The 72,089-nt window shown below is 37.8% G+C and overlaps 2 protein-coding genes and 1 long non-coding RNA gene across 3 annotated transcripts; 2 read left to right on the top strand and 1 right to left on the bottom strand.

The window, feature by feature from the left end:
- Positions 1-31,152: 31,152 nt before the first annotated feature.
- LOC113303583 (homeobox protein knotted-1-like LET6) lies at positions 31,153-34,585 on the top strand. Its single transcript, XM_026552632.1, has 4 exons — positions 31,153-32,069; positions 32,239-32,506; positions 33,814-34,043; positions 34,211-34,585. The coding sequence occupies exons 1-4, from the start codon at positions 31,608-31,610 to the stop codon at positions 34,436-34,438; spliced, it is 1,188 nt and encodes a 395-aa protein (XP_026408417.1). The 5' UTR covers positions 31,153-31,607; the 3' UTR covers positions 34,439-34,585.
- A 1,041-nt stretch (positions 34,586-35,626) lies between these two features.
- On the top strand, positions 35,627-38,811 carry LOC113303578 (adenylyltransferase and sulfurtransferase MOCS3-like). The gene is made up of 11 exons (XM_026552623.1): positions 35,627-35,970; positions 36,078-36,170; positions 36,320-36,375; positions 36,608-36,672; positions 36,785-36,859; positions 36,996-37,074; positions 37,241-37,279; positions 37,369-37,477; positions 37,687-37,805; positions 37,908-38,024; positions 38,197-38,811. The coding sequence occupies exons 1-11, from the start codon at positions 35,709-35,711 to the stop codon at positions 38,587-38,589; spliced, it is 1,407 nt and encodes a 468-aa protein (XP_026408408.1). The 5' UTR covers positions 35,627-35,708; the 3' UTR covers positions 38,590-38,811.
- A 9,368-nt stretch (positions 38,812-48,179) lies between these two features.
- LOC113333279 lies at positions 48,180-49,206 on the bottom strand. Its single transcript, XR_003351876.1, has 3 exons — positions 49,129-49,206; positions 48,831-48,953; positions 48,180-48,374 (listed from the first exon to the last, which is right to left on the bottom strand). It is a non-coding gene; the product is annotated as an uncharacterized LOC113333279 (long non-coding RNA).
- Between the last annotated feature and the right edge of the window lie 22,883 nt (positions 49,207-72,089).

The following is a 72,089-nucleotide window of genomic DNA, read 5'->3' as shown; positions in this document are numbered from 1 at the left end:
TCTAGACTTACTCAGTTTTCTGGGTCTTCTGATGAAAAAGGGATCCTCCGTGTGTAAGATCGAGTTTTGTGGGGAAGCACCATGGCGGTTGTGGAAAGTCCCCTGTCGTTTTGAGTCACTTGATGACTGGATCGTTTGTTTTCGGTTTCTGTGAAGTCCCCAGCCGTCTCTTGCGGTTTGCGACTGGTAACCAGATTGTCTGGTAGTTGAATTGTGGATCCCTGAACAGATCGCTTGCTTCTGCCATCCTGATGCCTGGATCGAAGTATGAGATCGAGGATTGAAAACTAACATTGTAACCGAAAGATCAATCTCCCACTGTGGTCGCCAATTGTTTATGGGTGAAAATCGTTTCTGCCGATCTTGGTAATTTCGGTAGGTGAATGAGAAACAAATCTAAACCCTAAACAAATGTACTGCATGGGAGTACTTTAGATTCGAGAAATCAATCTGTACAACTCCAGCCTAAACCAAGAAATGGTCGTTCCGGATTTGCTTCGGTCACAAATAGGATGAGAAGGCTGGTTTGGGGAGGGAAGCGAAGAGAGTATTGAGACCAGAACAGTTCTGGAAGAGTAGTACTTGACTTGTATCAGAAGGTGAAAGCTTTGGGGAAAGCTAGCAAAGTTGCCTTTCTGAGTATTGTATTTCTCCTGACCAAAAACTTGTTGTCTTGGTGGAAATAGGTAAGACCTATTTATACAAGTCTAAGTGAAACATACTCTGGCCTCGTAAGAAAAAGAAACGGATGAGTTAAATGGGAAGAGGTGGTAACGCCTGGTATTGATCGAATTTGATGGAATTGATGTTCCATAATGAAAGATCGTTTCACCATTACATCCTGCATTTACTAACCGTTTTATTCTTAATACACTATCTTGAAACGGGCATTTGTGTATGCCGCACGCTGTAAACCGCCAAACCAAAACCCTAAAGAGCATCCCCCAGTTTGTGACATGTATTGATGTCTCGAGTGTTTTGGTGGAAAACGTGTAGCATGTCGCTGGTGTTTGATAAGTTGAGCTTGAGAGATGTTCCGGCTCAATGGCGACCTTCGACGGTCGAGATATTGCATCTTAAGAGAAATCGTGGCCTTTGATGTAGGCACGGCATGCCAAAGTGCAAGGGTTGCACGGCATGTGCCAATGGATTGTGCGGAATGCCTTGGCTGTACGTTGCACATCGGGTGCAAGTGGTAATGCCAAAATGCAAGTGTTGCATGGCATGTGCCACTGGAGCGCGTAGCGGCTTTGGCCCTAGGTTTGCACGGCTAGGCATGCTAGGTCGCAAGCGTCTCTTGGCATGTGCCAATGGCGCGTGTGGCGGCTTGGCCCTAGGTTTGCACGGCTTGGCATGCTAGGTCGCAAGCGTCGCTTGGCATGTGCCAATGGCGCGTGTGGCGCCTTGGCCCTAGGTTTCCACGGCTTGGCATGCTAGGTCGCAAGCGTCGCTTGGCATGTGCCAATGGCGCGTGTGGCAGCTTGGACCTAGGTTTGCACAGCTTGGCATGCTAGGTCGCCAACATCGCTTGGCATGTGCCAATGGCGCGTGTGGCGGCTTGGCCCTAGGTTTGCACGGCTTGGCATGCTAGGTCGCAAGCGTCGGTTGGCATGTGTCAATGGCGCGTGTGGCAGCTTGGCCCTAGGTTTGCACGGCTTGTCATGCTAGGTCGCAAACGTCGCTTGGCATGTGCCAATGGCGCGTGTGGCGGCTTGGCCCTAGGTTTCCACGGCTAGGCATGCTAGGTCGTAAGCGTCGCTTGGCATGTGCCAATGACGCGTGTGGCGGCTTGGCCCTAGGTTTCACGGCTAGGCATGCTAGGCCGCAAGCATCGCTTGGCATGTGCCAATGACGCATGTGGAGGCTTGGACCTAGGTTTGCACGGCTTGGCATGCTAGGTCGCAAGCGTCTCTTGGCATGTGCCAATGGTGCGTGTAGCGGCTTGGCCCTAGGTTTGCACGGCTAGGAACGCTAGGTCGCAAGCGTCGCTTGGCATGTGCCAATGGCGCGTGTGGCGGCTTGGCCCTAGGTTTGCACGTCTAGGCACGCTAGGTCGCAAGCGTCGCCTGACATGTGCCAATGGCGCGTGTGGAGGCTTGGCCCTAGGTTTGCACGGCTTGGCATGCTAGGACGCAAGCGTCGCTTGGCATGTGCCAATGGCGCGTGTGGTGTCTTTTCCCTAGGTTTGCACGGCTTGGCATGCTAGGTCGCAAGCGTCGCTTGGCATGTGCCAATGGCGCGTGTGGCGGCTTGGCTCTAGGTTTGCACGGCTTGACATGTTAGGTTGCAAGGGTCCCTTGGCATGTGCCAATGGCGCGTGTGGCGGCTTGGCACTATATTTGCACGGCTTGGCATGCTAGGTTGCAAGCTTCGCTTGGCATGTGCCAATGGCGCGTGCGGCCGCTTGGCCCTAGGTTTGCACGGCTAGGCATGCTAGGTCGCAAGCGTCGCTTGGAATGTGCCAATGGCGCGTGTGGCAGCTTCGCCCTAGGTTTGCACGACTTGGAATGCTAGGTTCCAAGCGCCTCTTGGCATGTGCCATTGGCGCTTGTGGCGGCTTGGCCCTAGGTTTGCACGGCTAGGCATGCGAGGTCGCAAGCGTCGCTTGGCATGCGCCAATGGCGCATGTGGCGGCTTTTCCCTAGGTTTGCACGGCTTGGCATGCTAGGTCGCAAGCGTCGCTTGGCATGTGCCAATGGCGCCTGTGGTGTCTTGGCCTTAGGTTTGCATGGATTGGCATGATAGGTCGCAAGCGTCGCTTGGCATGTGCCAATGACGCTTGTGGCGGCTTGGCACTAGGTTTGCACGGCTTGGCATGCCAGGTTGCAAGCGTCGCTTGGCATGTGCCAATAGCGCGTGTGGCGGCTTGGCCCTAGATTTGCACGGCTAGGCATGCTAGGTCGCAAGCGTCGCTTGGCATGTGTCAATGGCGCGTGTGGCGGCTTGGCCCTAGGTTTGCACGGCTTGGCATGCTAGGTCGGAAGCGTCGCTTGGCATGTGCCAATGGCGCGTGTTGCGGCTTGGCCCTATGTTTGCACGGCTTGGCATGCTAGGTCGGAAGCGTCGCTTGGCATGTGCCAATGGCGCGTGTTGCGGCTTGGCCCTAAGTTTGCACGGCTTGGCATGCTAGGTTTCAAGTGTCACTTGGTATGTGCCAATGGCGCGTGTGGCGGCTTGGCCCTAGGTTTTCACGGCTAGGCATGCTAGGACGCAAGCGTCACTTGGCATGTGCCAATGGCGCGTGTGGCGTCTTGGCCCTAGGTTTGCACGGCTTGGCATGCTAGGTCGCAAGCGTCGCTCGGCATGTGCTAATGGCGCGTGTGGTGGCTTGGCCCTAGGTTTCAATGGCTTGGCATGCTAGGTCGCAAGCGTCGCTTGGCATGTGCCAATATCGCGTGTGGCGGCTTGGCCCTAGGTTTGCACGGCTTGGCATGTTAGGTCGCAAGCATCGCTTGGCATGTGCCAATGGCGCGTGTGGCGCAATGATTGTGTAGCTCGAATTTGGCACGGTTTCCGTGAATCTCAATGATTGTGTGGCTTGGTTTTGGCATGGTTGCCATGATGCGCAGCGATTGTGCGGCTTTGATTTTGGCATAGTTGCCATGATGCGCAGCGATTGTGCGAATTTGGTTTTGGCATAGTTGCCATGATGCACAGCGATTGTGCGGCTTTGGTTTTTGCATAGTCGCCATGATGAGCAGCGATTGTGCGGCTTTGGTTTTGGCATAGTTGCCATGATGCACAGTGATTGTGCGACTTTGGTTTTGGCATAGTCGCCATGATGCGCAGCGATTGTGCAGCTTAGGGTTTTGTGTGTCGTAACCCTAGTTTAGCATTTGAAAAAAGATACCCTGGTAATTTTTTACATAAGTGCATTAAATGTTCTAATAAATGTTTTTAGTGTCACCGGTGATGTCATGCTATGCGTAAGGTTTTACGATTTTACCCCTTGTCTAAAAACCACCATCAACAATAGCATACGACTTTTGTCTCATAAGAAGTAGGAGAAGAATATATAGACTTTCGAGTGATAGATAAGTTCAAGTCTTCACATACCTTTTTGTTGATGAAGTTCCACGGTTCCTTGGTGTAGATCTTCGTCGTTGTCGCTGAATCACCATGAAGTCCTTGAGCTCAACTACACTTTTCCTATCCTAGTCCGAGACTTAGATAATAGGCTAGAAATCAAGACTTTATAGTTTTGATCACTAACATTGACAAACATGCTTGATATAGCAACGCATGCGAGGTTGACCGATCTATGCTCTAACAATCTCCCCCTTTGTCAATTTTAGTGACAAAACTATTAATACATATGGAATACAAAAAAGATAAATTTTAGTGGCTCCTATTCCATAGTCCAGTATTCAACATTCCTTGAAATCTTCGTCCTTCCAAGTACTCCAATGATCCCAAAGGTTGTCAGTTTAGTATCACCGTTGTTGAAGATCCGTAGCTGTAACAATGAGAGAGATCGTGATTCTCGATCATTATTATACAGTGTCATAGTATTATTATGAACATCAAAGTCCAATTGCATCACGACTTTAACAATAATACTATGGTGATATGTATCACTCCCCCTTAGTCAATACTCCATCTCAATCATGGAAACCACTCTCCCTTACACAATGATCCGAAAACCATATGTATTTGTAGTGTGACCTACAATATTTCTCCTCCTTTTTTTCAAAAAAATTGGCAAAGGTACAAGAATGGGTTCATAATGAAATTTCCACAAGAGACATTTCATGACCAAAAGAAAGACAACATATCATCTTAATTTAGATGCAATCTTATAGCCGAAGCTAACAACATTCATCAAGGAGTTTTAAGACGCAAGATAACCCCTAAAAAATTCCACAGCCGCACTTCCCGTAAGATATTACCATTAAGTACAAGTTCAAAAGAACTCTCCCCCATTTTATGTCATTCCCAAAGGAACAACAAGAGCGACCTTAATTTCGAAAGAAAAGAAGGATTTTTATTTGGACACCAAAAACCATGAGAATGATTTTTCATATCCAAAACTCAACCAAAATACTCACAAGTAAACCCATGAATATTCTAATTGGAATACGCAATTAAATCAAAACCACAAAAGTGATCAATTTAATTGAAAGTGCTCAACATAAGTAAACTCACGGAGCAACAAGCTACGACTAAGTTAATCATATGGAGGTGACTAACTTAACCGTTCAAGTACTCAACATAAGGAAAACCTTACGGAATACGTGACTACATTAACCAATAAAACATGATAGTGTAGCCGTTCATATACTCAACACAAGAGCTTGTGTAATATATGAAAACTCAAATAGATTAATTACAAGAGAGCCTATAATTAATCTAATCGAAAAGAAAACAACCAAACTAATTACCGAAGTAATCAATTTAATTATTTTGGGCTCAACATAAGAGATTATGGAACCCCGACTAAGATTATCATGGAACATGACCATCTTAACCGCACATGTACTCAACATAAGAAGGAAAACTTATGGAGTACAAACTAAATAACCAAGGATGATTAATTTAGTTCATAATGCTCAACATATAGCATCTTACGGAACAACCAACAAAGCCAAGGTTAATCGACTTAGTTGTAAGGTGCTCAACATAAGACATACAATGGAGCCTTCACGGTAAGACATGAAAATGGATCAATGAAGATCAATACCGTGGTTAACATACAAGGATCTATTCTATTTTTGCATCATTATATGCATAACAACATAATAGACTTTATCCTTGTCACACAAAAGATTTAATCTTATTTTCCATCAAATTCATGATTGCATAGGCATAACTTTTGTAATTGTCAAAAGTCCATCGTCCTTTCATCAATACGAATACTAATTCATGAACGACTTTACTTTTGACCGCAATATGGGACCTTCAAGTTCACGGACGCAAACAATACATATCCCATAAAAATATTGCAATATATCAAACCATTAAAATACTGCAATAACATCATCCTCCAAATATTTTCAGAACTTAATACCAATAAACCTAAAAAATAACATAAGAAGATGAAAGAAAATAGCTATGTGTAGTCACAATCTTCGCTATTCAAAACTCTAGTAATCCTTCTCAAAAACAAGAATAAATTCCCATAAGAAGTTTCCTAGGCATCAATACAAACTCGTAATGCACATATAAGATGATTTGTCCTTAGATGGCAGAATCAATCTTTTTCGCCCGGATTTATACCAATAATAGATACCAAAGGTGTATAAAAAGATTTTATTAACAAAGAAGATCATACAAAGTCACTAACGACCATGCACCATAGTTCACATAAAATGATTGTGAACATTCAAGGATTCCATAGTAATACGTACTACTGCCCATTCTTGAAATCCCTTCTTTGTGATTCACCAACAACATTCTTGTAAAAGCTATAAAATTAGCTTAGAAGAGTAGTACTCCAAGAATCCAGGTGCCCAATTCCAAGAGAAGTGGAACAAGTGACGAAATGGAGCCAAAACACTCAAAAACAAGAGTCAGGACAAATACCAATCTTAACTCATCCAAATTCAAGATTTCTCATCTCAATTTTTAATATAATTCAAAAAGAAGGAGAATGCAAAAACAATGAGGTCATTCCGAGTTCGGACGAAGAAAATACGGCCAAAACAAGTTTACCGAATATCGACGTCTACATGCAAGTATGAATACGGGTTCACAAACGAATTTTCATGACTTTGAGCAGTTTGCAAACTGGGTTTGCGGACTTAAACCCCTGGATTTTGATTTTTAAAGATGTTATGCATACTTGATATGTCTGCCATGAAGTCCAAACATCTCGAACTATTATTTTCAAACCTGCACATATAAGAACCTTAAACACAGATCAAGTTAGGTAAAAATGAACGATAATCAAGGTACATGGATCATTATAAGTACTCAAACAAGTAATGAAAACATAAAACTTGCTCAAGTTTATAGGCATACCTTTTTAGAAACGTCCAATAGGATTCTACAGCCTTATCGAATATAATATGTGCGCCCCAGTTGTTGTGCTTCCCTCACCGTATATATAGCAGGGCATTTCTTGGTGATGATGCACTTTCAACACAAACAAGTTATGTTGAGGTGAACAATGTCTTGCTCACCATGGCACCAAGAAAGAGTTTCTTTCCAACAACTCTTAAATCTTGTAGTGTTGAGAAACACCCAAGGAACTGTTTTTATAAGTCTATCAAAGAACTTCAAGAGAACCCAAAAAGATTTGTGTTTCTGATTTCTTGTTTTCCAACTTATAAAAAACAGTTACTGCAGATAGTTTTTAGTACTGCGAAGGGAAACTCTTTTGATGAAAAGAGACGTCCTAGATTCTTCATAAAAGAAGACAATACTACTATCTTGATAGTAAGTATCAGGAATTGAGCAACGAATCAATTCATGCTTTGAGGTGATACACTCAGATGACTGAGATTCAAACTCCTCTTGTAATTCGTTTAGTTTATCACAACTAATTGGATTACGCAGAGGAGGAGCATTGCTCTCACTGATTAGTAAATCAATATCAACCTCAACATGAATATTATTCATCATAACTTGATTTAGCCTGTCAAAAGATTCTTGCTCTTTCTGGAGGTATAACTCAACATCAAGAGATAAGCTCTCAAGCTTCTTTTCAAGTCTTGAAAACACTTCAAAGTATTTTAAACCTGGTGGAGGTTTAGATAGAATTTCTTCTACAGATTTTATCAAATCAGTCATGGAAGAGAATTCTGAAATCCCTGGATCTGGTGGTGCATTAATTGAGATAGCACTACTGTCCATATAGTCAGATCGCTACAAACGCAGACTTGTTAGGTCTTAAACGTGTTTGCCTGCTCGGATATCAATTGAAAAAGCGGGGGTCTAACAACACCACCCAATATTTCACCTAGCAATCGGTATGGACTAACTCCGAAATACTTTGCTAGAGAATCAACTAGACAGTCAGACTCAATCTAGATAAAAGTATCTCAAGGAGTTAATATCTCTCTCTTCATTTGATTTCTACTCAAGCTAAAATCAATAGCGAGTCTTTATCAAATACAAGGAATAACTTGGACGGTACCAAAGACCAATGTCCAAGAATCAATCAATATCAATCAACAACCAAAGGTTGGATTTCCAATTGATGATCACGAATGCACAACCTGTATTATTTCTATTATATAAAATATAATGCGGAAAAGAAATAACACAGACACCAGAAGTTTTGTTAACGAGGAAACCGCAAATGCAGAAAAACCCCAGGACTTATTCCAGATTGAATACACATTGTATTAAGCCGCTACAGACACTAGCCTACTCCAAACTAACTTCGGACTGATCTATAGTTGAACCCCTACCAATCTCCCACTGATACAAGGTACAGTTGTACTCTTACGCCTCTGATCCCAGAAGGACACTGCGTACTTGATTCCCTTAGCTGATCTCACCCACAACTAAGAGTTGTTGCAACCCAAAATCACAGACTTGATAATAAACGAATCTGTTCTATCGAAAGGATAAATCTGTCTCCCACAGATAAACCCTAGGTTTTGTTTCGTCTTTAGATATAAAATCAAGGTAACAGGAACCAATTGATAATCCGGACTTATATTCCCGAACAACAGCCTAGATTAATCAATCACCTCTCTACAATCCTTCTTGACTACACAAGTGGATTGTCGAGGAATTACAAACAGTGAGACGAAGATGTTTGTGACTTCTTTATCTTTCCTATCGGAGAACTCTCACGATATCAAGTCAATCAATCGATTGTACTCGTACGATAGAAGATGCAAGATCAGATCACACAACTACGATAAAAGTAGTATCGGTCTGGCTTCACAATCCCAATGAAGTCTTTAAGTCGTTAACTCGAGTTTAGAGAAGAAACTCCAGAGTTAATGGAGATCGACTCTAGCGAGAGCACTAGTAGCACACAAACGTGTGGGGATTAGGTTTGCTCGATGCTAGATGTCTCCTTTATATAGCCTTCAAATCAGGGTTTTTCCTTAGGTACAAAGCCAACTCTATCCACCGCTAGATGAAAACCTGATTTAGATTCAAGCCAATATCTCTCAACCGTTAGATCGAAAGACATAGCTTTTCACACACACTTGGGTACACGTTTACTGGGTTTGAGAAAACCATTCCCAAACGAGTACACGTATGTTGGTTCAACATGATAACCTAAAAGGTCAACCATATGAGCATGTCATATTAATCATGTTCTTCTTCACCATAACTAGTTCAATTGACTCAAATGAACTAGTTAAGAGTTGTTCAATTGCTATGAGATCTTATGTAACTACACAAGACACAATTGAAACAAAGATGATTCTATTCGATTAGAATCGACTCATGAACATTATAGACACGGTTTGCATAAATCATTCCTTAATAATTAATGTTTCATGTTCAGAGCACATCTTTAGATCATAACCTCTTAAGTTCACAAACAAGTTCGCGTACTTAAGTTAATCGGTTGAGTTTTCCAAACTCAGCAGAAATTCTCGGGTCGAGAACTTCCGCCAGTTCGCGGACTTAGCACACAAACGAGTTTTGGAAATCCCGGCAGAAATTCTCGGTCGAGAACTTCCCTCAGTTCGCGGACTGAGTCGGCGGACTGGGTTCGCGGACTTAGCAAGCCAATTCCACAATCCTACCGATTTTTCTTGATCAACGGAGTTCGAAAACTTCGGTTGGTTCAAGGAATACATGGATATATAATCTAAACTCTCATTTCAATCATTGAAACATTCTCAGAGGGCGATATTCAGTCGTGAAGAACAACATACCTTTCTCGTCAGAGCAATTTCCAAAGTGATTGAAACTTTCATGACTTTCGTCACTAGGTGAAGATAAACCTGATCAAATCGAAACGCTTTACCAACACATGATTTCGAGTAAAAGATAAGCAATGAATACTCAGCTCGAAATATCAAGTGTATATGATCTAATCTATATAGCATACGACTTTTGTCTCATAAGAAGTAGGAGAAGAATAGATAGACTTTCGAGTGATAGATAAGTTCAAGTCTTCACATACCTTTTTGTTGATGAAGTTCCATGGTTCCTTGGTGTAGATCTTCGTCGTTGTCGTTGAATCACCATGAATTCCTTGAGCTCAACTACACTTTTCCTATCCTAGTCCGAGACTTAGCTAATAGGATAGAAATCAAGACTTTATAGTTTTGATCACTAACATTGACAAATATGTTTGATATAGCAACGCATGCGAGGTTGACCGAGCTATGCTCTAACAATTTCAATTATATAACAAAATATAATGCGGAATAGAAATAGCACAGACACCAGAATTTTGTTAATGAGGAAACCGCAAATGTAGAAAAACCCGGGGACCTAGTCCAAATTGAACACCACATTGTATTAAGCCGCTACAGACACTAGCGTACTACAAACTAACTTCGGTCTGGACTGTAGTTGAACCCCAATCAATCTCATACTGATTTAAGGTACAATTGCGCTCCTTACGTCTCTGATCCCAGTAGGATACTACGCACTTGATTCCCTTAGCTGATCTCACCCACAACTAAGAGTTGCTACGACCCAAAGTCGGAGAATTTAATAAACAAATTTGTATCACACAGAAAAGTCTACAGAATAGATAAATCTGTCTCCCACAGATAAACCTACAAGTTTTGTTCCGTATTTTGATAAATCAAGGTGAACATGAACCAATTGATAACCCTAACTTATATTCCCGAAGAAAATCCTAGTATTATCAATCACCTCACAATAATCTTAATCGACGTGGAGAAAAAAGATATTGTGGAATCACAAATGATGAGACGAAAATGTTTGTGACTACTTTTCTATCTTGCCTATCGGAGATAAAGATCCCAAGCCAATCGTTACGATTGTACTCAAAATGATAGAATCAGCAAGATCAGATCACACAACTACGAGAAAGTAGTATCTGTCTGGCTTCACAATCCCAATGAAGTCTTTAAGTCGTTAACCTGGTTTTTAAGAAGAAACCAAAGGTTAAAGGAGAATTGACTCTAGCTAATACAACTAGTATCACACATGAGGTGTGGGGATTAGGTTTCCCAGTTGCTAGAGTTCTCCCTTATATAGTCTTTCAAATCAAGGTTTGCAATCAATGTTAGCTTGGTAACAAAGCATTCAATATTCACCGTTAGATGAAAACCTGATTAGATTCAAGCTAATATCTTTCAACCGTCGGATCAAAAACTTAGCTTGTTACACACAAATGAAATGTACTATTTTGGGTTTATGTAACCGTACCCAAACATGAACATTTGTTGGTTTAACAATAGTTAACCAAATGGTCAACCATATGAGCACTTTCATATCAACCATGTTCTTCTTCACCATAACTAGTTCAAATGACTCAAATGAACTAGTTAGAGAGTTGTTCAATTGCAAGGAAATCTTATGTAACTACACAAGATACAATCAAAGAAAAAACGACTTGATTCACTCGAATCGGTTCATGAACTATATAGCCACGATTTACATTTAGCATTCCTTAGTTAATATAAATGAGTTCACAAACAATCGTCTTTAGATATAACCAACTTAAGTTCGCAGACTTAGTTCACGGACTTAAGTTCCCGGAAGGAGTTCTCAAACTCCAGCAGATTTTCTCGGGTCGAGAACTTCCGCCAGCGGACTGGGTCCGCGGACTGAGTTCACGGCTCTTGTTCTGGTTCTCTTGATCAACAAAGTTTGCAAACTTCGGTTCAAGGAAAAAGGACTTATACATATATGTGTTGCCACACAATGCTTATATTCATCATTGGTTATTTAATATAAAGATTCTAAACTCTCATTTCAACCATTGAAACATTCTTAGAGGATATTTCGTCAAAATAAGCAATTTTCAAGGTGATTGAAACGTGTCATGACTTTCGTCACTAGGTAAAGATGAACTTGGCCAAAGCAAAATCTTACCAACACATATTTCGAGAAATAGATAGGCGAGATAAACTCGGCTCGAAATAGCAAATGCGTATAATCAAAGTTTATATAGCAAAACGACTTTTGTCTCAAAATAGGAGATAGAGTAGATAGACTTTTAAAGTTCAAGTCTCCACATACCTTTTAGTCGATGAAGATCTACCAGTTCCTTGAGTAGTCCTTCGTCTTGTATGATGATTTCCATGGAGTTCTTGATCTCAACTACACTTTCTATTTTAGTCTAAGACTTAGCTATAGTAGACTAGAAATCAAGACTTATAGTTTTGATCACTAACATTGAAAAACATGCTTGAGATAGAAACGCATGCGAGTTCGACCGAGAAATGCTTTAATAATGGAGGTCGTGTTGTTATGACACGGGTCAAGTTCTAGTAAAAGTACATAAGACAAATGAATTAGTTACATACAAACTCATTCTATAGAAACTATATTAAATGGTAATAGGCTGGAAACGTTTATTGTTGTAATAAAATTTCAGTGACCTCATAATAAAGAATGTGATATATTTTGAGTTTCAATCCTGGGTTTCCTTCCACAAGAAAATTTTTGGTGTTATTTGTAAACCGTCATAGTTACATAAGTTACTTCTAATCTATTGTAAGCTCGAGGTATTTAAATACTACAAGCATAGAATTGCGTCAACTCAACCAAGCGTAAGGAGTTTTACCATTTTCAAATAGTCAACCTTTACGACCGCATTCAAATCTTTCACCTCCAGACATGTTTTTTCAAGAAACTACGTTAATGTGGTGATAAATGAATAAAATGAAAGTTATGGCATAAATCAACCAGTTGGTTACCGTTAGCCAATTTATCCAATTTTATTAGATCAATAATATAAATTTCAACTTGTGCGTCAGTTTACCTTCACGTATAAGCCACACCAATAAAAATTTATGTAATCAAATCATGACATACATGAAATTTTTACCGTGCTTATAGAGCTAATACCATAGCTCAAAAATCACAACTAACAGTTTATGTTATCTCATGCACTATTATCCTAGTGTAATATTTGGCATCCTGTCAAATAAGGAAAGAAAAAATAAAATATAATCAAAGCTTAAAAATAAGTCATAATTTATAAGGATACGAAGATATCTAAAATTAAATTTATTTTGATCAGTTTTATAAAACTGTATTAGCGAACACATTTTCACCACCACCATATAAATTCTAATTTCTGTGAATATTATTGATCCATAAAAAAATGTACATATCACGAGTTTTGATTATTTAAAAAAATATTTATTAATCAAAATTATGTTTAGAAAATAAATAAATTTTGAATTTATGTGATTGCTATTGATCCATAGTATAAATGAAAAGGAAAGGTAACTTAGTACACTGCCAACTTTTTTGTTCGTGAACTTGTACAGACAATCCTTATAAAATAAGTATGTTTAATCTTTAACAAACAAGATCCTTATTTATGATTGCATTAACGAGGTCAACCCAGTGTATACTTGAACCTTTAATATCCGAATTCCATCAAGAAAAAGTCTTGTATGACCTATATTTCAAGATTCGAAGTCAATAAGAACAAGTCTTGCAAGACCTTTACTATCAAGCTAAAAAACTACCTGGGTTAATTAAAATACTGGTGATATTTGAATTACAAAAATAAACAGTTTAATATGGAAGATAAATAACACAAGATACCAGAATTTCGTTAACGGGGAAACATGCAATGTAGCAGTAAAACACCCAGACCTCGTCTAGTTTGATCGCCATACTGTATTAAACGAACTAGAAGACAATAGCCTGCTATCAGACTTCGAACTGGAATGTAGTTGAGACGGAATATACCCTCCAAGCTATTCAACTGAAATTTTATTCTTTACTTTTGTTGTACCTCGCAAGACTCTACACATTTGATTCCCATAGATTACTCCATTTACAGGCCAAAGAGTTTCTCCATAATCCTTCATGTAAGAGCACTGCTCGGTCGAACTCGCAAGCGTTTTTATCTCAATCTTGTTTGTCAAGTTTAGGTGATCAAAGCTATAAGTCTTGATTTTCTAGTCTACTTATAGCTATGTCTCGGACTAGGATAGAATGTGTAGTTGAGTTTTAGACTTCGCGGCGCTCATCGATTGAAGACGAAGATCTACCGAGGAGATCTTGGAGGAACTTCATCAACAAAAGGTATGTGGAGACTAAAACTTATCTATCACTCAAAAGTCTATTATATTTTATCTTTATTTGAGACTAAGTCGTATAGCTATATAAACTTTAACATTATACACATTTGATATTTCGAGCTGAGTTTTACTCTTTTATATCTTTCTCGAAATATGTGTTGGTAGCTTTTTGTTTTATCTACATTCATCATTATTCTTGACGAGTTTAGCTGGAAACAATTTAGTTGTTGGATACTAAATAATGAGTCAAAAGATGATCATGTGAAAATTTCCTTGAAACATCATACATGACTTGTGTGAGATAGTCATTTGATGTAGACTCGGAATGTTTCGTATTGGTCATTCGATCACTGGAAAATTACTTATAAGCTAATAGTTTGTGTGAGAAAACTATTGTCGTCTTCTAATGATGTTTCAATGATTGAAATGAGAGTCTCGAACAATTAACCATTGTCTGGATATAGCACAGTACGCATACAAGTATGCAAACTATTGTGGTATGATTCAGGTCCGAAAACCAAGTTTTCATACCAGTATGCGAACAGTTCTACCTGAGTTAGGTCCGGGACGACGGTATGCATACCGGTTTGCGAACTATCGGACAAGACCAAAGTCTGAAACTTAAGTTTGCGTACTCGTTTGCAAACTAAGTTGGTTTAAGTTCTAAAATCGGTTAAATATGGTTTCATACTCATGATCAAATACATATATAAATTAAGGAATGCAATCTTTGCAAACCGTGGCTTAATGTTCATGAATTGATTCTCTTGAATCAATCTGATTTTGTTTCAATTGTGTCTTGTATACTTCTATGAGAATATAAACAATTGAACAACTCTATGAGTAACAGCATTAGATTCATTTGATCTAGAAGTGTTGGATGAATGTGGTTAGTACAAAAGTGTCCATATGGCTAACTTCGGTTAACTATTGTTGATCCAACTCAATATACACGTTTAAGTACGATTACCCATATCTAAATGAAGATGTATTTCATTTGTGTGTAACAAGCTAAGACCATCTAACGATGTAGAGTTATTGCTTTGGTTTTAAGTAAACTTAGCTTGAATCTTAAATCAAGATTTCATCTTCCGGTGAATATTGATTGCTTTGTTTCAAAGCTATCAAACCCTGATTTCAAGACTATATAAGGGAGAACTCTAGCAACTGGGAAACCTAATCCCAATACCCCCTGTGTGATACTAGGTGCGACTAGAGTTGATTCTCCTTTAACCTAGGTTTTTACTAAAACCATTATAGGTTAACGACTTAAAAACTTCATTGGGGTTCTGAAGCCAGACCCAACTATTTTCTCTGTAGTTGCGTGTTCTGATCTTACTTTGTTCTATCGTATTGAGTACTATCTTCTCTAAGACTTTCTCGAGATTTAATCTACGATAGGTAAGATAAAAACTAGTCACAAACATCTTCGTCTCATCGTTTGTGATTCCACAATATATTGTTTCGCTACCATACGATTAAGATTATTGTGAGGTGATTCATATTACTAGGTTGTTCTTCGGGAATATAAGTCTGGCGTATCAATTGGTTTCTGTTCACCTTGATTTATCAAAAGACGGAACAAATACTCGTAGGTATTTCTGTGGGAGAAAAATTTATCTATTCAATAGACTTTTCTGTGTGAGACAGATTTGTTTATCAAGTCTCCGACTTTGGGTCGTAGCAACTCTTAGTTGTGGGTGAGATCAGCTAAGGGAATCTAGTGCGCAGAATCCGGCATGGTTCAAGAGGCGTAAGGAACGCGACTGTACCTTAATCAATGTTAGATTGGTTAGGGCTCAACTAAACTCCAGTCCGAAGTTAACTTGTAGTAGGCTAGAGTCTGTAGCGGCTTAATACAGTGTGGTGTTCAAATCTGCACTAGGTCCCAGGATTTTTTTGCATTTGCGGTTTCCTCGTTAACAAAATTTCTGGTGTTTGTGTTATTTCTTTTCCGCATTATAATATAATTGAAATATCACAGGTTTTGCGTAGTTCAATCAATTGGTGAATCCGACCTTTGGTTGTTGATTGAAATTTATTGACGCTTGGATATTGGTCTTTGTTACCATCCAAGTTATTTCTCATATTAATCCGGCTCACAGATTTCTATCTGTTCGATTGCAGATTGAATTGAAAAATTGAGATATAACTCTTGGATATATTTTCCTTAATTGAGTCTGACTGTCAAGTTGATTCTCTTGGAAATATATTGGAGTTAGTCCATACAGATTGCCTAAACGAAATATTGGGTGTAGTTGTTAGACCCCCGCTTTTTCAGCAACTCTTAGTTATGGGTGAGATCAGCTAAGGGAATCAAGTGCGTAGAGTCCTGCTGGGATTCATTGGCATAAGGAACACAATTGTACCTTAATACGGTGTGATACTTGGTTAGCGCTCAACTACATTTCAGTTCGAAGTTAACTTGTAGTAGGCTAGTGTCTGTCGCAGCTTAATACAGTGTGGTGTTCAAATCTGTACTAGGTCCCGGGGTTTTTCTATTTGCGGTTTCCTCGTTAAGAAAACTTCTGGTGTCTGTGTTATTTCTTTTCCATATTATATTCGTTTATATACTTGAAATATCACAGGTTGTGCGTAGTTCAATCAATTGGTGAATACAACCTTTGGTTGTTGATTGAAATTGATTGACACTTGAACATTGTTTTTTTGATACCTTTTTCAAGTTATTTCTCATGTCAATCGGGCTCAAAGATTTCTATCTGTTCGATTGCAGATTGTATTGAGAAATAGAAATACATCTGTTGGATATATTTACTTGATTGAATATGACTGTCTAGTTGATTCTCACGGAATTATATTAGAGTTAGTCCATACAGATTGCCGGACGAAATAGTGGGTGTGATTGTTAAACCCCCGCTTTTTCACTTCCTCAAAACTAGTGCTACCCTGTCTCTAACACGACACTTATTTGATTTCTTTTAGATATTTTATTTTCTTATATACGGGTAGAAAACATAGCAAGCAAACCTCAAACAATTAGGGATTAATCTATTCAAAAGTCTATAAAGATTTAATTGATTCTAGCTCAAAATATCTATCTATATCAAGTTAAGATCTTAATTTTATGAAACTAATAAGGCCAGAGACGTAGAACTACTTGTAGTCTTTATCAATCTTATTCCTCAGTTTATAGTTCTTGATTGACCGTACAACAGAAGACACGGACCATTAGAATTACATGATCAAGATAAGATTCTGGATAACAAAGATCTATCACGTAAAAGATAGGCTAACCGGGCTTAATGAATCCAAGTGAAGTCTTCAAAAGTCGCAACCGAATTATGTTTCTCGAGGAAACTTAGGACTATGAAGGAAGACTCTTGCACCAAAAAGATGCACAACGTGCAAAGATTAATAATCTTAGTTGCAGAGAATCCTCTATTTATAATTAGAAATAAGGCTTGTATTTTTAAAGTTCAACCAACTATTATCTACACTAAACGAAAGTTCCTGAACTAGTTTTTCGTGTTGACGAATTACTTTGATCCCAAGTATCTCTTACCGCTCAGATAATTTTTTTACTTTGGTTCCAAGTAAGACTTATTTTCTTAGTTAGAATATTCTAGAAATAAAGTTTGTTTCCTTAATAAAAGACGTAAGTGTACTTCTAAAGTTCAATTTATACTAAATAGAAAAAGAATTAGCTTACTCACAATAACATGGTACAAGAAAGGAAAAACCATTATCAAAAAGATTGCCTTGTAATACAAAGAAGAATGCACAAACATGAATTTGTCAATTAGGGACCGTGCACATTATGGATCACAAGTTTAACTAATATAGTCCACGAACCATAAAACAAATTGTAGTTCAGTAGTTACTGAATTCCTCATAGTTCGCGAAGTGTAAAACAATGTCTGGGAACTCCAGTACATCTGGAGTCGACAAAACTTGATATCCAATTAAGTAGCAAAATTAGATATCAACATAAAAACTTCCCAAATTGCATAGTCTGCGAACTCCAAAAGTTAGTTCGTGGATTTTAGGCGATTTAGATGTCAACAAAAAATTCTTCAAATTGCATAGTTCGCGAACTAGAAAAGATGGTTGACGAACTCAAAAGAAATCTGGAGATCTTAAGGAACTTCTTGCGCAAACATAATTTATTGAACAAACGAGTTATTTTCAACTGTAAATGCGGTAAGTCCTTGGACATCCATTGCTTGAGTTTGAGTTTAGATATCAGTCAAGTACAAGCTTGAACTCGAAACTTTTTTTGTGTATCTCATTACATACTAAAGCGATACGACATTGTCTGAGAAGATATAACAATGGAAACAATAAGTAAATATGATATAACCGAGTAATGTTATAACAATTATTATACCATGATAAAATAGCATAATGATAAAGTTATTGGGTGATAGTACTAGCGACCTAAGTTGGAAACTCGTCAGCATCCAGGTGTTTAGAGTTTTCTCTTCTTTCTTTTCTAACTACTTGGGCTTGTTAGTAGCATGCTTTTCGTTTAAAAGAAATCTTTTGAAGAAGAAAAAAAATAGCATAATTATATGGATATTTAACTCAATTTAAGAACTACTCTCTTAATAATTTTGAAGACTTTTATGATGATCAAAATTATGCCAATCTACAAAACACATAAACTCGAATTTAGGTGACCATTATCTCATTGGCAACCATATACATATATATATATATATATATATATATATATATCTTCCTTTATTTGGTTGTGGTTGGAGAAATGGAATGTAAGGAATAATATACCCTGAACAAACATCGAAGATTTCTCAGTACAAATGATTGCAGAACTGTCCAAAATCTTCATAGTTAAGCGTACTCGGACGACTAGGAATCAGTGACCTCCTGGGAATCTGCTTATGATTCATGGATGGGTGATCTTCGAATCAGCAATGGCAGTTGGAAACCCCACACTAACGGATAACCATGGTGGATAAGTTTGGATAATATAGACGAGGGTTAGGTCATCACAAATGGTATCAGAGCCGACGACGGGTTACTTGTCGATGATGAGAAAGTACGATGGACAGGTTGGGTCAGGTATTGGTCTCATGATTAGTGGGGATCGTCAAAAATACGGGCTTATATATTCCGAAACCCTTACTGCTCCAATCTAAGGGGATGAGATTGTAACACCCAATATTCAGTATTTTTTGGCCAAATGGAATACAGGGAATGACATACCCTAAAAAAATACCGAGGCCTTTTCCGCACAATTAGTTTTAGAGTTGGAAAAAAGCTCCGCAGTTAAGTGCTCTCGAACGGGAATAATCTAGGAATGAAAACACCTCCTGGAAACCTGTCGCCGGATGATCGTACCAATGCCCGTTGAAATCTTACTCTGACGGATAACTGTAATGGATAAGTGGGCCATTATCGCTGGAAGGACGGGCCATAAACCGGGACAATATTAGTGGAAAATTGAGTCATTACATATTTACAAGACGAGTAACATAAATACTGATTTATTCATACAGACTCGCAATGAAAATGATATAAACTCCATAAGTAATGATGAAAATCCAATAAGATGACATGTAATAATTATTAAAATTGATCGTAATCTTTAAACATTTTAGATCAATAAATAAATAAATAAGGATATGATCAAGGTAATGTCAAGTCCCAGAAGTACTCAAATTCTAGTTTATGTGAGTATTATTTATTCATACTATAAATTATTAATCATTATCAATTTTCCGGAAAAATTATATCAGACAAGGCGAAATGGTAAAGATTCAAAAATTAACAAATATATACATATGCAAATATATGCCATACCATTAAATGATTTAATTTGACAAGATAACATTTGAAACATCAATCCTCAATTGCATACGCTCAATTAATTTTTTAATCCTCAATTGTATTCATTTCCGGATCCCACAAAATAAATGGACGATTCACGACTATACATTAGCTTCGTAGAGATAGTAAATGTAGATTTTTGAAAAATTTACCAATCATATTATATTCTTAGTTATTCAATAAATTATAAATAACCGATTGATTTAAGAAAGGATATCGATCGGTTCCGGAAACAGAAGAATTTGTTGCCCATTTTCATAAAATTGATTTTCTATCGAGCGATTTATGATCACTAGAAAAACAATATGATCATAGTTGACATCAATAATATACATAAATCTCATTACCAAATAGTCAATATTTTTGTTCTTAGTAAATAAATAAATATTGATCGATCGATAACTAAATTAAAATATAATACCCTTGCTCAATAACAATATTAAACAAATAGAATTACTTACCGGATTGATTTTCATAAAAAAATAAAATTATGATTAAAAAATCAACTAACTTGATAAAAATTAGGTAATAATAATGAATACTTATTAGAAAAATTGATCATTATAGATGAGAGTCATGAAAATTCAAAATCAAAAACCAAATCTAATATATAATTTTCATGGCTCATTGTAGTAGACTAGAGTCTAGGTTGTCGGTAATGACAAGGCATTACTGACGGGCATGAATATCCCTATAAGTAGTGAAGGCATTCTCCCATTCTTATCAATCAATTCAACTTGTTTTCTCTCTTTCAAAAGCATCATCAGAAACTTTCTCGTGTGTTCTTGATTGGGTCAAGGGGTACAAACATTGAATCCAATTTCTTTGTTGTAGGGTTTTCATTGTATCCTAAAGGAATTATTTTACATACCTGTTGTAATCTCCAATTGATATTAGGAGGGTATAAATAATTGTCTAAAAGAAATCTATTCGATCCTTGAAAGTCAAGAGTACAACAATTTCTTTCTGTTTAACTCATCCTCTATTTGAATCCATTTTCCAACATAGGTATTGTAAACTAAATAATTAAGTTGAACATAAACAAAGATGTGCTCAAAAGAGAAAAGAACCAAGCATAAAAGCACCAACATTGATTAAGCAAGTTGTTAAACACGATCTATAATAGGCTAGTTAATTAAATTTCTAATTTCCGGTGGATAGATCATAGATGAATAAAAACTAATCATCCCCGAACAATTTTTTTTTTTTGTAAGATTGAGTTGGTTAGAAGTTTTTTTTTTTTTATAGAAAAAGTTAGGCAAGCCTAACAAACAGACATAGATGTTGTAGTACCATTGCCCAATCTGATGGCAGTGTTACTTTCGTAGTTCTTACAAGCAATAACAGTGTTTATACATTGCAAATTTTGTAGTCTATGAATGAGGCTAAGACTAGTTAAAACAAAAGTTACAGGACTAATTTTTAAAGAAGTGTCTCCACTGGAACTTTGCCTTGCTGCGTGGTAAGTGTGAGAGAATCTTCCCTTGATAGCTTGATAATAGAGAGCTTGGAATCTTAGCAGGATTTCATTGGATTCAGCTTGTATTGCAATATTTGTGTGTTGTTGTTTCTGTGCCCAGTCGTAAGCTAGTTCTGCTCCTCCTGTGGCTTCTCTTTCTCCCAACTGGCCTGAGTATCCTCTGCTATCAATATAGTTTCCTGCAAAATCCAAGATTGTTACTGCAGATTTTTTTTTAAGACTAACAGGATTCTGTATGGTACATATTCTGATTATGAAACCATAGTCTCGTGGGTTTTGAAGATTAATGTTATTAGAAACTGTTCTATCAACTTGATTTGGTTCATCATCATTAAAGTATAGATTGTTGAGAGCATGAGTAGGTAATCTGTGGACTCTGTTAAAGTCACATAGGTGTTGTTTAATGCTAATCGCAGTTTTCTTTACATGATGCTTTATGTTTTGGGAAACTAGATCACATCTAGCCTTCCAGATGTACCAACAGATGGTAACATATGTAGCATGTCTTCCAGATTATTTGTAGATATGAACCAGGAATTGAACCAGTCCATGAAGTTTGTTGTATGATCAAACTCTCCATGTGATTCTCCAAGAACTTCATGCCAGACTGCAGTAGCAGCTGGACAGTTAAGGAACATGTGTGTCGCATTTTCCTCCCCACTTTTGAAAATTTGGCATATAAGATCAATATAGTATAGAATACTTGCTATCTTTGCGTTTGTAGGGAGAATTTCATGTGCACATTTCCAGATAAAGATTTTTATCCCAGGAGCCACATTCATTCTTCAGATGGCTTCCAGTTTCTTGTTGTGGGATCATTTTTGTATAAATTGTCTATCTTTGCCTTGTACATGGCTTTCACAGAGAATTTGTCAGTATCATTTAAGTTCCAGTGCATGCTGTCTTCTTCCCCTGGATAAGTATCCAAAGAACAGATTAATATTTCAGTATTGGCACTGAAAATCTGGTGGACTAGCTGAGTATTCCAGTGTTCTTGTGGTGTCATGAGCTGAGAGAGCAACTCAAGATGCTGAGGACAATGTGTTGGTTTTACCAGCTTGTCAGTTGTGTTAGGAATCCATAAATCCTCCCAAACTCTTATTCTGTTCCCTTTGCCTATTTTCCAGGAGCAGATTGTTGTATATTTTGAATTACTTCAAGGACCCCTTTCCAGATCCAAGAATCTCCATCTTTGGCTTTTGTATCCATGTTTAAAACATTTCTTCCTAGTATGTATTTAGCATCCATTAGTTGATACCAAAGAGAATCCTTGTCTTGTTCCAGTCTCCATCCTATTTTCGTAATCATGGAACTGTTGAAGAGTCCCATGTTCATGAAGCCTAACCCCCCAAGATCCTTTGGTTTGAAAATTGTTGTCCATGCTTTAGGATAGTAACCAGAGGGGTTTTCCAGATTTTTGCCCCAAGAGAAATCCCTTTGTAGCTTGTTTAGATCTTGACAAGTTTGTTTAGGGATTCTGAAGCAATTCATTTGGTATATACTGGCTGTTGATGTGACAGTTTTGATAAGAATCTCCCTATCATCTGGGTTTAGAGGAGTATTTTTCCAACTTGAGAGTCTCAGTTTCATCTTGTCAACTCCAAGTCTGAAAGACTTTATCTTGCTTCTATGAGTAAACAAAGGAGATCCTAAGTACTTATCATCCAGTTGAAAATTTTGAACTCCCATTATGTTGCTGATTATTGGAATAAGAGATGTATCAGTGTTTTTGCTGAAAAAAACACCAGATTTGCTGAAATTGATTAGTTGGCCAGAAGTATCTCCAAACAGATTGAGAATATCCTTTATATTTTGTGCTTCATTTTTGTTAGCTTTTCAAAAAACCATGCAATCATTAACAAACAAGAGATGATTGATAGAGGGTGCACCCTTGCATATCTTGATACCATTGATTATACCAATATCTTCAGCATGAGTAAGAATTCTTGAAAGAGCTTCCATGCAGAACAGGAACAAGTAAGGGGACATAGGGTCTCCTTTTCTAAGGCCTCTAGAAGGAGAGAAAAAAGAATTAGGTGAACCATTAATCAGAACAGAAGAAGTTGTTATAGAAATACATTGCATTATTTTTTGGCACCAAGAAGTGTTGAAACCCATCTTAGTCATAATTGAATTGAGGAAATTCCAGTCTACTCTGTCAAAAGCTTTGGCCATGTCAATTTTTATTCCCATGTTTCCTTTTTCACCTTTGACTCTTTTTGATCTCATTGAGTGGATTAGCTCATGAGCTATAACAATGTTATCAGAAATTTGTCTTCCAGGAATGAATGCAGATTGGTATGGGAAATGATTTTATTTAGGAAAGGCTTCATTCTTTGAGCTAAAAACTTGGATATGATTTTCTAGGTAGTGTTGCAAAGACCTATGGGTCTGAAGTGGATTGGGGAGGTTAGGTTATCAATCTTGGGGATTAAGGTAATGAAGGTAGAGTTTATCTCTTTTAGAAGGTGACCAGAAATGAAGAAATGTTGCACCATCTTTACTATATCATCTCCAACAATATTCCAATTGGCTTGGAAGAAGTTTGGTGGAAAGCCATCTGGTCCTGGAGATTTGTCTATTTCCATACTAAAGAGGATAGCTTTAATTTCATTGCAATCAGATGGTCTATTTAAATTGGTATTATCAGTGTTAGTGATGGTAGTGGGTATAAGGTTTATTATTTCATGGTTTATAGAAGGTGTTTCTGTTGTTGACATCTGAGTGAAGCGTTTAGTAAAACATGTCTTCAATTCTTCGTAGTCAGAAATCCAGTTGCCATCACTGTCTTGAATTATGTCTATCTTGTTTCTCCTTGTTCTACATTTTGTTGTTCTATGGAAGTAATAGGTATTTTTGTCTTCTAACTTGATAAACTGATCCCTGCTTTTAATTTTCCAGAATTTTTTCTCAATATCCTGCCACTCACTTAGTTTTTTCCTGGCTGAGTTGACCACAACACTTCTATCAACTCTGAAGTAATTTTCATGCAACCAAGAGAGGTATTGTTTACAATCTTCTATGTTAGTTTTGATATTTCCATAAATCTCTTTATTCCAAATCCTGAGTTTCAACTTGATATCCTTGAGTTTCCTGGCTATAAGATAAGCACTTGATCCAGAGAGATTCCTCTTCCAACACTCAGCAATTATTTCCTTGCAATCCTTATGGTCCAGCCAAGGACCAAAGAATTTGAAAGGAATTTTACCATTTTTCCAATTGGGATTGGAGTTGAGGAAGATATGATGATGGTCAGACCCAATGGATAGCATATTAGATATAATAGTGTTTGGATATAGGAGCAGCCAGCTTTCAGTTGCTAATCCTCTATCCAATCTTTGTTCAGTGAGAGCAGGACCACTTCTTTTGTTAGACCAAGTGAATGGGCAGCCCACATTTCCCAGATCAATTAAGTCTAACTCAGAAATTTTGGTGTTGAAAATGTTTGCCTCATTGATGTCTAATGGTTGAGTACTGTACTTCTCAGTATCATGCAATATCATATTAAGATCTCCAATAATCATCCAAGGTATAGAGTGACTGAGAGCAGTTTGTTCTAGAACTTTCCAGGACTCAATCTTGCTCTTAGTATCATAAGGGCTACCATAGTATCCAGTAAAGAGCCACGGAGTACCATTGGTGGGCTTGATTATAGCATTGATATGATTTTGGGAGCAATCTAGAATCTCAACATCAAGATTGCTTTTCCATATCAAAGCTAGTCCTCCAGCTGTACCACTGGTTCCTCCAGGATTAACAAACCAGTAATTCTGGACATTAATATCTTGCATAGTTTTTCTAAGCTTTTCTTGTTTCTGTTTTGTTTCAGATATGAAACAGATACCAAAACCCAGTTTATTTAGCATATCATTGAGGTATTTTTTAGCTTTCTTTTTGCCCAAACCTTGAAAATTCCATTCCATAGAGGTAAAGAATTGCCAAAAATAAGAAACATGAGGGTATTTTGATGTGGGTCTTCTAGCAATGGGGTCACAGTAAGGCATATGGCTAGTGTGATAGTTAAAATGAATCAGGATAGCAGAGATAATTATATAGTGTGATAAATAAGTTACCTCAGAATCACTGGGGATGTTGCCAGAAGCACCATTTCCATAATCACCATTAACCAATAGGGGGATGCTGGAGTCCAGAGGTTCTGCAGGTAAGTCTTCATGATCCTTGAATCTTTTGAGGCATTCAGAAGCACTTGAGGAGATGTCCATGGGATCTTCATCAGGAACAGGTTTCTTTCGCTTTGGTTCTGATTTATTAGCCACAAGAGATGGAGGGATGTAATCCTCAAAAATATGATTCTTCTTCTTGGCTTGCCAAGTTTCCTTATTTTTCTTAGCTATTTCAGCTTCCATCCTTTCCTTAATTTGACTAAGGGTTGGTAGGGTATTGAAGAGGGATATTTGGGAAAATGCCAGTAGGATCAACAACTTGAGTCTTGTTATTGTTAGAAGAGCTAGTATGTTTGGCTATTGAAGCAACTTTCATTTTTGGCAATTTTTTCTTGTAATTATTGGCATTTTTTTGGATAGTTCCAATTTTCTGTTTCTTACTTGACATGTTATCACATCAGGGTGTGGAGTGTCAGCTTCTACAGTAGAAGAAGCACCAAAAGTTATATGATCACTTGAGGTGGAAGCAATGTTAGCTATTGCTTTTTCTAGTTCCAGTTTCTTTGCATTCTTCATTTTGATTTCAAATTCACCTGCAGTATCAACATTTAAGATCTGTGGATTACCTTCCTTCCATCTTGCACAACTTTTTGTTGAGGGGTTTGTGGTGGGGGAATTGGTTGAGGGGTGGGCAACTGATTGTAATTGGATTGAGATGGGGTTGGAGGTATGGGACATGGGGGGCTTGGATGATCCAACACTCTACAAACTTTACATAAATTTATTCCATTTAGAGCATATGAAAATTCTAGCCAGTGAGAAGTTGTTGGGGTTTCATAAGCTTTTATCCCAAACTTGATAGGTCTGGTAACATCAATTGTGAGTTTTACCTCCAAGTTCTTTCCATATCTATCTCTTCCATACGTTTTTTTTTGCATTTTGGTAGACTCCAACTGGTCTGAGGATGTTTTGAATATCATGGATAATGTGGGTTGGGATTCTTTTGATGAGGAGCCATATCATCACCTTTGAGAACTGTTCTTCATGGATTAAGTCTGGTCCTCCTGTAGGAACTCCAACCAACACCATTAGCTTGTCAAAAACTCCTCTTGTTCCTCCATTTCTTAAAGTAGTGTAATCTTACTCATGGGTTAGCCTGAGAATATAGTAGTTTCTCCTTCTATTCGGTATTTCCATTTCAACTCTGTTTTGTAGTTCCCAATTGTTGCTGATGAAGATACTGACTCTTGAGGTTTGAAAACATATGTTACTACAAAGTTTACCAATGAAACACCATTTCCAGTCAAGGGGTTGTTTGGTTCTGACATTCTCAGGGTTAATAAAGACTTTAGGAAAAAGATCCTCAGGGATAGTAAGAGCTTTATTCATCTGTGAAACAAGATTTTCAATGAAGGGAGTGGAGGTTGAATTTGAGGAGGAATCCATAATGAGGAGAAATCTGTTTTTGGATGAAAGAAGGATGAATATTGGGTGTTGGTTACTGGTTGTAATGAGGTGAGTATTCCAACCAGAGTGATGTAGCGAGAAAGTGCAGGCTTTAATTTGAAATTGTGTCACGGGTGGATTTTGCAGTTTGTTGTTGCTATCCATTCTCTGATGCCATCCAATGCTTTTGTTGTTTTGCAAGATGTTAAATAATATTATATAATTTGTGTACGGGAACTGAGTTGAAAGTACTATGTTTTCCAGGTGGCTAGCAATGAAGCTTGTTGGACTTTGTTGAGCTTTCGCTTTCTCTTGTAGAAGGGATTTTAAAATCTGAGAGCTGAGCTTGATGGCTAATGGGATTTGGATGGTTTCCCTGTAAAGAGAAGAAAAAATATAGCTAGAAAGAAGTTGAAAAGTTTACCTTGACGCAGATGCAGAGGTTTTGGAAGATAGAATAAGCAATTGATGACCAAGCTTTTTTTGCAAATGCAAGTTTGATAATGACCAAAGCCCAAGTCGGGGTCCATTCCAAAGACAAATAAGAGATCATGTAATCTGGTAATTATACCAAATGATCCGTGGGTAGGACCCGATTCCGACTTTGAACCCGAAAGAATAAATAACTTGGGATTGCCAAATGGATCAATCTCTTTCGCAAGAGTCAAGGAAATTAGAGTAGGTATATAGTGCCTAATCAAGTGGTCAATAGACTTGACAAGGCATAATTGCGTCTGACCATGATGTTTAGAGTTTCTTCCCAATTTGGTTAAGAGATAATCATGAGAGATCAACGGTTGAGATGAAGAGGCATTTGCTCTTCCCAACCAAATTTTAAAAAGAAAAAAACTCTTCAGTTTCTCAAGTAGTTTCTTTTCCTTAGAAACACAAAGAAAATCTTTTATTTTCTCAAGCAGTTTCTTTCTCTCAAAGTCACTGAGAAAACCAGTTCCCATAACCTTAGCAAAAATTGATCCATGCCGCGTGTTTTGTATTGTGAAGGAGATATAGTAGAGGAAACACCAGAGATATTGATGGAACATACATTGGATTGGTACGATCTTCGTATTCTATTGTCGATTTTTCCATATGGGATTGCTTTTCCAAATGGCAGAGAAGCCGCCAATTATACCCGGAATTTCAATTGGCATTGGGCTAATTTGCGCCATAATAGAAGAGTCAAGATAGAGCAGGGATATGATCAAGTCCCTCCTGGTCTTGGTCAAATTGTGAAAAGACCCCGGTTCAATTACCCTTTGTCTGATCAGGTAATAAAATTTGACATGCAGGTATTGAGATAGTTGTTTGAGGTGTCAAAATTACCTGTTTGATTTTGCATGTCATTTAATTGATTTCTTGGTTTGTTGGTGGAATCAATTCTCTATCCAAATTGCAGGGTAATTCTGGGAGTGATATCGGTGGTGCTTCTAGTGGGCATGTATTTCAAAATAGTGTGAATGAGATTGGGAGTGGCAGTGGGGGTGCAGGAAGTAGTGGAGAAGGAATTGGTGGGAATGGAGGGGCTAATAGTGGTAATGGCGGACAGGCTGCACCTCCACCTCACCCACTCGGGGATAGGGTGTGGGGGGTTAGAGATGGTTGGGTGGTGTTTGCTACTCATCCTCGTCATGGCCGTTTTGTAATCAATGAAGGAGTGGTTTTTTTCGCTAATCGATTCGTTGTTTGTGGTGGAGTTCGTCAGGGATTTTACGATATTACCATGCCAACACCAGTTAGAGCCTATGCCACCTCATTCTGTATATTTCCCCAGTTGGAGATGTTGACACCTGTGGTTGCAAGGATTGCGGCAGATGTGGCGGCAATAACAAATGCAGGTTACGGAGATGTTAATGCAGTGCTTTTCGAGGACGATCTCCCATAAGATGTGCCCAATACCGTTCCTGAGCCAGAGCCTGTCGATCCCAATCAATGAGTGGAGCAAGTAGGTGGAGCTGCCCAGCCAACTGATAGTACTGCAAAGCAAGCTGGTGATATTGCACCTCCATCTCCATATGGAGATGCAGGAGAAAACTGAAATGTCAAGCAGATTTAATCTAATCCAAGAGAGGTGAGGGTTAGTCCATAAACAAAGATAGCAAATACTTTTGAATTTTTTTTGGAAAACATACTATTTTGGTTTTTTTCAAACAAATTGAAAACTTGATGATGCTTTTGATGGATATTTTCTCTTAAGGTGAAGTCTGTTATGATGAACTTTAAGTGCCTAATATGAATTTTGTTCTTGTTATAGTTATGCGTCTTGCTGCCATTAGAGGATTTAGCTTTAATCTTGTGACTAGTACTATTGCCAGAGAAAAAGTACTTAGAATTTCTCACATATAAACTTATCAGAGTAGATTGTGAAATCGAAACTAATTTGAATATGTGGAAAATTAGATTAGTAGTACTTACCTGGGGCAGTCTTTGATTTAGACTCCAATCGCAGGAGAAGAAGTATAAGAAGTAAAGGCTTGTACAAGGATTATAGCTTAAAGCAGAGTGAAATTGCTTGATTAGAAAATTAGAATACTCCCGATTCAGTGCACTTCTTAGGTTCTTCTGAGACAAATATAAGATAATGCTTTTGAGTTCTTCAAACAAAGATTGTTCAGGTGTTAAAGAATCCCTGTCAGTAGTAGTAGAGCTGCAAAAGGAGAGCTTGCTCTGAAATCTTAGAAGTAGATTAGATTTTTGATAGGACTTCATGGAAGGGGAGTTACCAGCTTCCAGCTCTGTGAATGTAGTGATTTGTATCTGTATCGTGAGATTTGTAGAGATTGTGATCTTGGTGATTTGGGTAATGTATGTGATTGATGTAATTTGTGTGATTGTTGTTTCAATATCATATCTCAATGTGATTTTGTTGTTGTAGTGATTATAGTGATTGTAGAAACAGTTACAGGAACATGGTTTGTAGTGATTTGTGACCTCTTAGAAATCAACAGATAGAATAGATGCTTATATAACTCTTCCGATGAAATTATCCGACGTTGTCCGGCATAATCCGAACGTTGGGAGAGACGTTAGAGGATGACGACAATTTAAACGGTTAATTTTGAACCGAAATGGGGAAGTTCAGATGGGCATAAGAGAGAGGAGAGAGGGGAGAACTAAAATTCTGCTCGGGTAATTGGATGTCTTGGATGTCTTAGAGCTAGCACTATGGAGAGGAATATTCCTTCCCTATCCCTCTCAATCCCTCAAAACACCAAAAACCCAAGTACTATGGTCTCCCATTTTCATTATAGGGAAGGGATATGGAGGGTTTTCTTACAAGGCTGATCAGATCTGATCACCCTTGTAGGGAAGGGAAATCGTACGCGTACTGAGTACCCGTTTGCTTTTTCACTTTACGAGTACTCAGTACTCGTATTTTTTTCTCTGGTTTTTAAACTTTTACCTTAAAACTTCCCTTTTTCACTATTTTTTTTTATTAAAACTCGTTTTTTTTACCTATTTGATATATATATTTTTTACTCTAAAATATTTTTTGATCTAGATAAATATTTTTTCATGAAAAAAAAACGAAAAAGAAAATTACGCGTACTGTATACCCGTTTGACACTATTCATACGGGTACTGAGTACGCGTCTAGTGTAGGGAAGGGATGAAGGGGCATCATAACAAGATTGTCTTTCAAATGCCATCTCTTCCCTACATTTGAGGACAGGGAAGGGATGTGGCCAATCATAGTGCTAGCTCTTAGTTGGTTAGAAGTTAGAACAATGGAGTTGGGACATGTACAAGACTCCGTATAAAACCTAAGCTCCTAGATTTAAAGTATACTATACAGATCTCATCAATTATTATAATCTAGTATAGAGTGTAGCTTAGAGTAAAGACTAGAGAGAGAGAAACACAAGACCCAACAAGGAGAAAATGATGAATGAATGAGACTGATGGCTATCAAAACCCCTGTCAGATGATACCTTCTCAGTTGCTGTGCTATTATGCCATTTTGTACCACTACTCTCTAGTCTCTACTAGTGTCTAGTCTACCACCAAATTTGTATCAAATAATCCGCCAGTTTTTATAAAGAGAACTAGTTTTACAAGAAATGAATTAAGCGTATACTGTAGGTAGAGCTAGGGTTTGGTTTATTGGGAAGGAAAACTTTTTACTTGAGCTACCTTAGGATATATAGGCCTGCATTTATATCCTGGTTTTAGTTCCTGCACACAGTGCTTACTTGCACCCTTTGCGAGACACTGCGTGCACTATTGACTATACTCTCTCTCTCTCTCTAAATCTATCTACAATCTTTATCATTCACTGATCATCCCTCTTTCAGACAAGCACAATTCAACAGTGAATTAAAGGGTTTCTTTTTACTTAAAGCCTTGTGGAGGGTGTGTATTTGAGAGGGAGAGCCCGGAGAGAGAAAGGGAAATACCCCCATCTCTAATGGAAGTTTAATTGATGAATCTTGTCTTTAGAGAGACGAGCCAATCAGAAGAAACAACAAGTACTACAAGTTCTTCTCTAGGATTTTGATGTAAACAAACAAAACAAAAAATAATTCTGATAAAGTTCTTGGCGCAAAATCCGGGAGACCCTATTTTTCACACCAAGAAAAGAAGAGAGAGAAACGAGACCATATTTTCATAGAGATAGTTTGAGAGAGAAGAGAGATATATAAAATGGAGGGAAGTGGTGGAGGAAATAGCAGTGATCATCATGGTGCAACAGCTGCCAGTTTAATGAGTTTTAGAGGAAATAACGTGAGTACTGGTGGTGGTGGTGGTGGTGGTGGTGGTAGTAGTAATGGTCTTTCATCTATGTTGATGGTGATGGCTCCTCCACCTCATCACCATCCTCAACCTAATTCTTCAGAAATGGTTAACAACCTCAACACTCTGTTTCTTCCTCTCTCTTCAAATAACAACAACCAAAACTTAGGATCTTCTTATCATCATCATCTTCAGATGTATGGTGATCATGACAATGACAAACACGCAGCAGCTGGCTATTACTTCATGATGAAGCACAACAATATTGATAAGCAGCATGACAACACCAGTAGTAGTTCTTTCAAAAGAGCTAAGATCATGGCTCATCCTCACTACCTTCGTCTCTTAACTGCCTACATCAACTGTCAGAAGGTATTCCACACAATTTGTAAACCTTAACTTAGATTGATTATTACCTTTCCAACAACCCCAGATGACCATTCCTCTCTCTGGCCTCCTTTTAACCTAAATTTTCATGTCACTCTTTATGGATGGATCTTTGATCTGACGATAGTGAAATGACTTCTACGTACTATTGCAGATTGGAGCACCAGCTGAAGTGGTCAAAAAGTTAGAGGAAATATTTGCATCAGAGGAGAGCAGGATGAGTAGTAGTAGTAGCCGTGGTGGTCTTGGATCCTTAGGAGAAGATCCAGGTCTTGATCAGTTCATGGAAGCTTACTGTGAGATGCTTTCAAAATATGAACAAGAACTTACCAAACCTTTCAAAGAAGCCATGATTTTCATCTCTAATATTGAAGCTCAGTTGAAAAACCTTACCATTTCTACTTCTTCGGATCATCATTCTGGTGAAAAATCATCTTAAACTGATTATTAGCTTGTGTTAATTTATGTAGAGTTTAAGTTACTCCTAGTTCTAACCAATATGTTGATCTACCTGGATTCATGCTTGTTTTCTTGTTTTCATATTCAAGACATTGTAGTCATACATCACAGCTTGGTTAGTACATTTGTTCCTTGTTTTTATTGTGAGAGTGATTGAAAGAGAGGGGAGAGAGAAGTCAGGAGAATCTCATTTCATCTTTCTAGAACCAAAAGGATTTTTCTCTTGCTTTTTATAACATCTTCAGATCTGGTTCAGTTAAACCTAGCAGACAGTTTTAGTTCACAGGAATGGAAATATATATAGTATGTAAATCAAAACTGTAAAGGCTATCTAGGGTTTGGTTATTTTAAAGAGATATTGAATGAAGTGTAGTTCTTGTACTCATTCATAGTAAATTTATCCAGTACTCTGACTTTAGTAACTCCATTTATCACGATAGGGTTAGAACCTAGTCGATCAAATCTGGTGGTCACTTAGCATATCTCATGACTAAATAAATTTGCTTAAGTTCTCTGATGAAATTGCAGGGAGCGTTTATGATATTTGGTTTATCTTGAGAATGAATTTTTTTGAAGTAATTTGATGTTATCACTCATCTTGTTGTTTTTAAATACTGAAATAGAATGCCAGTCTGCGCAGGAGTCGTAATGCTAGCGAAGGATTTGCAGCTAACATCTTATGACTTTTGAAGTGGATTCAGGAAATTATAACAATGAGATGCGATAAAAATTCCTTATCTTTGCATGTGGTGCGACTCAATTATTAAATTACAATCAACAAAGATAACAACTATCTGATTGATTAAAGAATTAGTTGTCGGGTCTAACTGGAGCTGAGGCTCTAGAACATAACTTTATAACAAGTCAAGTACTATGAATAATTTACTCACATGAGATTTATTGGGAATGAGTCTATCAATATAATGATCATTTCTTCGTCTTTGTACTGATTCAGTTTCAAGGGGCTTCTGTATGGGCACCTAATCACGAATTTGGTGAAAGAGATTATCTTAGTGCATGCTTAATTTATTTTTTGCTGGAGAGAGAACTGCTTCTTTTCACTATGGGTCTAGCCCTGAAATAATGACTTGGTGATGCACATTATATGTTAGTATCTAGTTTTCTAGCCAGCTGGTTATATATTGGTTATTAGTTCGTGTACGTATTTGATTAGCATACAAATAGTTTTGTGCTTTGGACAGATAGTTCATTATCAGCTTGTTTACCTGTTTGATTAGCATACAATTGTTAAAATGATGAACAAATGCAGGTCGAAATAACGAATCATCCGAGGAAGATTTTGATGCTAGTGAGAACTTCATAGATCCTCAAGCAGATGATAAAGAATTGAAAATTCAGCTTTTGCGCAAGTATAGCGGATACCTCGGCAGTCTAAAGCAGGAGTTTTTGAAGAAGAGAAAGAAAGGGAAACTACCTAAGGACGCAAGGCAACAGTTAATGGATTGGTGGACTAGATATTATAAGTGGCCCTACCCATCAGTATGTTTCTTTGTCCATTCCTTGACAACTTGAGAAACTCCTTATATTTACCACAACATTAGCGAGAACCAAATTCCACATATATTAGTCCAATATTATGTGTTTCTCCATCATTTACATTGTGCTAATATAATGTGTGCAAACTGCAAACCCATGATGGTTTTCAGGAGATGCAGAAATTAGCGCTGGCAGAGTCGACAGGGCTTGATCAAAAGCAGATAAACAACTGGTTCATAAATCAAAGGAAGCGGCACTGGAAACCGTCAGAGGACATGCAGTTTGTTGTGATGGATGCAGCTCATATGCACCCTAGTCATCAATACTACATTGATAACCTCCTGACCCCCAATCCTTTCTCAATCGACTACTCATGTGCACCATCATCGTTGATGTGATCATCAAGATATCGATGATCATATTTCTTATAGACTATATATAATAATATATAAACATTATCAAGTACGATCCATTTTATTTGGTGTTTAAAACTACATAACTGCTATAAGGATATAAACAACTATTCCTAATCTGGATTTTATGCATTTGGCTGCTTTAATATCGTTACTGGTTAAGTATGAAAGTTGTTCTACAAGTTTTATTCTGAAGCTATATATATCAATGAGATAAATGGGAATAGTAATTTTACATATAGATGCTAGTGGCGAATGCAAGTATCCAGTTATCTATCAGTAAGTATTAAAATAGTTGCTGCTGTTTTGCGATAATCACGGTAGGTAGCTTTATGAAGCTATATTTTATGCAAGTGTCGAGGTTATATATATTTACACATGAAACTTGAGTTATGCCGGCGTGTTTTGTTTTCCGGACAAAACAAAAGTGTTTCGTAAAACACAAAAGTTACGGTAAGAAGTAGATGGAGCCATCAGCCATGACTTATCTTGATGACATAGTTTGGCTACGTTACCTACATAGCAGTACAATATATGCCCACGCAGATAGCTGTAGGCTACCCTTCTTCATTAGTTAGTTTTTACATGGGTCTCTATCATATATAGCTTCTCCTTTCCTCTGGAACAGGGATTGGAACTGAGCAATTAAGATATGATATGATGAAGTACTAGCACGAGCTTAGTGAGATGAGTGCCTTATATCATGTCATCAGCATGATTAATGGTATTTAGGTACGACTACTAATTTGGGTTCATCTGTATATGTTGAGCGTGACTTTAAATAATATTGCGAGTCGTTTTCGAAAACAAATGGCAAATCATTCAAGTCGTTTCATCAGGTCACCCAGGAGAATGTTGTAGAACACTGTCAGTAGCTACTGTTGGGCCGTTGCTTAATCTCCTCATTGACTGTTGTTTCTTTCCGGAAACAAAATCTTACACTGTAACTTACTTTAAAAAATGACAAAAGTTCCCAAAGGGAAGGACCAGCATTATTATTTATCTGGTCCCCCCATGTGCTGTGAATTGAGGTTGTAACCGCACAACTGCATAAAAGTGTTTTATGATATGATGACCATTCCAAAATCTTAACCGTCTATCTTGGACAATAAAAATCATCAGATCTAAGGGTTAATAATAGAGACGACTGTACAAGTGAAAGAAAACAAAACCCCTTCGCGAATCACAAATTTTAGGGTTTTGCATATCAATTTTGATTAAGAGTAGTTATCAATTTAACTTCGTTTCTACAGTAATGAAATCTAATGGAGTTGACTCATCTTCATCACTCATACATCAAGAACTTGAGAAATTGAAAGCTGAGAAGAAATCTATAGAAAACAGAATATCAATTTTAATAGCTCAACTTAGTAATGATACTACTACTAAAGAAAGTGATTCTAGTTCTTGTCCTAATTCATTATTGAACTTAGATTCAAATTCAGGACATGGGTTGTCTTCAGATATAATTTATAGGTACAGTCGTCATCTATTGCTTCCTAATTTTGGAGTAAAAGGTTAGTACTGAGTTCCGAGTGATTTTCTTCTTCTTATTATTGCCCCATTTGTGTATTGGTATAAAATTTTCTCGCTGTTATAACTGAAACTACTTGGTTGATTATAGGGCAGTCTAATCTTTTGAAATCATCGATTTTGGTGATTGGTGCTGGAGGGTTGGGTTCACCTGCCTTGTTATATCTTGCAGCTTGTGGAATTGGTAATATCTCGTACGATAATTTTGGTGAACAATGTTTCTACTGCAATTCGAGTATTCCTTGTATCAGAGCACAGTTATTGATACACTGTGTCTTGCACTTCAGTCTTCTGATTGCTATGTTCTATTTTTTGTTTGTTTGGTTTGGTTAGGCCGCTTGGGTATTGTAGATCATGATGTCGTTGAGCTTAATAATCTGCATCGGCAGGTATGTATCTAAATTAAGCAACATGTAGTCGTTGATGGAGTATTTCTGAAAGACAGTATGCTGTGTTTTATCACCCAAAATATTAATCAATACCATCCTACGAAACCTAAATAGTAACTTCACTTTAGCATTTTTAGGGTGTATGTAGTTTGATATTTTCGGCTAGTTGATTGATTTGTTGTACTTATGATGGTTGATATAAAATATAAATGGGATTCAAATTGTTATGCAGATCATCCATGCTGAAGCATATATCGGTCAGTCAAAAGTGAAATCTGCTGCTGCTGCTTGTCGGGCGTATGGATCCAAATTCTTTACTCACAACATCTTTTTATGAGTTTCTGTTTACCTTCGAAAAATAGAACATTACTGTGGATGATACTCGTCTAATACGGTTCTCTGTTCCCAGGATTAACTCCACTATTCAGATAGAGGAATACAAAGAAGCGTTTAGGACATCCAATGCTTTGGAAATTATGAGCAAGTATCCTCTGAACATGTGCATATGTACACACATTGCATACGATAATGCATCTCTTTGTCTATGCTTGTTTACACTTTCTGATGAATCAATGATGTTTTGTTGAGTTATGATTTCCTTGACTCTATATATTTCCTAGATATGATATAGTTGTAGATGCTACAGACAATGCTCCGAGCCGGTATATGATCAATGATTGCTGTGTTGTGTTGGGAAAGGTAATTCAGTAAATTAAGTTTGTTAGAATGAGAGATTCAGGTTCCACCTGCTCATTATGCCAGCTTAAGATGTCAACAACTTACTCATTTCAACTGTTACCTGGACATAAGATCTCATATTCACTTTCTTTACCTCATAAATCTTCTTTATTGTTTCTTTTGGCAGCCTCTGATCTCAGGTGCTGCTGTAGGATTGGACGGACAGGTAATGCCATATCCATTCTTTTATAAATTGTGGATTTGACTTTCGATTTTTGAAGATTTCACTAGTATTTACACTGTTTGTATTTGTAGCTCACTATTTACAATCACAACGGAGGTCCATGCTATAGATGCTTATTTCCAGCACCACCACCATCAACTGCTTGTCAGAGATGCTCAGACAGTGGGGTTCTAGGAGTAGGTAAGTTACTGGTATCTGTTAGTCCATAGACTCCTGTGGGGATGTATTTACTTATCTACAACAACATTCTACTAGTTGGTTTTCAAAAGAAACCAATAAAATTTATTATTTCAAGTACAAGCACACAATTTCTGGTAGTTGGATCAACGATTACATAACGTTGTAGCCTAATACTAACATTTCCTCTTCTTTCTACTTTGTTTATGGAGTCCCGGGTGTCATTGGCTGCCTCCAAGCTCTAGAGGCTTTAAAGGTTGCAAGTGATGTTGGTGAACCCCTGTCAGGCCGGATGCTTCTCTTTGATGCACTATCAGCAAAAATCCGTATTGTATGTTCCTTTCCCCTTGCATCTTAGCGTTCCTTCTGTAAATTATGTGTGATTTCAGTTTTTGGACAAAAGATGGAAGTTTGAATTATTGACACTTTTTAGGTCAAGCTAAGAGGAAGATCTTTACATTGTGAAGCCTGCGGAGAAAATGCAGAATTTACCCCTCAGGTTTTCCAAAATTTTGACTATGAGAAGTTTACGCAAACTCCATTGTCCACGGTAATGTTGCTTTCTATTGATATTGTCAACTGCCAATTTGTGTGAACTTGCTCATATTTTGTCAACGATGTTGACCTCGATTACTATTGTAAAAGATATTGGATGTCTTATTTGCTAGGTCAGAAAGTTCACTATCTCTGGCTATTAACATTGTCTTTGTTACCGAGTATAGGCACCCATGAAACTGAAGCTGATCCCTGAGAATGCCAGAATAAGCAGTACAGAATATAAAGAGAAAGTTGTTCATGGAGAACCACACATATTAGTCGATGTGCGCCCTGCGCACCACTTCAATATCGTTTCTCTCCCGAAGTCGTTGAATGTTCCACTCTCAACATTAGAAGCAAAACTGCCAGCAATTGTTTCAGCTTTAAAAGATGAGAAAGAGCGCAAAGGTCTTGATTCTAGCTCAAGTGCTTCACTTTACGTAGTATGTAGAAGAGGCAATGATTCACAAAGAGCAGTCGATTACCTTCACAAAATGGGTTTTAGTTCGGCCAAGGATATTGTTGGTGGATTAGAGTCTTGGGCCCAAAATGTTGATCCCAGCTTTCCATCTTACTAATACTCATGTTGCTCTTGATTTCAAGCTATGCAACTTTCTTGTTTAGTACCTTCCAGAAATGAAAAGGATAGGGGGATTTAGTAGGGAATGCATTGTGTGGGTAACAGTAGTAAATGTATTAGACTAGTATGAGTATTATGTAATGAGAAAGCTGTAACGTCTCTCTCAGGAATTTAAAACAGAGACATTACCTGCAACAATGAAATGTAGCTGGAAACAAAACAGGCCTGGATTGAAACTTATGTTGCCATCAAGAACACCTCTCTGGCCTAGTTATTGGCCTGAATAGTGAATCTAGGTGGGTGCATAGGTATGGATCTACCCAGGTATGTGTTTAGATGGTCGCACCTGGTTTGTGTTAGGCTTCCCTTCTATTTTGTTCGGTGCATCTGGTTTGATTTACCTGGCATTTTTAGGGGCCATTCAAAAGAAATTAGGGGCCAACAATTTATACCCAGCCAAGAGCACCAGTTAAGGATACCCTATAGCACGTTGAAGTTACCTAAATGCCTTTACAGTAAAAAGAAAATAAAAACCAAATTAAATTCTTTTCAACCCATTTCAACTCTTCTTCTTCTGGTCTTCCCCTTCACTCCCGATTGTGGAGATTTTTCTTTTCCCCTCGTTCTTCAATTTATCTCATCGTTATCGTGAATCTTAAAATCAAAACATCGTCGATTCATTTTTTCAACGATGTCTACAAAAGATAAACTCATGGGACCTCCTCGCGGTATCGATCCAAAAATTGGAATTTTGGCAAGAAATAAAGAGATTGTTGGTGACGAAGAACGTGAAGAACCCCACGATGACGGCGAAGGAGTTGCAGCGGTTGGAGTAGTTGATGGCGGGGAATCTGAAAGTCAAACACTCCGGCAACTTCAGATGGCTCCAATTAGGTAAGCTTCTAACAATTTTTGGGTTTATGTCGCTTCAATTCGATGAATCGCCAAAAAAATAATCTAGGGTTTTCTGTTTTTAACCAGATTCGGGAGATATGCATGTTTTGTAGACTGCCGAATGTAGTCGTGTTCTTCATTTCTGAAGAACATCGAGAGTATTCGGGAGATAGTTTGTTTAGGTATACTACCGAATGTCAGGAACCATTTCTTCCTATAACTTTTGTTTGGTTTATTCGGAGTTTAGGATTTATTTTTACTCCCGAATGTATTGATGTAGAGGCATTGTATTCGGAGATTATGTTACCACCGAATGTATCCTTTGATAAATAGTCAGATATGGTGATTTTAGCAAAATCCAATTTTGGGACCGGTATATATTCGGAAGTTTATCGTATGTGATATACTTCCGAATATAAACTCGTCAAACTGAAAACATTTTGGGGCCATAGTGTATTCGGTTGAAAATATAATTATTTACGTCTGATTATATAGGCTACAAACTTTAGGGTTTCCTGAACTTCAATCGATGCATATTCGGTAGTTAATATTACGTTTTACAGGCCGAATGTTTTGTATGCGGTGGCATTGATTTTCTTTGTGCTTCCGAATGTGTAACTTCGGGTGTTTCGTTTTTACTTTGTTTTCCGATTGTGTAGTTTTTAAAACTATTTCTGGCTTTTTTGTTGTTTAGGCAAAGTCGAGCTAAGCAACCTGACCTAGGGGCTCGTGTAAATGGAACAAAGAAAGTTACGGCTAGTGCTAGGAGAGAAACGAGTGCTAAGGAAACTTCAAGTGCTCAAGATAAAGGTATAGAACCAAGTGGTCAACAAAACACTCAACAAGTCGTGGATCCAAGTGCAACACAAGGCACTGAAGAAGTTCAAGAAACTGGAGCTCCACAGGTCACATTACCAGTTCAAAATACAATTGCTCAAGAAGGAACTCAAGGAACTGAAGATGCAAGTGCTCCACAAGCCACTCAAGGATCAAGTGCCACACAACCACAAGATGAAATTGTTCCAGTAGTACAAGAAAAAGGACAACCAAGTACCAACCAAGAAGGACAACCAAGTACCACCCAAGAAGGAGGAGAACCTAGTGGTACCAAGAGAGGCAAAAAAGGTGTACAAGGTGAAAAGAAGGATATTGCTAAAAAAGCATCACATGTTGTCCCTGACCACTTGAAGGTGAAGGATATTCCTAAAGGCGTAATCCTTGGGCTACCGGAGGATGGAGGAAGATTGTTATTTGGATACAAAGACTCCTGGGCCAAAGATGTATACGAAACCGAGGTAATATTAATCGTATATTTTTTTACGGTTTTGTCTATGTGTTCTATCGTAACATTTACTCTAAACATTTTTCATGTTTTTAATAGTTTCATCAAGATTTGTTTGTCTGCTCAAACCCACCGCCCCACAAAAGAAAATGTTGGAATGGCCTTTATCCGGTGAATGTGAAAGGTTCAAGACGATTACAGAGAACTCGGGGTTATATCCTACTGTGGAGAACTCTTTGTTGGAACATGACAGTGTGGCTATTTCTGCGTTTGTGGAGAGATTGTATCCTGAGACCGACACCTTCCACATGCCTTTTGGGTAAATGACGATTGCCCCGGATGATGTTCTGCAGATTCTTAACCTCCCTATCCAAGGCACAGCTGTCAAGTTAAACTATACAAAGCAGTTAAGTTGGGCACAACTTTATGTTCTAACTAAAAATTGTTTAGGTTGGGATGAGGAGACAACAACAACTGAGTTCATGAGGCATGCATCTTACAAAACAAGACATATCAACATTAACAAATTGGTGAGTATGTACCGAGGCACTTTGGCTAAAGAACAGAAGGGAACATTAACCGATGAGCAAGTGAACCAAGCAGCCACTGCCTATCTCCTTTGTATATTGGAATGTGTCATTTCCCCCAATACTACTGGAAACCGTATTGACTCCAACCTTATACAACTTCTGGATCCTCTCCATGAAGTCGGTGATTACTCTTGGGGCACGACATGCCTTGCATATTTGATGGAAGAGTTGAGAAAGGCGTCGAGGCTAACAACCAGCCAAGTTGGAGGGAACGTGTGTCTATTGCAGGTTTTTATCATCTCTATTACTCCATTAATAATTATGCTTATTCGGTATAAAATATGATTAACAACCAAGAGTTTTCTGTCTACCAAATAAGGAATATTCGGTAGGAAACATATGTTTAGGTCTCCCGAATGTTAGTATTCGTCAGATACGTTTTCCATTTACTTCCGAATATGATATATTCGGGAAGTTATAGTTAAACTTACCTTCCGATCATTCAGGTTGAACACTTCAGTCTATACTGTGTCTAAATGTTGCATATTCAGTAGGTTTATTGTTTTATTTTTTTTCCGAATATTGAGTATTCGTAAGTACATGTGTTGTGTTTTCTTCCGATTATACTGTGAAAAACTCAGACTCTTCTGTGTCCAAATGTTTCTCATTCGGTAGGTTAATTTTTTTTTTTATATATCCGAATATGATATATTCGGGGAACCAGTATTTGACTTTGCTTCCGATTATATGTAATTCAAACTAGAGTTTACTGAGGTACATTTGATGTAGATTCGGTAGAAAAGAAATATGATTGTCTTTCGAGTATGTCGTATTCGGTGGGTGAGTTAGTTAAATTTCTTCCGAATGTATGTATTCGGAAGGACTGTAAATACCTAGGCTTCTGATTTTGAACAATCTTGTTAGACTCACTTTCCTAATAGTTGTGTTTGTATGTATACAGATATGGATCTATGAGCACTTCCCTATCCTAAATTTGGCGACCGAGAAAGCTGAGTGGCTTAAAGGTACTCCTAGAGGACCAAGGTGGATGTTTGAAGACAACCTTTCTAGGTCAAAAGAACCGCAGTTGATTCGTATGAGGGAGGTTTTGGATCAAATGCAGGCCTCAGATGTATGCTTTGATCCATATAAGGAAGACTGAGATAATGGACATATAAACGGTAGGTCGGACTTGTTCCTTTATTTTGGACCGTTGTGGCACCCCACAGGGTATGTGATGTACAACCCATCAAGGGTGATGCGGCAAAACGGTTATGTCCAACAAATACCAATGGAAGTTGTTAATGATGATAAATGTCTTCTGGAGTTGGATAAATGCTCCTCTAGTGGTGACACTTTGACGATAGTTCACTCAGGTCCACCATCCGTACCAGAACACTGGGATAAGAGGACTGATTACATTATCAACCCTGGTCGAAGAGTTGTTACTAGAGGTTATGAAACTGTTCCCGGATATATGACTTGGTATTGTTCGGTATCCCATCTCTTTGTTATCCGTGAACTGAAGTCAAATTCTATTTTTGAGGCGGCAACTTATAATTGTATCATCAAAGACAAGCCAAGTGGTTACGATAGACTGGTGCGTATTCTTATTTTATTTTCGTTCAATAATTATGCTATAAATCCTATGTAATAACCGTTATGTCATGTATTAAAACAGGTGAAAAGGTTCAAGCGTGTTTCCAAGTTTTTAACATCATGCGTCAGGAGTGGACATCCCGTGCCAGTTGAGAAGGTAAAAGAGGCCAGAGACCTAGTTGATAACATTGATAATGAAGAATATCAGCCAAATTTGGGGAGCAAAAGAAACGAGTAACAAAGGGTGTTAAAAGAACTAGAGCTTCATCGAGCGCTGCAGCTGAAGCTGAAGGTGCTGAAGATGAAGAAGAAGAAGCTGAAGGTCTTCGTCAAACCCGCGCTAGTCGTCGTAAAGTCAAAGGAAAGAAATAGATGACAATGGTTTAACTTAGATGTGTGCTATAGTTTGTGCTGGATTATGTGGTTTGGATCGGATTTTAAGTTCGTACATTACGTTTATGGTTTGTGAATGACTACTTTTATGGTTTATGAATGCTTTTTAAGTTATCTTTATGATTTCATCGATGACAGCCTTTTAAGGAAAGATAACAGCCTGAAATTGTTGAATGTTGAATAACATTCAGAGAACTACTATTTAAGTTATCCCCCGAATGTTGCAAGTGCAAACTCATGTTCAGAGGTATATGTATATTTTTATCTTCCGAATATAACTTGTTCAAAACCAACCATGCCATGGCTCTAGGTGGTTCAAAATGCCAAAACCTCAACATTATGGCAGGTTTAGAATTTATTCGGAGGTTTGAGAGATTAGATTTACTTCCTGTTATTACAAGTTTCCAATTTGAAGATTTTCAAGTTTTTCAAAATTCTGAATTTTAGGCCACTATATATTCGGTAGACAAATATTTGAATATCGTCCGAATATAATAGTTAAGCATTTCGAAATTCCAATGCTTATGGTCGTTCCAAAATGCCAAAACCTCAGCATTATGGGAGGTTTGGAATTTTAGGCCACTCTATATTCGGAGGTTTGAGAGACTAGATTTACTTCCGATCATTACAAGTTTCCAATTTGAAGATTTTCAAGTTTTTCAAAATTCTGAATTTTAGGCCACTATATATTCGGTAGACAAAAATTTGAATATCGTCTGAATATAGTAGTTAAGCATTTCGAAATTCCAATGCTTATGGTCGTTCCAAAATGCCAAAATCTCAGCATTCTGGGAGGTTTGGAATTTTAGGCCACTCTATATTCGGAGGTTGAGAGACTATATTTACCTCCGATATTACAAGTTCCAAATTTGAAGGTTTTGAAGTTTTTCAAATTCTGAATTTTAGGCCACTATATATTCAGAGGTTTGAGAGATTAGGTTATTTAACGATTTTCACAAAAAACTAGTCGTTAGAACTATATTCTATATAAGGAGGGTATCCTCATCCCCTATATGCAACATTGATACATATCAATTCTCTCCAAAGAACCTCATCTTCAACATAATGGTACAACCATTCATTAATCATACGGAGTTCACGATAGAAGAAGATTTATCTTTATGTGGGCGATATGTTCAATTCTATCCGAGACGAGGAGAAGAACGTAGGCAAGGATGCATAATGAGTATGAGTTATTTGGGGAGAATTCATGAAAAGTTTTACTCCGACACCGGTAACCCAAATAACCGTCACTCCGCTGATCTTTTCTGTCGAATTGGTTCAATAAACGGACACGTCGAAGAATTCATCCATTTAACTTATCTTGTAAATCAATATCGATTGAGGGATGAAACCAATGATGAGGTTATAGAACGATCTCTCGAGGAATGGCGGAGATGGAAAAGATCAAACTTCCGTTACGAAGCTCATTTCAGAATCCTTAAGGTCCGTTTAGAGCTCGTTCAGGACGTCCACGGCGCTAATCACAAGTCATTGTAATAGAATTGTCGAAGTATAATCGTTAAATTACATCAACGTTTTCAAAATTTTAACAACATTCGAGAGTAACTATGCTATGTAATCTACCGAATATGTATACATTTTCAAAATCGTATCACAGTTTGGTTAAATTCGGTACTTAATATGTTAATTAATCAACCGATTATACTCCAAAGGATATATTTTTTTAAAAAAAATAGTCGTGCATCGAAATACAAACTCAATCGGTAGAAATAAAATAAACTTGTCAACCTAATATTGTTATTGAAGAAAACTAAAGTCTCTCAGTACAAAAATGCGTATATTCGGATATTAAGTAAACATGTTAGTTCTTAAAGTATTCGGTGGTTAAAAGTATAACATTATCTTCCGATTGTGGTTCATTATTGTGTACACAATGTACGACATATCCGTACACCCGTGTTACAGATGACCTCAAAGGCCAAATTTTCAAAAATTTCAAAAAAAACAACCGTTGAGACTCTCATCTATATAAGGAGGTTAACCTATTCTCATTGTTTCACCAAACTACACACATCTAGTCTTGTGAGCGTTACAAGAAGATCTTTCACCGTCTACTATTTCTAATTCATTCTATATCTCATATTACAATCATGGCGACTTTTGACGCAGCTGAAGATTTGGCCATTGTCAAAACATGGTATCAAGAAACAAGACGTGAAGATGTCATAGCCGGCAGGTTAACACATGAAATCTTTTGGGGGAGAGTGTATAGCCAATTTGTGCGAGAATATGGAAATCCAAAGCAAAGATCGGTCCAACAAGTTCATGATCGTTTCCGGCTTATCCAAAAAGGGGTGAATGATTACATATCGATACAAAAGAGGATTTTTAACACTAGCCACTTAAGCTTGTCGATCCAACAATTTGTAAGTATTTGCATAATTCTTTTACAAAACACCGGGTGGCTATATCTTATTACTAAACTATATGAACTTAACATTCTTTTGTATTTATTGGTTTATGTAGGAGGCACTCGCAAAAAGACACTACTTAGAGGAACAAGGAGAAGAATTCATGTATGATGGAAGCTATGAATTCTTTACCTTCCTTACCTTCGGGCTTATAGAAGACAATCGTAAACGGGCATTCTATTTTCTTTGAATTGCTTCGGTATTTCCTCTGCGTTTTCCTTACGTACTTTCTATTCTTTCCCGCGTGACTCTTTAGATCCCCACCTCGCTCACAAATCATTTCAAACCGAGTGTCACTCACATGTTTGTTTTGAACTACAACGCACATGTTCTCTTTTGCCTTGTTCATAAGCCATTCCTTTGCCTCCTTCTTACTTCCAAATGATTACACGCGCATATAACAAAACAAATATCATAAGTATAAGCATTTAACATACATATTTGAAAAAATAAATAAATAATAGTAATGAACAAACCAAATCATTTGAATAGCGTAGGGAAGTATCGGGCCTCAAATAGAAATCATCAACAAACCCTACAACGGCCTGCAAAATGAAGCAACATGTTTTAGTACAGTAATCGGAAGATATTTAGTAAGTAATACAACCGATTGACCAACAATCGAAATAATATTGTGTGCCCTAAACTACCGAATTCAATAGAAAGAGTTAGACAGTCTCCTGAGTACAAAAAAATAAATAATCGGAAGATATAAATATGATAATACTTCCGAATATTGATAATCGAAAGATAAAGTAATTAATACTCCTCCGTTTTCAAAGAACAAAATATTTTACAAGTTTGCGAAAATTTTATTTTGGGGACATTCGGTAGACCATGTACTCTACATAACTTCCGAATGTAAATATTTTTTCAAAGAAGAATTAAAATTTTAACAAGTTTGCGAAGATTTGATTTTGGGGCCATTTGGAAGAAAATATACTCTAAAAAACTACCGAATGTAGATATTTTGGGAAATCAATTTGGGGGTTTTCGCATATTTTGGGGCTAATCGGGAGAAAATATACTCTATATATATCAACCGAATGTAGATATTTAGTATTCAGTATGTTGTACTCGGTAGATATTTAGATACATTTCTACCGATTCTGGGTAGTTCATGGCATTCAATGCATGCATTAATCGGGTTTTCTTGTTTACAAACGCATACAAACACATTCAAAGTGGGTATTTGAGTTTCTTAACACAATACCTGTATGTTTGATGCATCATTAGTTTCAATCTCGGGTGATTCGCCGTTTTCTTCCATGAAAGCGTCGTCTAGGGTTTCCTCTCCACAAAAGTTTGGATCATTCAACATATACCCCAAATCGTCTTCTCTTAACGTTCGCGAACCTTCAACATTATGTTCTTCACGATGATTCTCAGCTTCTTCTTCGTATCCATCCATTTTTGTTGATTATTAAAAAAAAGAAGGGGGTTTTCCCTTTTTTCCTTCTTCTTCTTCTCTATGACAACAAATGAAAATAATGAAACAAATTTCACCAATATACTACCCTGACTACATTCGGAGGTAAAGATTTTAATTTACCTTCCGATTGCAATCGGTAGATAGAAATCTAATCATATCTACCGAATATGCAAGGGAAATTTTGCCATTACGATTTACGAGAGATAAGGGCTGGCTTCAATTTATGTCTGGGTGACCTTATTTTGTTTTATTATTGGCCCCTAATTCCTTTTGAGTGGCCCCTAAAAACGCCAGGTTGATTTAGGCTTCATGTCTATTTATCCGGTCCAGGGAATATAGTATCTACCCCATCTCGAGTGTGTGTCGGTCCTCATCGTACCTTTACCTCTCCTTTTTTTATTCTTATGTGCCCAGGTAGTTGGGAAATGGATTTGACTCGTTGTATTCCTTTCTCCTGTTCGATACTAATTTTGGGGAAAATTAGGCTAAGGTATTGATAACCCATAATATAAGGCCCTTAATTAAAAGAAGTTTAAATCTAGGCCCCAAATTATTGAAAGACCTTGATACCCTTATGCATATTGTCAAGCCCATAATTAAATAAAATTTAAATCTAAACCCAAAATTATTAAAATATCATGTGATGATATTCCCACCACCTCCAACCACCTCCGACCACCACCGCCAACCACCACCGCATCCGACCACCATCGCCAACCACCTCCAACCACTAGCTCCTCCGAACACCACCGCCAACCACCTCCAACCACCACCGCCGTCGCCGCCGACCCCTGCTTACCACCACCACCACCTCCGACGACAACCACCACCACCTCCTACCACATGCATAAATATTACACATTCATGTTGTGTATCTGGAAGTGTGTAATTAAAAGATACACATGTGTATCCAAAAATTACACATGCATAAAAGTTACACATCCATATGACATGTGTAATAAGAAGTTACACATGCATATGACATGTGTATCCACAAGTTACATGTGCATAGAAAAAAAATACAGAAAAATACATGTATTGCGTTGACATTCATTTACAATAATTTCTCTGTTTATCTATTAATTAGTTGTTATTTAATACAATAAACGAGTTGGAACATTAGATATGTAAAACAAAATCCTAAAATGAGCCACGAAATCCTCTAATCGAGATTGTTCCTTCCCTTCTTGTCTTCCTCGTTACAAAATGCTTCCAAATCTGCAACAAAATAAGCATCCATGAGATTAAATTGGATGAATAAGAAGAATGAAATAATATTATAGAACAATTACAAGTTGAATAACAAGTATCACAAATCACAAAAAGGAACTTGATAACTTATCTTATCCTGTGTAACTAGGAGTTACACATGCATATGACTAGTGTAACTTGGAGTTACACACGCGTCTCATTAGCGTAACTAGGAGTTACACATGTGTTTGACTGGTACAAATGAGAGTGACACATTCCTAATCTTTATATCCCATCAATTAGCTTGTGTAACTAGAAACTAAACATCTCATTAGCATGTGTAACTGGTAGTTACACATCTGATTAACATGTGTAATTACTAGTTACCCATGCATATAACTTATCTAATTAAGAGTTACACATGTGCCAATGGGGGAAATACCAATGTAGGAAATATGAAATAATGCTAATGGCAATTTTTACCTATTCAGAGCATAATCTACACCTGTAATATCCGCTCCATCGAAGTTGAATCCGTTGGGTCCATAACCTGCAGCTTCAGCTCTCTATTTGTCATGGTCGACATCGAGCATTGTGTCATAAAGTCTTGCGGTAAAACAAAAAAAATATTAAGAAGAAAATGTAAGAAAAAAACACATAGTGAAATTGTACCCCCTTTCTCAAGGTACGAAAAGGAAAAGACGTAACACACAAAACTAAATCTGTAAAAACATAATCTACCCGCCTCTTGTTTTTACGAACAATGGGTACTGAATCATACCTCATTGTAGTAAGTTGAGTTAACCCACAAATTGATTTATGGCACCAAAAATCTGACTCGCGCACATTAACACTCCAATCTGCGAGGTCTAATTAATGAATGAGATCAAATGACACGAACATTTCATGGAAATCAAACTCAAGCTTAAAATGTGTAATTTGGAGTTACACATGTCATATCAGGGTATTTTGCGTTTATTCTCATACTAACCATCGAAGTTGCAGTTAGATGAACATCTAAAACGAATATTTGGTCTGATTTTTTCCCTTCAGTATACCCATTGAACACTTTGTAAGCAAAAGAAAGCATGGTCTACACCATGACCTAAATGACTCCAAAACATAGGCTTGTCCTCACTAAAATCCTGTTAAGAAAACCATAGTTCACATTTGAATTAGCAATTTATAGAGAAAGAACAGTTCAAACTAGCAATTTATAGAAAATTGACGCACTTCAATGTGGCAAGTTCAAAGAAGAAAGAAACTCAACAAAATAAAAAGATGAAACAACCATTACATTTTAACATTTCAGGTTAATATAAATCTCAAGTTTTTAGCACTTCTAAGGTATTTAGTGAACCTGGAGTGATCCATTAGGTGTATTAACCTTCCTCTACTGCCTTTTTAAGTTCATATGATTCAGTATTGAGATTCTTTGGTGCTGCATTTAGCTAATAGTTCCACATCTAAAAAAGGTCAGGTATAGACACTTCATAACGAATATTAGCATGTGTAACTAGGAGTTACACACGCATTTTTCTAGTGTAACCGGGAGTTACACATGCATCTGTGTAGTGTAACCTGGAGTTACACATGCATTTATATGTGTAGTGTACCTGGCATGTAGATACTAACTATATAATATTTCAGCTACTGATGAAAAATTTACACATATGTCTATCTATTAAAATTGAGAATTACACATGCATATAGCATGTGTAATTAAGAGTTGCATTTTCAAATATCTCGCAGTAAGTAAGAGATTGTATGCATCATAAGCATTTGTTATTCTTTCATACAGGAAGGCATGGCAAAACAAAAAGTTGCTCTTGCATGTTCTGAAAGCTGGCACCACAAATCAACTAGATAACTATTATGTACCTTAACAAGGTTGGCATGTTTAAATCTAGACATCACAAACTAAACTTCCTTCAACTCAGGTGCATCTCGTTCTTCTTTATTATTCCAAGAAATAAGAAGTTTGACTGCAATAATTTGATTACCAAACCTACAACAACAGTTGATAAATAACAATCAGAACACACACAAACAATACTCTTATTTACATTTAATAACTTTCAATTTAACCATCCTGCACAGGGAGTTACTTATAATTATGCAACATACAATGCGCATCATAACTCCAACACCACCACCAGCTCCAAAACTTGCACCTATACCACCACCACCACTTATTAACCACAGGAGATCCTTCATAAAAAGAATTTCACGAACACAAAGATAAAAAAAATGCTACTCAAGATGAACACGTTGGGTTTCATGGTGCTTAGCAGGTACACATGTAATGGCTTGTGAAACGACAAGTACACATGCATATGGCTTGTGTAATCTCCAGTTACACATCCATATGTCTTGTGTAATCTCCAGTTACACATCCATATGCTTGTGTACTCAGAGCATATAAATTATCTTCATCAACGCTAGAAACAAAGATATCACATAGAGCTACTCAATAAATAAGATAAAATGACACTTACAAACATATGATGTATCTCAGCTGCAGCTTTCTCCTCCTCACCTGCAACATTACATCCAATCCACAAATAGCACAACCACATCTCCATCTATAACTCACAGTAACATATCCATTCAAATCCAATGCTAGCCTGCATTTTTGTCTCAGTCACCATCATATCTTCACTCCCTTTTTCTGCAAAATTCATTTACAACCAACCATATCACCACCAATAATTTCCAATAAATAATACTAGTGTAACAAATTCGATTTCGTTGACAGAGATACATCAAACTACATAGAATCAGAGGTAAAGTACACAATATTAAGCAATTCAATCAAAGTTTATAAAATTCATAACAAATACATGTGTAATAGAGATGATGATTCTCTGATTTCGAATTTGAACACCGATTTTCAGTCAAGTTTTGAGATAAACAGATCGATTGATATTCAGTAAGGAAACCTAGAAAAAAAAATTTATAATATTTTTCAATATTTTCATCTTAAAAGCTAAAAAATATTAAACTGTAATAGATCTGAACTTTGATCATGAGTTCATAGATAAAATTCAGTTGAAATCATAACTTCGAAGATTTCAAGAGAAAAAATTCAAAATCAATAACATATAACTTCAATTGAATTAAGAGATAATGAAAAATGAAGCTTATCTGCACGTCGATTTGATTCCGTAGATGAATCTTCAGATGGAAGATTAATCTTCTTTTGATAATTATCGCATTAAACAAATCATCTTCATCTTCCATAAGATCTATCTTTCGATCAGATGCAATTGATCTTTGACATAACTGAAATTAAAGAGGCATAGAAGGAGAAGATGCAATCGATCGTTGTTGCAATCGAAGATTTGGATGAAGACGGAGAAAAGTGAATCTCAGAAACCCTAGAAACTATTTTTCTACAGCAGAGAGAGATAAAGATGAGAGAGAAAGAGAATAGAGAAATGAAAAGAATCTTCTGATATTCCTCTTGTTTTTATAGAAAGGGGTAATGTTGCCATAATTAAAATTCATAATAATTCATTATGGGCTAGATCTGAAGAAAATTTGATATTTTCGGCCTAGCAATATCAATTTCTAAAAGTATGGAGTTGACAATGTATGATCCATTTAGTGGGGATTCTATATATTGAACCCATATAGTAGGGGGGTTCTAGTATTTTTCACTTTTGGTTTATTATGGTGTTTGAATTAATATGACTCATCAATATCCTGTGGAAATAGTGGTCACTCCAAAATCCAAGTTGGCGGACTTTGACTATGTTTTAAACTGTTAATTCCCTTGCCGGTTTTGGGTCTGAGTAGCTAACATTTAGCAGTTCTTTCTTTTTTGGGGTCCGAGAGGCTAACATTTAACAAGTATCATGTCGGTAATTAGACGGGAGGGAGGATCCATGGACACTCTTAGATGGACTCACACAATTCTATTAGATGGGAAATCTAGAAACCTCTTTTCTTGGTTGTATAGAACGGGTTTTTCTTCGATTCCTTTCAGTTCAAGGAATGGGTTAGTAGTACAATAATATGAGCAGATAGTATTCGACCAAAGAAAAAAAGGAAGAATCAATCAATATTCGTGATACAACCTGTATATGGGACAAAACAATTTTCTGGTGTTCACGGGATTAAGGAGACGACCGTACGAAGGAGACTCCTTGAACCGAGCGAAATGTTCAACCTCACACAGATGCACTGCAAGAAGGGAGTGCTTTGAATTCGAGATATCAATTTGTAGTACTCCGGCCTAAACCAAGACAATGGTCGTTCCAGAGTAAATTCGGTCACAAGAGAGGATGGGTCGATCTTTAGGAGGGAAGCTGAGAAATGTGTGGAATGAATGGTATCAAAGATCGTAGGTGTGTTATGTATTCTGAATAAGATAAGTTCTGAATGATTGAATCTCTGTTGAGAGTAATTACTCAGATGTTGAGTTAATCTCGTGTTGTCTGTGAGAAGTGAGATCCTTCTCCTGTTTCCAATCATGATTCAGAGACTTATTTATATTGCTAGAATTGTAGACACCATGATCCCATGAAGTGTGACAGTTGATGGAATCAAAGAGTGGGGAAATGGAAATCGTGTTTGAAACCAGTTGCTCATCGTGCGGAGACTTGGTCGATTTTCCATCCACTACTTTGTTAAATCCTTCAACTGATTGCACGACTTGATCACATTCCATCGTGTGTATGAACACACGTGCCGTAGACCGCCGGACCAAAACCCTAGTTGATATCCCCCCAAGTGATACGATTGATGTCTCGTGAACGTGGAGTCTGCAGGGCAGACGTGTATTTAGTCAGTTGCTGACTTCATGGGACGCTGAGTCCATGTATTTGCTGAATTGAACATGATTCTGCAAAATATTCTGAAACTCATGAAGTGAACATGTTCGTTGAGACAGAGGTGTAATTCTCACGTTGAGGTGAGCAAGTATTGCTCATTCGATGAATTGTTGAATATTGATAGTTGAACCAATATTCCTTGGTTTGAGTAAATATTGCTCATCTGAGCAAGTATTGCTCGTCTGATGAATTATTGGTAGCGTGACCAAAATAAAACATTAATTAGTATATTGGTAGTTGAACCGAGCATAATAAATAAGAATACTGATCATGAGATCGTCATAAAGTTATTAGTGTTCGAGTCGGGAATTATGATCCTTGGACTCAGAAACCCTAATTTGATCAATTGATGACCAATTGATGGCTTATTTGAGAATTAACCATGGAATGAAGGAGGATCGGCTACATGAGACTGTGGTTCGATTATGTAGCGCCCATATGCTCGCGTGAGCAAATACCAAGATCTCCTTAAGAGTTGGTGAAAGGATGATCAAATGCTGGTTCAATCGTTTCTCATAAATACTCATCTGAGCCTTAGGTGATAAAACCTAATTAATTATGAAGAGGTGAGGGACCGACCAAATGGGTCATGAAACCGGCCTTGGGTGGTCACGGGATCGACTGACGATCATTCTATGAAATTCCAAAATTATTTGGAAGAGTTTTGGACCTAATACGTGCAATTGCACAAATTAGGTCAAATCGTGAAAATACGTGGGACCGGATTCTTGCAAGCCAAAGAGCCAACCTTGTTCGGTTAAGGTAACATGCTCACATTTCTAGGGTGTCCGTGTCTCAGTCCTGAGAATTTTGATATTTTCTGGCGTGCGTTTGAGCAACCATTTAAGAAAATATGACAAAATCAGGGTTTTGCTGAAACTGATGAAACTTCATGAGATGAAGGAAAATAATTATAAAATGAAGGAATAATGAGGCGTGGGACCGCTGAAGCCAAGGCATGGCCGGCCGGCTAGTGACCACGGTCCCATGGTGCCTTTTCCTAATTTTATATTAATTTTTCATGATTTTATGAAAATATCATGAAATCAAGGAGTTTTGTTAAAATTAAGGAGTTTCCTTAAAGTGAAAGAGTTTCCATGGGATCAAGGAAGAAAATAATATTAAAATAATAAAAATAAGGGCGTGTGGGACCGGCTATGGCATAGCCGGCTGGCTTGGGCCCGGTCCCACGAGTTTCCTTAATTTTATGTATTTTTCCATGATTTGAAGGAATTTTCATAATTTGAGAGAAATACCATGAAATCAAGGAATTTCATGGGATCAAGGAAATATTAAAATAATAATAATAAAATAAAGGTAAGTGTGAGACCGGCTAGGGCATGGCCCGCCGGATTGGGCCCGGTCCCACGGGTTTCCCTAGTTTTATATTATATTTTTCATGGATTGTGGGGCCTTCCGGGATCAAGGCATGGCCGGTTGGCCAATAATCACTCCCCCACAATGTTTTTCCCAATTTTATATTATTTCCTTGGTGCGAAGGAAACACCATGAAACTGAGGAGTTTCCTCAAGACGAAGGATATTTGTTCAAATGAAAGGATTTTCATAAGATCAAGGACAATAACAAAAAGCATGTTAAAATATAAAACTGGCGTGGAATTGGCCACGGCACGGCCGGCCGAGGTCGGTGAGCCCAATCCCTCAGCACTTTGGTCAATATTTAATTATTTATTATTTTCCTTCCTATTTCGCATAGGTTCATCGTTTCGTCGTATTTTGAAATACTCGTTCCTGCGGTGATTGCTAGTGCATCATCGTTGAGTACACTTGCACCTTTTGAGCCGGGGCTTACTCGGAGGTAGCTCAGACGCCCATGCGTTGAATATTTATTACTAACCCATGGATTTCTGCTGCGAAGAACCATAGATTGAAGTAACGAAATACTACGGAAATATTTGAATATTTTCAGAAATTCAGTGGATGAATCCAAGAATTTTAAGAATAATTAACTGATGGCTCTATACTAGCAGAGAAAGCTGTCTAGGAGCATTAATTATTCTGATATGAGCTTGCTGGAGCTTCATATCCTTTATATAGTCAGGGAAAACTTGTTGTTTGTATCTTGAAGACGTTATCGCTCTATACTAGCAGAGCAAGCTGTCTAGGAGCCGTCAATCTCGTGATTCTATATAGAAATAATTACTGAAGTTTTCAATATTCATGAGATATTCCGTTGTCCATCCGAGAGACTACATATCCAAATGTACTCTGAGAGAAAGTATTCTCAGCCAGAGATTCAATGAGAGACTCGTGTCTCAGTACTTGCGTCTGATTGCTGGATCAGAAGTTCGTACAATTATGGGTTTACGATTTTAGCCTTTGTCGAAAATCCACCATCTACATTAAGTCCCCTGCTTAGTGAGGAAAGCCGTGTTCCTCAGTCAGCATTGAATGGTGATTTTCCGGTCATAACAATATAAGTAATTGAACTTAGTCTTAAGTTAAGACGTTACCGGATTTTGATAGTACGAGCAAACCATGACTTGAATGAATATCCCAGTGGCATGATAGAGCATCTCCTAATAAGCATAAATTGGTGTTGAACCGCTGATTTTGTGACGCGACCTTGGTCATTCAGGATTCGTGGGTCGGGCCCAACAAGGAAATCCTTGTAAAATTAGGTTTTTGGAAATAAAATTTGGTATAAAAGGAATTAATCCCTTTTATTTATTTCTCCTTCACACGACCAGCACCTTAATCCCTCCAACTCCTTCACGCCCGAGCATAGAAAGTAAAAAAAAGTTGCCGGAGCTTCGCCGCCGTCCGACCGCTGCCGATCTCCGTCCGGCCAATTCCAGCCACCGACCAGGTAAGCCCGTTTTTTTTTTTCTTTGCTGATGTTTATGATTTTCATGATTTTTTCATGCCTTGATCATAATAAAATTATATACATGTGCATATATGAGTGTGAGTTTCGTTAAAAACCCTCGTTTTGAAAACGTATGTTCGTTTGATCATTAGTTTGAGTAACTAATAATAATCCCTGATTTAGGAGAGATTTCTTTTTGTATAGACTTAGGTCCAGTGATAAAAATTAGTTTATGAGCTTTCATGAGAACCAAATTTTTATCGTAAAAGGAGTGAATTCTCACAAAACCGAAATAAACCCTCGTTTTAAAGAATGACGATAGTACGAAGGAAAAAGTTTTTTTTTATATAGACTTGTGTCCAGTGATAAAATTTTGTTTATGATCTTTCACGTAAATCAAAACTTTATCCTATAATGTGTGATCTTCACAAAATTGAAATAAACCTTCGCTTTAAAGACAGATGACGATACGAAGGAAAAGTTTTTTTTTTTTTTTTTTTTTTTTTTTTTTTTTTTATGTAAGATCGTGGCCTGTCCACGAAAAATATTTTTGTAAACAAAACCGTTATATGCTCCACGGAAAAGAATTTTTTTTTTTTGCGTGAGTTGTAACTCACAAAACGAAAACGTGAGTTATTGTTCCCGTTTTCGTAAATATGTATTTTCAAAAACCAAGTTTGATTTCGAGTAATATTCAAAGTAAAAAATTATTTATGACGAAATAATGTTTTAGTTTTCATAATTCCATGGTAAATGTTCACACATTAGAAATGTTCATGATTTCACGAAAATCTGAGCTTCGCTCGTTTTTGTAGGTTTCGAAGAAACGAACGAGTTTTGAGGTGTTAACTCTAGCATTACTATCACTATCGTTAGTGGAAGCGTAAAAGGTAAGAGTTAAGAGTTACCATTTTTGCAGATGCTAGCATTTCCATTTGCATGACTTCATCATCTTGTTGAATCATATCCGGATGATATACTGAAGTAGAATGCAGTGTGAATTTTACAGCTACTTCGCAAAGATGTCCAACTCCCAAGCTAATGACACTTCGAGAGATGAAATGTGTATTGATGATGATATCTCCAGAGATGATACATGTATGGATGAGACTTCCATTGGCGAAGAAGAGGATGAAGTCTCTGGAATTAAGAATGTTCCGAATGTGGATGATGCATTTTTTGAGGTTCAGAAGGAAGCTGAAAAATATCTCAAATCTCCAGTGTATCGTCTTCTGATAAATCCTAGAAATGTTACTCAGAAGAAATGGTGACTCCTAAGACAGTGATTCGGTTTTGTATTGAACAAGGTATCTTCCTTGCATCAATCATAGAGTTTAAGCTTTCTCGACGACCTTTGGAAAAATTCTCTGGATGGCAGAGACATATGCTGGGTTTCCCTTGTGTCAGGGCTATGCTCGATCAGGCGCAAGTGACGAGAGCTATTCAGGCTTCTGGAGACTTATTCATTTTCCATGATGCGAGAGGTATTGTGGCTCTACTTGCTCGTTGGAGTATTCCCACTCACACATTTATATGCATATGGGGAGAGTTTACCGTTACTTTAGAGGACGTGGCTGCTTTGATGCATCTCCCAATCACGGGAAATATCCCTGGGGATCTTTCAGATGAAGAGACTGCGGTTTCGAATATTTTGGCAGCTGCAATGGAGGAAGTGAATAAGTCATCTGGCAGTAAAGGGTGTTATGCTCATTGGTTGACACGCTGGTGGCCAAAGGACGAGATTTCTGATAAACCCATCGACGGTATGTTACCCATTGCTGCTTTATTATGTTTGTGGCTGTCGAGAGACATATTTGAAGAGAGGGAAACTTGTTGAAGCCCTTCGTGATCCCCTTTTCTATCAAGATGGATCAAGGTGAGCAACTCCCAATAGGTAGCTTGTTCTTGGGTTCTTTGTATTCTAACTTAGACTCCTTGGTTATAGACTCCAGTGTATCGAATGGCTTTATGAAGATTGAGTGCTATGCCAATACGATGTTTCTTCAAGCTTTGATGTGGGAGCACTTCAAGAATTATGCGCCTATTCCAAATAATATTTGCAAGGACCGAATGCTGATGCTCGTCACATTTTCTCTGAAAAAGATAATTCCAGGATCATGCGTTGGTCTACAAAGCAGCCTTGGTCTAAAGCACGCCTCATTGATGTGTTGGATGATGAATCTGAGTTCAACTTCCGCCCGTGGGTGTCAGTTCCTTCTTATGTTTCCCAGCCAACAACTTTCAATACTGGAGATAATGTGATGTTGATGTCTGGTGCAAATCTGAGTGATGGCGAAAGATCTTTCATGTTGAGTTGCACCCCTGGTCATTTGATATCGGCTATATACGGAGGACTCTCAGTGGAGGAATATAATATTGACAGAGCAGCTCGACAAATGGGTATGAATCAGTGTATTCCAAATTTTAGAAGGAGGAAGCCATCAGTTGAACAGTTTAGAACCCATTTAGACCATACTCATGTGGAAGGAAGTAATTACTGGTTCCCTTGCTCCGAGAGATTTGCATATGTAACTCCAGGTTATGTAGACTTTTGGGATCAACAAATTCAGATATTGCATGATTATGTGATGGCTGGTGAGCCTCCAGTGAAGGATCCTCCTTCTACTGAGATGATTTCTGGTCGACCAAGATTGAAGTATCTCTCTGGTGATAAACGAAAATCGTCTCCAGGGTCTTATCAGGTATGTTTCTTCGTATAATCTTCATGAAATTATGAGAACTGTATTCTAATTATGTTACTGAATTTTACCACAGGACGGTCGTAATGTAATACCTCGAATCCGTGTAGATTTCTCAGAAACTGAAGCGATTGTTCACGGTGGAGAAGGAAAGAACAAAAGTTATAAGCTGTTACCTAATACCATAAAGTCCCCAGTTGGTTCTTTGGTGAGTTCTCGGTATTCCCTTTGTTGTGACTTTTTCTCGCCCAGATTATTAGGATCATGAAACCAATGTTGTTATTCCGTTGCAGAATTTTACTCCATCAAGTATCGATGGTCTTCGGTTTCCTGCAACAATTCCTGATTTGAGCGATGAAGAAGAAGCCGTAAGTATCCCTTCGCATATTCAATTATGATGCTTTTTAGATAAAATGTTGATTGTTGAGGATGTGTCCAGGAGGATGTCGTCATGGAGACGGAGAGTGCTGATACTCGACCATTCTCTGAGAATAGATACGAAGGCACTTCCAATGAATCGGAGCCGAATAGAAATAATGAGCCCTTTGTCGTTAACACGGACAATCCCAATTCTTCGAACACTTCGGATATCCCCCAAGTAAGTACATGTCCTGTATCCTCTTCATAGAAGTATGAAAGTGCTGATTTGTGAATGAATGAATGAGAATCCATGTGTATACATGAAAAACTTAGTCGAAATTCGTCGTCAGAAAATTCAGAACTCAGTCTTTTAGCAAAAACACTATAAACCCTTCATCTGGAGTCGGATTTTCATGATCTGCATATGCATATTTAAGCCCGGAAAATTTCCAAGCTTGATCAATGAAGCTTTTGAAGTTTTGAGCACGTTCAGGGCCTGAAAAAGGCGAAACAGTAAACTTACAGGAGACTTTCAGAACTTTTTCAGATGGTATGTTGCTCAATGTTTTGACCACATCTCCTAGCTTGTTCATCGGATTGTCATCAAATTTTGAAACATTGTAGAGGACATACATAAGAATAGAATGGTATATAACCCATCTTCATATTCCTTGTAGATTGATCCCAGTTTGTCCTCTAGTACAGGGAAGAGTACATTTTCTTCAGACGAGGTTACCGTAAAACGTATCTTCATGACTTTCATGCTATTTGCTCGCGTCTTGGGTGCATAATGATGAACTTTGATGATGTTGCATTGCTTGTATACTGTATTTTATAATCTCACTTGGTTTCATACTTAAATGACTCTAACCTCATGTAATCTTCGTATTAGGTGTCAAATACCGAAGTTGAGGATATTGAATCCAATGAGGATAACTCAAACTGCCCTGGAGTTATTGATGAAGAAACAACCATCCCTGAACTTCAAGGCCATGAGAAGGTTGTCACTGAAGTTTTGGAGACCCAGATTGTTGCTGCTTCAGTGATAGAAGAAACTGAAACACCGGTAGAGAATATTGTTCCCATGATTGTAGAAGTTGCCCCAGTAATTGAGAACCGTATAGTGGTGCATGAATATGCAAGTGCAGGAGTTTCTTTTGATCCTCCATTTGATGCTTCACTCCCATATCATGAACTAGTTGGTGGATTCAGCGTTCCCATTGGATATGCAGGCTTGTATGAGAAAATATGGAAGAAGTTTGGTCACATGATCGTTGATAAGAACCCTGGACGTGCTTATGCCTTAACAATGCAAGTAGGTATTATCTTGCGTGTCGTGAGTGATATATGCACTAGGGCCAGGAATACTGTGACTCCAGATATACTCTTTGATTGGGAGTTTAATTTGGAGAATTCAGAAAGACTTGGCTTCAATGTGAAGTGGCTTCGTAAGCAAATGAACGCTATCAAGGACTCATGTAAGAACAACAATACCCTTTCCCAATGATGTTGTGATGGATAAAGAAGACAAGATTGCCAGGCTGACTGAAGAGTTGAACAAGGAGAAGGCGGCTTTGCATGCCTTGAAGGATGAGAGGAGCGAAAATCCTTTTTTGCTGATTTTCTTTGATTTCCTTTTTCATGATCTCTTGAACTTCTGAGAGATGTGAGGTTTTTGTTTGAGTTTTGTATTAGCTGGTTTTGGATTGGTAGATGGTTAAGGATTTTCTTTTGGATTTGATAGAGATTTTCCTTTAAGAAATATGAATTGAATTTTGATAAATTGCTGAATTCAAATACTGATTGCAAGTACTGCAAACGTTTTGGAGGAATTGAAATACAATGAAAGAAAATCCTAAATGCCAAATCCAGACATCATGAATGCTTTAAACGCCCAGTACCTCAAATGTTTGATAATTTCAGACAAACGCCTTGAGCCAATTCTCATGAATTACTGGTAGGGTTCTGCCATCTGTGTAGTATCCTCCGGTTATGAACTTAGCAACCATAAATGGTCCTTCCCAATTGGAGTTCCTTGTAGAATGAAGATCACGCTGAGCTGCTTTGAGAACCAGGTCCCCTTCATGAAATTTGTTAGGTTTGTTTGACCGCGCTTTGAATATCTTCTGTTGATTCAGAATTCCTCGTGTGACGAAATTCCGTGGCTGTGGCACATATGGACATTCGTGCAGAAAGGAGTATCCTTCATAATGTCTGTCATGCTTAGCCACATCCTCCACAATGAATCTCTTGATTGGATGATCAACCTGAAGAAGTTCTGAATCCAACCATTGGGTGTAATATTGCTGAGGCAAAATTATCCACTCATAGCATTTTGCAATTGCTAAATTGTTTGCGAAGTGAATCCCTTGAACCAAATAAGCATATTTGAAAACTGACGATATGGGCACATGAGAAGGAATAAGACTTTCCTGAGTGCGAAATCTCTTGACGAAAGCGTTTGGATGTTCCTCAGTCTTTTGTGTAAGTTCTGTCAAGGCTTTGACCTCCTCCAGATACTCGAATGGTGAGATATCTTCTTTTCTTCCTCTAAGTCAGAGGTTTCTTCAGCGAAGAGATGTGTAATTGAAGGTGTCAGTGTCACCTTCCCATCATGAATCCATGTGCGTCCAAGAATCATGTCATATCCTGGATCTTCTCGGATTATGTAAAACTTGGTCTCAGTACAGACCAAATTTTCTTTGACTTTGAGCATGACGTAGCCATACGCGTCTCTGGAAACTCCTTCGTGATCTCTGATTGCCATGGAGGCATGAGTATCTTCCTTTAGAGTAATGTCAGCGTCTCTGAGAGTTCATATGGGTAATGTTGACGGCAGTGCCGACATCAACAAATGCTCTCTTGAACTCGTTTCCTTTGATGTGCACTGTGGTGAGCAGTCCCCAGTCATACATTTCTTTGTTTGTCGCTGGAGGCTCAGTAAATGTCTCTTGAATCGGTAGACGCTTTCCTGACACGATGTGGTTTAATGAAGCAAACATGTCTTTCCTTTGAGCTTTTGATAAGTACAACAATTCACAGATGTGCTCAACTAAGGATTGAACTGCCTCTTTGACGGGAGGTTTAGAAAGAGTGAAGGTTCTGACGGGAAGGGGATATCTGTGTACTCCTTCAGTCCCCAAATTGAGTTCTCCCGATTCGACCTTTTCCTTAAATATACGCTTCAAAGTTTTGCAATCACTTGTGGGATGGCTGACAAATCTATGAAAGCGACAATAGCGGGGATTTTCCATGGCCTCTACATTTGGTTCCTTCTTGACATATGGAAATTTGATTGCACCGTCTTGAATCCAGGCGTCCAGTAATTCGATAACTTCTTCAATGGAGCAGGGAAAATAAGGTGCTTCTGGATCTTCCATGTGTTGAGGAGGAGCTTGCACATTATCCTTCTTTTGCGCTTTTGAAGGGGTTGAGGAAGTATGCTTACGTTGTGGTTCAGCTTTCCGTTTGCTCCCTTCCGCAACAAAATTTGTGGAAGTTTGAAGGTTGTATTGTTTGTTGATCAAACGTATGCCTCTGGCCTCTCGTGGTTCTTCAGCTTTTGCAGTCTTAATCCTTTCTAGTAGAGCAGGTGCAGTAGTTGCCGACCTATTGGCTGCTTCATGGAGTTCTGAGAAAGTATGAAACCTGAGATTCTCCAATAAGGCTCTGTAGACTGCAATCATTCCATTGATGCATAGGTCCACAAGTTGTTGTTCTGTGACATTCGGATCATGGCAATCCAATGCTTGAACTCTGAACTTCTTCACATAGTCGTTAGGATGTTCGGTGTTCTTTTGAAACATCCTTCCGAGATCAGAGAAGGTGACTTGCTCTGAAACAAAGAAATACTTTCTATAGAAAGCATTAACCATTTCTCCCAACCTGTTGATAGTCCCTGGTACGATGTTGTTATACCAGGTGTATGCCCTGCCTTTCAAGGATTTTGAAAATTCTTTGAGACGAATAACATGGTTATGCTCATGTTCACCCAAAGCTTCCAAGAACCGAGAAACATGTTCTCGAGCATTGCCGATTCCATCGTACAAAGTAAAGGCTGGAGAGATGTAACCTTTGGGAAGAGGAATCCTTTGAGTAGCAGCAGGGTATGGATGTTGGTGACGATGGATATGTGGGGTCTTGCCCTTCCCACGGTTCTCCAGAATGCGTTCCAGATCCTCCCGAGTGATTAAATTTGATGACTCCTTCGCTGATGGATCGTCTGCAGCTTTGCGGACTTCATCATCATCCACTGTATGAGTCGGAATTACCTCAGGATCAGCGTCTGAGGATTTTTCCTTCTCTTTTCCTTTTTCTTGAGTTTTCTCTGACATCTTGTCAGTGAGAGTCTTCAGATAATTAAACAACTCTTTCTGTGTAGTAGCCATATCAGTTTGATTCTGTGCAAGGGTCTCTTGCACTTTGATGAGATCAACAATGGTAGGTGGTGGGTTTCCTATGACTTCCTCAGGGTGTCGGCCGAACAGAGGATGACCTTCCGTGTTAGCATGAGGAGGAGTAATATCACCGCCAGTGTTAGAGGCCGGAATTGTTTCCGGGATATCCTCATTGTTGTTGTTGCTGTGCTACCATCGTTTGTGTTAGGATCTGCGATCGTACGTGACCTAAGATCAACCATCTTGTGAAAGCTTGAGATTGCAACCGAGAGATTAATCTCCCACTGTGGTCGCCAATCTGTAGATGGGGCAAAACGATTTGCTGGTTTTCACGGGATTGAGGAGACGACCGTACGGAGGAGACTCCTTGAACCGAGCGAAATGTTCAACCTCACACAGATGCACTGCAAGAAGGGAGTGCTTTGAATTCGAGAGATCAATCTGTAGTACTCCGGCCTAAACCAAGACAATGGCCGTTCCAGAGTAAATTCGGTCACAAGAGAGGATGGGTTGATCTGTAGGAGGAAAGCTGAGAAATGTGTGGAATGAATGGTAATCAAAGATTGTGGTGTGTGTTGTATTCTGAATAAGATAAGTTCTGAATGATTGAATCTCAGTTGAGAGTAATTGCTCAGATGTGAGTTGATCTCGTGTTGTCTGTGAGACGTGAGATCTTTTCTGTTTCAATCATGATTCAGAGACTTATTTATATTGCTGGAATTGTAGACACCATGATCCCATGAAGTGTGACAGTTGATGGAATCAAAGAGTGGGGAAATGGAAATCGTGTTTGAAACCAGTTGCTCATCGTGCGGAGACTTGGTCGATTTTCCATCCACTACTTTGTTAACTCCTTCAACTGATTGCACGACTTGCTCACATTCCATCGTGTGTATGAACACACGTGTCGTAGACCGCCAGACCAAAACCCTAGTTGATATCCCCCAGTGACACGATTGACTCGTCGTGAGTTAGCAAGTGTATTTGTCATGGACTTTATGGGACGATGAGTCCATGTATTTGCTGAGTTGAACATGATTTTGCAAAATGTTCTGAAACTCATGAATTGAACGTGTCGTTGAGACAGGGTAATTCTCACGTTGAGGTGAGCAAGTATTGCTCATTCGATGAATTGTTGAATATTGATAGTTGAACCAATATTCCTTGGTTTGAGCAAATATTGCTCATCTGAGCAAGTGTTGCTCGTCTGATGAATTATTGGTAGCGTGACCAAAATAAAACATTAATTAGAATACTGGTAGTTGAACCGAGCATAATAAAAGAATACTGATCATGAGATCGTAAAGTTATTAGTGTTCGAATCTGGAATTATGATCCTTGGACTCAGAAACCCTAATTTGATCAATTGATGACCAATTGATGGTTTATTTGAAATTAACCATGGAATGAAGGAGGACCGGCTACATGAGACTGGGTCGAATGTAGCGCCCATATGCTCGCGTGAGCAAATACCAAGATCTCTTGAAGAGTTGTGTGAAAAGATGATAAATGCTGGTTCAATCTTTCTCATAAAATCGTCTGAGCCTTAGGTGATAAAACCTAATTAATTATGAAGAGGTGAGGGACCGACCAAGGGGTCATGAAACCCTGGTGGTCACGGATCGATGACGATCATTCTATGAAATTCCAAAATTATTTGGAAGAGTTTTGGACCTAATACGTGCAATTGCGCAAATTAGGTCAAATCTGAAAATACGTGGGACCGGCTCTTGCGAGCCAAAGAGCCAACCTTGGTCGGTCAAGGTAACATGCTCACGTACATGTCCGTGTCTCAGTCCTGAGAATTTTGATATTTTCTGGCGTGCGTTTGAGCAACCATTTGAGAAAATATGACAAAATCAGGGTTTTGCTGAAACTGAGGAAACTTCATGAGATGAAGGAAAATAATTATAAAATGAAGGAATGAGCGTGGGACCGCTGAGCCAAGGCATGGCCGGCCGGTAGTGACCACGGTCCCATGGTGCCTTTTCCTAATTTTATATATTTTTCATGATTTTATGAAAATATCATGAAATCAAGGACTTTTGTTAAAATTAAAGAGTTTCCTTAAAGTGAAAGAGTTTCCATGGGATCAAGGAAGCAAATAATATTAAAATAATAAAAATAAGGGCGTGTGGGACCAGCTAGGGCATGGACGGCCGGCTTAGGCCCGGTCCCACGAGTTTCCTTAATTTTATGTATTTTTATGTATTTTTCCATGATTTGAAGGAATTTTCATAATTTGAGAGAAATACCATGAAATCAAGGAATTTCATGGGATCAAGGAAACCTTAAAATAATAATAATAAAATAAAGGGACGTATGGGACCGGCTAGGGCATGGCCGGCCGGCTTGGGCCCAGTCCCACGGGTTTCCCTAATTTTATATTATATTTTTCATGGATTTATGAAAATACCATGAGATTAAGGAGTTTTCATGAGATTGGGAAAATAATAATAAAATAACGAGGAACCATGAAGTGTGGGGCCGGCCGGGATCAAGGCATGGCCGGTTGGCCAATAATCACGGGCCCACAATGTTTTTCCCAATTTTATATTATTTCCTTGGTGCGAAGGAAACACCATGAAACTGAGGAGTTTCCTCAAGACGAAGGATATTTGTTCAAATGAAAGGATTTTCATAAGATCAAGGAAAATAACAAAAAACATGATAAAATATAAAACTGGCGTGGAATTGGCCACGTCACGGTCGGCCGGTCGATGAGCCCAATCCCTCAGCACCTTGGTCAATATTTAATTATTTATTATTTTCCTTCCTATTTTGCATAGGTTCATCGTTTCGTCGTATTTTGAAATACTCGTTCGTGCGGTGATTGTTAGTGCATCATCGTTGAGTACACTTGCACCTTTTGAGTCGGGGCTTACTCAGAGGTAGCTCAGACGCCCGTGCGTTGAATATTTATTACTAACCCATGGATTTCTGCTGGGTGGAACCATAGATTAAAGTAACGAAATATTACGAAAATATTTGAATATTTTCAGAAATTCAGTGGATGAATCCAAGAATTTTAAGAATAATTAACTGATGGCTCTATACTAGCAGAGCAAGATGTCTAGGAGCATTAATTATTCTGACATGAGCTTGCTGGAGCTTCATATCCTTTATATAGTCAGGGAAAACTTGTTGTTTGTATCCTGAAGACGTTATCGCTCTATACTAGCAAAGCAAGCTGTCTAGGAGCCGTCAATCTCGTGATTCTATATAGAAATAATTACTGAAGTGTTCAGTATTCATGAGATATGCCGTTGTCCAGCCGAGAGACTACATATCCGCATGTACTCTGAGAGAAAGTATTCTCAGTCAGAGATTCGATGAGAGACTCGTGTCTCAATACTTGCGTCTGATTGCTGGATCATAAATTCGTATAATTATGGGTTTACGATTTTAGCCTTTGTCGAAAATCCACCGTCTACACAACCATTGTCGTATTACAGCCAAAGGTTCTTTTCCTTCTTGACCTAGATACAAGAGAGGGATTCCCTAATATGGAAAGGAAGGTCAGACAAGATTTGCGCCATTTTCTCCGATAAACTCAAACGACAATGAATTTAAGTCTAATATTTTAATGATATGTTCCTATTATAAGACTTTATATTCCTACCAAAAATGAATGCAATTCGAGATAGCAAACCTGATCATCTACCGATCTTAATCTCAACCGTTAATTTTTTTGTAGAAATGTAGAGTCTTATAAGAAGAATATATCATCAAAATATTATACTTAAATTCGTTATCGTTTGGGTTTTGCGGAGAAAATGGCGCAAATCTTGTACGACCTTGTCCATCTAAAAGTGTTCATGGATCCTCCCTCATTGGACCGTGTCTACTTGAAACAATTATAGACACGGTTATCATCATATAGACCGTGTCTACTTGAAACAATTCGTTATCCTTTGGGTTTTGAGGTCATCATCATTCACCATGGCGTTCGTCTCATTATTGTGTGGGCTCTGGTTGCGCTTGTGCCAACAGGGACGGTTGGTTGATTACAGACATGACCTAGTTCTCGTTAGACCAAGTCCATCCGCTAAAAGACTGCTGTGGTTCAGAATCTCCAGATTCATCGGCCGTTAGAAAACAATTATGCGTGAGTTTATGTGGAAGCGTCCATGTATGGACATCACGATTGGGGTGCATGGTTCTAGTCGTCCATTACATTTACAACATTTTCGGCGAGATTTTTGGTGACTTTTATACCCAAGGTTCATCCAAGAGAACCTTGGAAACGGTTAGTCTTTTCTTTTTACTCAGAAAGGCAAAATTCATTAACAGAAAAAACAAGATAATCACTGGGTGTGGTTTTCTTGTGTATGAACACGGAAAAGTAAAAATGCTACATTGTAGCTATAGAAAGAAGACCAGACAAACACTTACAGAAGGGAAAGGACGAAATCTTAGAAACTAAACAATCCCAACTACTCCTTCCCAATTACACGACACCATGTTGAGAGAAATATTTTCAAAAGTATTTATTCCCGAGGACCAATTGTATAACATACACTTAACTTCATTGAGAATGATTATACTGCTTATATTTTCCTTAAATAATTTTATGTATCTCTCGCTCCAGATAGTCCACCAAATTGTGAAGCGAATCAAACTCTACAACTTATGCTTCATTGAGCTACCCTTTCTTCTATTCCACTCCCATAAAATAGCTTTAACATCTTCTCTAAGGACCCAAACTAACTTGAAACTTGTAAAGAAAAAATTTCGCAATTTGCTTGTCTTTTCACAATGGAGGAACGGATGCATATTTGATTCAGCTGCCTTTTTACACATGATGCAACCATTGATAACAATATAATTCCTTAGAGAATCCAAAGATTCCAGGTAAAGAAAATTACCTTTTGTGCGATTCCAGGATTCCACAAGTTCTATGAGAGTATCTGAGAAAACCTTCTACATCAATGCATTGTAACAAGATTTCACAGAGAATGTGTTCCCAGGGTTCCATTGGAGAAAGTCATCACCATCATCTGCCAATGTTGGAGAGTTTATGATTTGTAACAAATCAGCACACAAAAAAACTTCATCTTCTTTAAGGCATCTAGAGAATTTGAGATCCCAAGCAGGAAAATTATTTATATAGACCACCAAGTCTTCTAAAGGTGATCCCTCTCTGCATTGCTTCTTTTGCGGAAGTAAGAACCATGTTCAAGAAAAATGTTGGAAATTCAAGAAGAATAATAAGAAGATTGTTAAACTTCAGAATGACATGCAGAGAATGAGTCAATTATTGAAGCATAGTTCGGAATTCGCAATGCCAAAGAGAGATAAACCGAGAAGAAGACGAACCAGAAAAGGTAAGAATCCTGAATATACAAATAACCTTGTTAAGTCACCTAGTGACATAAGTGGTAAGTATCCTACTCACCCCATCACTACTTAAATGTAGTAATGAGTACAACCTCAATATTTTAGCTTGAGAAAATGGGGCTTGTACAAAAACTCATCACAATACTCATTGTGATGACAAGGTTACCCAAGTCGACTTGGACTTTTTTTATGAAGTTTGCTAATTCTATACGTGAAAAACCTCATTATAATCTCAAAGAGATAATGTGTATGTGATCTTGTTGAGATAGCTCCAAAGTCTAGAATGCATAGTTGCGTTCCATCACCCATCTCTAGTCCGTAATTTTTGAAGCATTTACTCTTGTGCTCTAAACCATGTTTTTTTGAGCTAAGAATATATTTCAATCTAATGTTGACATAACTGTGATTTTCATGAGGATAAGTAACTAATAATTATCATAATTAAAATATTAAAGGTTGTCAAAATTTGTGTATGTCATGGCTCAAGGGCGGCAAGTTTCAACTGAAGTCGCACCGGTTCGCGGACCCTCTTAAGGATGGTCATTTCTCTTATTTAGGACTTCCATATTATTTTCTTCTTGAGGAAATACTCTCATGGCTCCTGTAACTTGAGGTATCACCAAAAAGGATGCAATAGATGTTGTCAATGATCACCTATACGAAAGAATCAAATCATCAAGGATCAGAAAGGAGAAATCGCCTAGAGAAGAAACAAGTTCTATCTCAACTTGTCTTTTATCTATATGTCATCAGGATAATTATTTCAGGGTTGCAGTGAAGAATTTTTGTCCAAGAGTAATGGTTTGAAATCTCGAATCAATCTCTCCATAGATAAAATAACTCACTATGGACACATGTTGGCTCAGTCAAAAGCTACCTTGTGTGAACTAAGAACAGAACTTAGTGAGTTAACTGACATTTCTGAAGACCTGGAAGAACTGAATGATCCCATCATCAACGAGTTCTTCAAAAATGAGAAGGAATTCTTCGCTCAGGATATTAAAAATAACCTGATGTGTTTCTAGGAAACTTCTTGTGAGAATTTATTCTTGCATTCAAGAAGGATAACTAGGGTTTGCTATAGCATAAATTATGATTACATAAGCTATTTCCAACGATTTTCACCTTGCATTTTTTAGATTTATTTATGTAAATTCTAGAGTTTTTGGAATATGAACTTGCAGTATTTAATCATTATTGGTTTAATGTATTGCAAAGTCTTATGAGATATATGTGTCCTTTACTTTTTGTAAATTGAACGGATATCTCATATATGATCAAAAGTTAAATCTATTATGTTTTATAAACTAAAAATAGAACAAATTTTTTGATAACTTTTCGCAGTATCGATCTACTTTTGATCACATTTTTGTGTTATTACTGCACTATACACTCCATAAGATTTTCTTATGTTGAGTCATACCGATTAAAATTATCTCTTTGTTCATAACTGGCGTTGAGATTAATTTAAGTCGATGTTCAGGATACAAATCCATGTGATTTGTTAATGTCCGAAAAAATCCTTCTTTTCCATTAAAGTAAGGTCACTCATGTTGTTCTCTTGGGAATGACATCAAATGGGGAAGATTTCTTAAGTGAACTTATGCTTAATTGCTTTATCTTTGTGGGGTGTGTGGCTGTAGAATTTAGAGGGTATGCTTGTATCTTAAATCTCCTAGATAAGACACTAAGTATTTTATACTATGTGATATCGTCTAAATTAAAGTTGAAATGATCACCTTTAAGTCTTGGAGTATCTTTTGTTTGAATTCATTACGATCCCATGATTTTCGTACATTTGCCAATTTTTATTGACAAAAAGCGGGAGAATTAATTAGTAGTTTTGCACTACATACATATGGTTTACGGATCATTATGTAAGGGGAGTGCATCAAAATCTATAGGTTTCACCTATTATGCAAAAGATGTAAGTAATGACTAAGGGGGGGAAACATATCACTGTAGTATTACTTCGAAGTTATGATACAATTGAACTTTGAAGAAGATAGTAATACTATGTTTTTGTTAGGGTTATACACCAAAAAAATAGTAAAGAACGATAAAAATCTTTTGAATTGGGGATTAGCCACCCAGTTAAGCAAAGCTTAATAATTATAGATTGATTTGAATGAATAAGTTAGATCTACAACATGAGTTTATATAGTACAGAGTTCTAGCTAAATAAAGAAACCTAACTTAAAAGGAAACAACTAGGAGAATGCTAAATATAGAAGACAATAGTTTAGGGAAGAGTCGCAATATAGTGTCGGTGTCCCAACATCCCATCCCTCTGCAAAAATGGCTTGTCCTCAAGCCTGAAATTCTGGAAAACGGAGAAGCACGTCGTCTGCATCCTCCCAGGTAGCGTCATCAGAAGAATGATCCTTTCATTTGATTAGCCAGCGAGTGACAACTTTATTGTTTCTTTTGAAAATTCTTCGTTCTAAAATAGACTCAGGCTCCCATTCAAAGTGGTATAGAGTTGTAGGCAAAGTGTCAGCAGCAGTAACATTTGCTCCCAGTTTTGGTTTCAAAGCTCAAACATGGAACACTGGATTAATGCGGCAGTGGGGAGGTAAATCCAACTTATAAGCAACATCACCAATCTTCTCTAACACACGGAAAGGACCTTAGAATCATGGAGAAAGTTTTGAATACGATCGAGTAGAAGTTGTAGACTGTCGGTAATGTTGTAGACGAAGAAAAACTTGATCACCAACAACAAAGCTCCTTTTCGTACGATGGGAATCAACATTCGATTTTGAGCAGCTTGGAGATTGTATTTTAGATGATATAAAGTGCGGTCACGAGCTCGTAAGGCTAAATCAACAGTATTCACAACAGCGTGAGAAGGCGAGGGTACCCAAATATACCTCAAGCTAAAACTTTTCCTACCTATAAGTCCTTTCTCCGGAAGTGATTGTATATGGACTGAGTCGAGAAAATACAACTAATCGGTTCACACTTCGTGTGACGTCTATGGATACGAGATCGAGACAATATATACAACAACGAAGTATGTTTACTTGATAAAGAGGTTCAGACTTAACCAAACACAATAGGATTGCTTATCAAGTAAATAGGAATTAACGTTTGTGTAATTTACTTTAATTATAATAAAACAATTATAATGCGGAAATATAAGTAAATGACACAACAAGATTTTGTTAATGAGGAAACCACAAATGCAGAAAAAACCTCGGGACCTTGTCCAGAATTGAATACTCTCAGGATTAAGCCGCTACATAAAATTACACCAACTTCGTGTAGTTGAGACCA

This window comes from Papaver somniferum, chromosome 1, assembly GCF_003573695.1.
Source record: "Papaver somniferum cultivar HN1 chromosome 1, ASM357369v1, whole genome shotgun sequence".
Lineage (NCBI taxonomy): Eukaryota > Viridiplantae > Streptophyta > Magnoliopsida > Ranunculales > Papaveraceae > Papaver > Papaver somniferum.
The sequence above is the reverse complement of the archived record's forward strand: the minus strand, read 5'-3'. Positions and strand labels throughout refer to the sequence as shown.

Coding starts and splice junctions, on each gene's coding strand:
- LOC113303578 (XM_026552623.1), top strand. CDS start 35,709: ATGAAATCTAATGGAGTTGACTCATCTTCATCACTCATACATCAAGAA. Junction 36,376..36,607: donor TTAATAATCTGCATCGGCAG/GTATGTATCTAA, acceptor ATTGTTATGCAG/ATCATCCATGCTGAAGCATA. Junction 38,025..38,196: donor CGCAAACTCCATTGTCCACG/GTAATGTTGCTT, acceptor TACCGAGTATAG/GCACCCATGAAACTGAAGCT.
- LOC113303583 (XM_026552632.1), top strand. CDS start 31,608: ATGGAGGGAAGTGGTGGAGGAAATAGCAGTGATCATCATGGTGCAACA. Junction 32,070..32,238: donor CCTACATCAACTGTCAGAAG/GTATTCCACACA, acceptor GTACTATTGCAG/ATTGGAGCACCAGCTGAAGT. Junction 34,044..34,210: donor ATAAGTGGCCCTACCCATCA/GTATGTTTCTTT, acceptor GATGGTTTTCAG/GAGATGCAGAAATTAGCGCT.